Source organism: Malus sylvestris, chromosome 12 (genome assembly GCF_916048215.2).
Source record: "Malus sylvestris chromosome 12, drMalSylv7.2, whole genome shotgun sequence".
Taxonomy (NCBI): domain Eukaryota; kingdom Viridiplantae; phylum Streptophyta; class Magnoliopsida; order Rosales; family Rosaceae; genus Malus; species Malus sylvestris.
In genome coordinates, this window is record NC_062271.1 from 11,445,743 (window position 1) to 11,506,690 (window position 60,948).

Below are 60,948 nucleotides of genomic sequence, written 5' to 3' on the forward strand. Positions count from 1 at the left end.
AGGGAGCAGGTCACTGCGCAATGGGGAGATGGTTGTGCGAGTTGGGAACGGCACTAAAATCTCTGCAAAAGCAATAGGCACCTACATGCTTAACCTACCCTCTGGGGAAGTCCTGGAACTTAAAAATTGTTTATATTTTCCTTCATGTATAAAGAATTTGATTTCCATCTCTAAGCTTTTACGAGATGGGCACTCAGTATTGTTTGACAAAATGAGTTGCACTTTATACTTGAACGGTCGTATTATCTGTCATGGTAATATGATAGAGGGACTTTTTCACCTAGAGACGAATAGTGGGATGCACTGTATTGCAAGCGGGAATACCTCAAAACCCAAAAGGGCTAGAGAAAAAGTTAACCAAGAAAAGATGTGGCATCTTAAACTTGGACATGTGAACCTTGATAAGATTCGCAAGATGTCGAAAGACTGATATTTCCGCCCATTAGGTGATGACCGGATGGGTACTTGTGAATGTTGCTTGAAAGGGAAGATGACCAAATCTCCATTTACTGGAAAAGGAGAGCGTGCCACTGAAATTCTAAGGTTAATCCACACTGACGTATGTGGACCTATGTCTACTACGTCGAGAGGAGGCTTCTCCTACTATATCACATTCACCGACGATCACTCTCGGTTTGGCTATGTGTATCTTATGAAGTACAAGTCAGAATCCTTTGAAAGGTTCAAAGAATTCAAGAATGAAGTTGAGAAGCAAACTGGAAACAGATAAAGATCCTAAGATCGGATCGAGGGGGTGAATATCTGAGTAATGAGTTCCTAGATTATCTCAAAGAGTGTGGAATAATATCACAGTGGACTCCACCGGGAACTCCACAACTTAATGGAGTTTCTGAAAGGAGAAATCGAACCTTGATGAACATGGTTCGTTCTATGATGAGTTCCGCTGATCTACCAGTAACATTCTGGGGATACACTCTATATACAGCAGCTTACTTGCTTAATAGAGTACCTTCCAAGTCAGTTTCACAAACGCCCTATGAGATATGGCATGGAAGAAAGCCAAGTCTTAATCATGTTAAGATTTGGGGTTGTGAAGCATATGTCAAGAAGCTTGAAGCTACTAAGCTCAAAGCGAGATCAGTAAGGTGCTATTTTGTGGGATATCCTAGAGAAACTATGGGATATGAGTTCTACCATCCAGACGACCAGAAAGTCTTTGTCGCCAGAACTGCTAAGTTTCTAGAGGACAAATTTGTTCTCAAATGAACTATAAGCAAAGAGATTGAAATTAATGAGATTAATGATAAACCACAAACAAGCACTCGACACGTTGACAACCCTGTTCCTGAACCCCTAGCTCCACGTAGATCTGAACGGGTTAGTAAGCCACCTAAGAGGTATGGCTTAGACAATGACTTTGCGGAATTACACCTTCTAGGTGACAATGACACAAAGGAAGACCCTAGGGACTACACTGAAGCAATGTCCGACATTGATTCAAAGAGATAGCAAGAGGCCATGAAATCCGAGATGGATTCCATGTATCAAAATCAGGTATGGACTCTTGTAGACCCTCCAGAAGGTATTGTACCTGTTGGAAACAAATGGGTCTTCAAGAGGAAGATAGGCGTTGATGGGAACGTGGAGACTTATAAGGCTAGATTAGTAGCCAAGGGTTACAGGCAAAGAGAAGGGATTGACTATGAAGAAACTTTCTCTCTTGTAGCCATGATTAAGTCCATTCAGATTTTGCTTGCTATAGCTGCGTACTATGATTATGAAATCTGGCAAATGGACGTGAAGACGGCCTTTCTGAATGGCTACCTAGAGGAAGAGCTTTACATGGCTCAACCCGAAGGTTTCGTGTCCAAGTCTAAAAAAACTAAAGTATGGAAGCTTCAAAGGTCCATTTATGGACTTAAGCAAGCCTCCAGGAGCTGGAACATTCGTTTCGACACTGAAATCAAAACGTTTGGAAACGAAGACGACAATTGTGTTTATCAAAAGGTCGTTGGGGATGCAGTTGTATTCCTAGTGTTATATGTAGATGACATATTACTATTCGGGAATGACACTGCAGTACTTTCTTCTGTAAAAGTGTGGTTGTCCAAAACCTTCCACATGAAAGATTTAGGAGATGCATCTTATGTACTTGGGATAAAGCTCTATCAAGATAGATCCAGAAAATTAATTGGATTATCCCAATCTATGTACATTGATAAGGTGCTAAGTAGGTTCCAGATGGAACAATCTAAGAAAGGTTTTCTTCCTGTTAGACATGGAATTCACCTTTCTAAATCCATGGAACCTAAGACTCCTGAAGAGATACGGCAAATGAATCCTATTCCTTATGCTTCCGCCACCATAGGGAGTCTCATGTATGTCATGATATGCACAAGGCCTGATATTGCATATGTTGTGAGCATTACTAGTCGATATCAATCTAACCCAGGATCAGAACACTGGGCAGCTGTCAAGACGGTCCTTAAGTACTTAAAAAGAACTAAGGACATGTTCCTCGTTTATGGAGGAGCAACAGAGTTGCGAGTGGAAGCCTATACAGACGCAGATTTCCAATCTGACGTCGATGATAGGAGTTCCAACTCCGGATATGTATTCACTCTGAATAATGAGGCTGTCAGTTGGAAAAGCAAGAAACAAAGTGTAATTGCTGATTCCACGACAGAGGCTGAATATGTCGCTGCAGCTGAAGCCGGCAAAGAAGCGTTCTGGATGAAGAAGTTCATCACTGAACTTGGAGTGGTTCCAACCATTACATCACCAGTAACTTTGTACTGTGATAATAGTGGGGCGATAGCTCAAGCCAAGGAACCCAGGGCACATCAAAAGAACAAGCATTTTGACAGGCGCTTTAATATCATTAGAAGATATGCTGCCGAGGGGAAAGTCAACATTCTCAAAGTTGCTTCAGCCGATAACGTAGCAGATCCACTGACAAAGCTAATGTCTCAAATCCAGCTTGACCGTCATATGGAAAGGATGGGTATTAGATACATGGGAGGATGGCTTTGAGTGCAAGTGGGAGATTGTTGGAAGTATGCCCACAAAGCCACTCATTTGATGTAATAGCTTTTGGAATACTTATTGTATTAAACGTTTATATGTTTAATGAAGGGCAAAGCTTATTGTTAATCACTATTTATTGTATCATGTGTTTAAGCAATAAGGGAATCCAAGGAATGTATTTGATCTAAGAGATAAGTGATCTAAGTGAGTTAGATTATCAAGACCTTTCTCTTATGTTCATTCCTAAAACGTTCCTAGCCATAGGATTGCCAATTGGGCATTGACAATCCGCTAAGGTTAGTATGTGTTATGTTGACTCAAGCGTGAGTATGACTAGTCTCAAGTCATTTAGTGTTGGACACTAAGACAAACACATAGGTGCTCGAAAGAGTAATCGAGTACACTAAACAACGATCAAAAGAGAGTTCGAACATACATGTCATGTCAAAGGCATTCACGTGAGGCATCATAGATGTCAATATGCATGTCAATATGCAAAGTAGTCCTTTGACCTGAGGCATCATAGATGTCTAATGGTTAGGTCCTTGATCTTTGATCATGTCAAAGGCATTCCATTGGAATGTCCACGGCATTGTTGGGGTCAAGCTATCTAGTCATGTGGGCATATGAATGTACAACAAGGGATCTCTAACCTTCCATGGTGGAAGGAGAATACTCTAAGATATGATTCGAGAGTCTTTGGCCAAAGCATATGAATATAACTTTGGAAGTTTGTTCCAAATCATATTCAATTGAATCATATAGAGAAGTATCACATTGGATAGTAGACATGAAACAAATTATCATTCAAACAATGTGATTAAGAGTATTGTATTAGAGAAGGATCGTATTGCATTGTAATTGTAACTGGATAGGTTCTCCAACCACTTCTACTTAGCTTGGGTAACCATGACATACTGCTAGGTGTCACTCATGGTTTGTGGAAGCCCTAATGATTAGCAAACACTAATTTTAAAGGGAGAATTGAAATGTGGTTTCAATTCACAATCGATTGTTAAGAGTAACAATTGCCTACTACCTCGCTAATTGGAACCTAATGGATCGTACACCGAGTAAGGGCGATAGTGAAGAAATTAAATGAAATGGATATGCAATTAAATGGTTTAATTGAAGAATGGTCAAAGATTAATTAAATTAGTTAATTAATTTTACGAAAGGTTCGTATTGGGCTTTTAAGTTGGTTTTGGGTTTCGGGGCCCAAAAGCGTTTTGGTCCACAAGGCCCATTATGTTTAAGTTGTATGATAACTAAAACAAAGTGGGCAAATTAGCCCAATAACAAGGTAAGGCCGGCCATTAGGGTGAATGGAGCAAACTTGGATTAATTACAAGTTTGCCACTCACTTGTAATGAAGTATAAAAGCAACTTTATAGCTTTATTTTCATTAGGGTTTTCTTTGAGGCAAAGAGGTGAAACATTTTCTCTCTTTCTCTCTACAAAGAGGCCGGCCACTTAGAGGAGATTTAGCTAGCAATCTTTTCTTCTCTAAGTCATCCATTTCATCTTCACACCTCACCCTTGGTGTGGAGACTTAGAGACACCAAACCTTTGGTGTTTTGGAGATCCTTTCCTCTCATCCTCAAGGAGCAAAGGAGCACTAAAAGGGGAAAATCACAAGCAAGATTCAAGTAGCTTGGAGGTGACTTGAAGGCCCTCCACTTGGGTGAATCCCTTGTGTAAACAAGGATGAGCTTCAAGGGTAAAGAAACACTAAATCTTTACTTCTCTTTAATGTTGTTAAAGAGTCTTTTGGTTCACCATATACTAGGCTTTGAAAGTCATGGGTTTTATGAATTGTTTTTTAATGCATGCCTACTTTAAAGTGTTAATAGTTTGCATATGTATTCAAATGTTCTTACATGTTCTTAGCTAGGACAAAAAATTTCCTTCAAGAATTTACTTAACACGGTTGTGACGAGCAACCTTCACTACTTGTGAATATAAATTCATAACGATTAGGTGAAACTCCCTTATATCCTAGCATCAGATTTATGCATGAAAATTAAGTGTGCATTCTCAACCAACACACACAAATCAGTTTTAATTCAAATGGATAAGTAAGTTGAATTCACAACTTATGAATCACAACTAAAAGTAATCAAATCATATTGCAAGCATGAACATGGTTTCGAATTCCCCCTAGCTAAGGGGGGTTTAGTTCCTCATACTTACAAAGCAACGATAAACAAATTTAGACATTGAAAACAAAAGAAAGAAAACACCTAAACGCTCCAACGATCCAAGTTGGTCAGCATGCACGTCCAAGCAATTTCCTTCCCTTCCTTTGCTACGGCACAAGGTGTTGGTGAGTGTTTGAAGGTTTGGTTGTATAGAGGAATGGATGTGAAGATGAATGGATGTGTTTGGATGAAGGTTGTATTGAAATAGGGATGAATTCTCAAGCAAAAAACTGATTGTAATGGCTGCCACACACACTTCCTTTTATAGAGGAAGTGCACGACATGGAGGGATGAATGGTGGTGTGAGCAATGATTCAAAGGTGAAAGTGAAGTAATGATGCAAAGCATAGGGGGTAAAATGGAGTGGTGTTGCAGCTATGAATGCAAATAGGGAACATAAATGATTGTGCACATGGTAGATAAAGGAAAGGGAGGTGGAATGGTGCAGAAATGAGTCATAGGTGCAGGTTGATTCATGATGCACGGCATGGGCAAGGAAAGTGAAGGAGTGGTTCATCAATGAGTGCATGTAGTGGAGGTAAAAGTGAATGAAATCTAATGGGTGAAGGGGACAAGGGATGTGCATTAATTGAGTGCAATGATTCAATGTAATGGTGCATGAAAACAGAAATAATGAAGGGAACAATGGTGAGTGTTGTGGTAATGAGTGAATGTAATGGGTGTAGTGGATGGAGCTCATGGCAAGGGGATGGAACAACCACAAATCAACCCATTTTCTGCCCATGCCGTGCATTCCTCCCTTTTTGCATGTGTGTTTGCTGTCATCTAATCATCATTTCCACATGTACAAGCTGTTACACTTGCACACACACATGCTCTTCCTCATTTCAGCCACAAATCAACACCTTTACTGCCCATGCCGTGCCTTTCTTTCCCATGTGTGTGTTGTCCATGTACTCATCATTTCCACATGTACAAGCTGTTACACTTACACACACACATGCTGATTTCTAGCCTTCTAATCTTCAAAAATGTCCATCCTCATGTCTCCATGCTTGCACTATCCAATCTTGGCCCAAAAATGCTCCAAAATGCTCCAAATAGCATTTTGTTGCCAACTTTGTTATTTGAACCTACAAACACACGAAAATAGCTTAAAGTACTAAAATAACTAGAATTAAACTAAGTAAATGCCAAGAAACAAGCTAACTAAGTTGCATAAATATGCTCCTATCAGATGACATCGATCAGGAGAAAACAATCTTACTGCTATAGTTGTCTTCTGAGCAAGAAGTGTTGATGACTCATAAAGCGAGTGCAACACTTCAGGTACACTCCAAGGCTGGTTTAAGCAATCAAATTAACAAGTTAAAATTATGATCAATCAAGCTAAGGAAATGACATTGCTTCAATATACAAAAGCTGACTGCTCTGTATACCTCTAAATCCATATGATCAGCAATGTGAAGGATCAAGCCACCACCTTCACAAGGTTTAAATAGATACCCCATTTCTGCTCTCACAAAATTCTGCACTGGTGGCATGCTAAGACCATTCTGTGTGTTGTTAAGTGATTTTTCATAGACCTACCAACAACAATTACAACATAAGAACCAAATTAAAAGTGCTTGAACTGGACAAAGTTACAAACAAGTAACACCAAATTATTGAGTGCTCATGTAAAAGAAACAAGGACATCTGTTACAAAGAAATTGCATTGGAGATGAAATAATGTTTAGGGTAGTAAAGAAATTACATTGGAGATGAAATGATGAAACTCACTATAAAGTGCAGTTATAATTTGTACATAATACCCTCACTCTCGTACATACAAAGTAGGTCACTAGAAGGAAGTCTTGCAGTTTGATACTGTATAATTAGAATTGTATATAATAGCCTTACTCTTAAATTGAAAAAATAAAATTCATAAACCCTAACCTAATGGTAAACATAAATATAGAAATTAAATTAGGGCTGGAATCATGAACATCCAATCGAAGACATGAACAAATTTCACAAACCCTAATCTAGAATTCGAACCCTAAATTAATTCCAAAATTTACCTGATTTGGGGGAGAATCGGTGCACAATGCACTGGATGAAGAAGACTCTCAGACTTCGAGTGTCTAATAGAGAGAATGGCATGAGAGGGAATTGTGAGAGAGAGAGAGAGAAAGAGAGAGAGAGAGAGAGAGAGAGAGAGTGGTGGCCATGCCTCTGTGTGGTGAAGGAAGGCTCCACAGTGAGGGATGAGAAGTTGAGAAAGAGAGATCATAGAGGTCAGTCGAGAGAAAGGTGAGTTACTTATGTGATGTGGGTGTGGCCGTAACCTAAGATGGCAAATAAGGAGGAGAGAGATCGAAAGAAATTGGCGAGGAGGGTGAGTGAGGTTGAAAGAGGGAATGACTAAGTGAGAGTTTTATTTGGATTCAATGGTTGAGATTAAATCTCAACCAAATCCGACGGCTGTTACAATTCTAAATATATATTTAAAATTAAATAATATTTATATTTTTTTTATTTAAGATCGGTTTAGGATTACCGAATGAATGAAAATATGAAATTGATTTCCGTAGCAAAATTTCAGGATCGGTTTGGGATTGGGTACCGAAATTTTTGGAATTTTCGATTTGGGATTTTTTCGGTTCGGTTTCGGGATTTTTTTAGTTCGGTTTGGAATTTTCAGTATTTTTTCCACCCCTAATCCTATTAGGGTAAGGATTTAACCTTCCCTATTACTATAAATAAAGGCACAATGGGGTGATACAACACACCTCACAATTACACATCTCTCTCTTTTCTCTCTTCTCTCATAATTGTTCAGTAAATTATGCCTACAACACGTTATCAGCATGATCTTGACACTGCGCTAAAGAGAGTTTGATCTTCAATCAGGAGAGTATTATGTTTTAATCATTCTTTTTATGATTAATTTATTATTTCATTGAATTGATATACATGTTATTGATTCAATTTAATTTTTCTTTGTTGAACGTGATACAACGCATTGGAGATGCAATTCCGACTTTCCGAAAGGATCTTCTACAAATTCAAAGGCTCAATTGTTTTCTACCAATTAGGTTCTTTTAAAATAAAGTAAGATATTTGAAATGACCATGAAGCATGAAAACATTCCCCATGATGCATGAACCCCCTACATTTACATTTACCTTCCAATATATATTGTATATGTTTCATATATTTGTCAACATATATACGTTTCATGCATTACACAAATTTTGCTATGTGGAATTTGTGAGTCAAAGTATCAAAATAAATTAGAAGCAATTAGGGGTTTTCAAACCCTAGAGTTGAAAAAAAAATTAAAAAATATTGGGATTTTTTACGGCTCCACACCGCATCGCCACCACACGCTGAGCCACGTTGGCTGGCTTGCAACCTAGCCCGTAGAGCAGTCGTGACTGAATGACGTCGTTTTGACATCTGAACCAATAATAGCATATATTTGGGCTTGCTACGCATACACTGACAACCAAGCCCTTTGGCATCCCTAACCCATTCTAACAAGCATACAGCCATGTTGGGCTTGTACTTGCACCCTGACCCACTCCCAGCAAGCCTGATGCTTGCTTGGCATTGTCCATACACACATGGCCCGTCTACAGCAGCCCATATGTTGCTAGGTTGGCCCCTGGGTCTCGGCCCACTTCCTAACAACCTCTAAGCTGCTAGGCTCGCATCGCTCTAGCTTAAAACCGAAGTCAGCTCACACTGGGCTTCGTCCCGCACCAGCCCAAGCCAGCGCAAGCTAGGTTGTTTTCCTGCATTTGTTTTTTGCCCAATTCCAACAGCCTTAAGCTAATAGGCTTATCCAAACCCACGGCGTAAAGGCATGCAGCATGCCCATGCATTACAGCCAGCCTAATTAAGCTTATGTTGTTTTTTCGACCCACTGTCAATTTTTGGCATTCCCGCTTCATAACCATACCCATTTAATTTTTGAGATATTTTGGTTAACGCTAATTAAGATATAATTCACTTGTCACTTGGCCCGCCGCCAATTGAAGCTAAGAAGACCCATATGTCATTATTTAGCTTCCACGATTGACGCCATATGGTCCCGATTTATTGAATTAATTAAAAGTGACCAACAGTCCATTATTCTGACAAGATATCCAAAATTATGGGCCCAAATATCACTTTTGGACATTAACGATTCAATATTTTATTTTTCTTCTTTGAACTGTTGACATCCTTTCATAGTCCCGAAGCAGTCACACTTGAGTTCCCAAAGCAACTCAAATTCAATACACTTAAATCAGCATATTACATCCTATGTACTTGCAGGAACCTCTCTTTTATGAACTAAACATTCATAAACTAAATTGAACTTGTAGTTTCAAATTTAGTGTCTTTGAAACCCGAAGTTTCCTTAAAACAATATAGCCATGAAAACCCGACGTAAACCATGTCTTAGAACTTTTCTAACTTTGACGCTTATAGATATTTTATTTTCTATATCACCAATCACAATCTTGTTCCCTCCATTTAGTGGATTGGTGTACCGTAACAAGTTCGATTTTCTTAATTTGGATGTTTCTAATAGAAACCACTTTATGTGGGGTACAATACGTGAATATCCACTTGACTTTCAAGAAGCTGAGAAACCATCAAAGATAACAATGGCATGGAAGAGTTGAATAAGCCTCCGCGATGATCTTCATTCGAAGACTTATGCCTGAAGCATTACAAACGAAAATACCTCCCGAACGAGGATTCCATGGCACTTTGGCTCGCTCATACGAATTGTCTAATCATGAAAGATATTGCCTGAAACATACCATGATTACGTTCATGAATGAGTACGATTATGAAGTTTATAAATCCAATCAAATTTTGGTTGGAGAATACTTTTCTCGTCCTTCCTTGTTTCTAACTCGCTCTTGAAGTAACAATGTAAAGAATGGAAGTTTACCAAATTCTCAAATATGATTACTACCATAAATTTGAGAAAACGGTATAGACTCAACTTCGGCTAGAGTCTACCGAATGGTGATGCCATGCTTCGGCAAGGATGCATCGAAAGGCATGCTCTGCTTTGGCAGAGATGCATCGAATGGTATTGCTCTGCTTCGGCAAAGTCCTACCGAACAGACCCCTCCAACTTCGGTTGGAGCCTACCGAACCCAAGTCCAGGTTTGTCTCTCTCACAATCCAATTTCGAGTTTGTTTTTACAACATATGGTATAATCAAAGCCTGCTAAGGTGTGGCATCATGCCTGAAGCGTGATCCTTGGCACCTAAAACCTAAAACTTCAAGAATAAGGGATAATATTTTCAAACCTTAACCCTACAAAATCTCATTTCGTCTTAATGGAATAGATCATTGGTTATGCACATGTTCATGCCCTTACCAATGTCGTTGAGGAGTACCATTCTCGTAGCCAATATGTGAGACTAATTTTGCTCCACCAAACATCATTGGAAGAGTAGAATTTTTGACATAGATGGTCTTATTGGCCGAATCCCCTTACCATTTACTTTGTGAATATTTTTTTAATGCTCTTGGATTCACATTTGGTGTTTGTTTTAGTTATGGATAATCTTATTGATATTGTCCTCAAATAGTTAATTGAATCATATTTTTTAAAACATGTGACCAAATTCAATCAAATACGTGATTGCATATGAATGTGGGAAAGTTAGTTGTCTAGATGAATGCGATACTACGCACACTAACTTTATACCTAAATCACATCTCTAGCAACGACTTCAAGTCTATCCAACCTGATTAAGAGCATTGGCACGCTTCTCATTGTATGAATGGTTCTAAATTACCATTTCAGAGACCTTATATTCTCTTCATTTGGGAAGCACGTCATTGAGCATTAAGGATATTCGAGATGACAATGATCATGAATGAAACCACTGATAGAAAATAGAGTGAAATATCTTTGCACCACCGCGAAAAATGAGCCTAAAGCTTCATTTTAGGGCCAATGGGCTACCTCCCGATTAGGAACGCCACATATGGCCAGCCTAAAGCCTGGTAATTCGAGCAATTTACTTGCCTTGGCACAACCGGGACACTTAGGTCGAACAATGATGCTATGATACTTCTCCTTACTCGAAGTAAGGATCTTGTGCTTACAAGCACAAGTTGCCAAGTCTGCTCGTTGGGGAAATTGATTTTCTACATCATCTTAGACCTGCCAATTTCTTACACGACTTGTTAACACGACACATAAACGACACAAAAATAACAGGTTTCGAGTCAACACGATAACTACCCGTTAATAACGGGTCCTTAATAGGTTTACATGAGAGTGACACGAGGGTAACTTGTTTCGACACGATAAAAAAAAAAGTTATTTTGATGATTTTAATTTTTTTAAACTACTAAAAAAACTTACTATAAAATACAATAGATATAATGGATATGTATATATTGTTTATTAATTATTATTCTATTATTTTTCTATATAAATTTTAAAATTTAGGTTTTATTTACTTATTTATTTATTTATTTTTATAGCATATTATAGGCAAAGATTGAGATTAAAAATCATAAAACACATTAAAAATAAAAATATCAAGTAATTTAAAAATACCTAACACATTAAAAATTTATAATAATTAATTTGCATTGCGAAAAATATGAAAAAAATATGCAAACGCTTGTAGTCGCATCCTCTATGCTTTGAGGATGGGTATATGATCGTTTGAATTTTTAAAACCATACAAACTATCATGAAAAGTATTTTTAAGAGAGTTCAAAATAAGCAAAATTCATAATCATTAATGTATAAGTATGAAAGATGTTAAAGCATAACTCATTACGAGTGGTTACATGGTCGTTTAGATTTCGAGTCGGGTCATATTACTCATTTACTTTAACAGGTATTACACAACACGACCCATTAATCTATCGAGTATGACATGAAAACAACATGAACACGAGAAACACGACACAAATGCGTCTACATCATCCTTAGCAAAGATACAAAATGACCTCTTTTCACAGTGGATTCAAGGGAATATATGTGGACTAATCCAACCAAAATGCGGACCATATAAGTATTTATGGTTTTGGTTGATGAATCAACAAACTGGTCACATGTTTGTCCACACACATTACTGCTAAACCTCCTGGCCAATTTTAAAGGTTCACCACGTTACATATCCCATAAAGTTTGGAAGATTGGATAATGCCGGAGAGTTTATATCGACGATTTTCAATAAAGTATTGCATGTCTTTTGGGTTTATAATTGGACATCGAATTCCTATGTTCACCCCAAAATAGCCTCACATAGTGATCATAAAGCGCAATTTAAATGATCGCCCGGACCTTGGTAAATGCACCAAGTTTTCGATTTCTGCTTAGGGCTATGTAATCTTGTACACAGTTATGTTGGTCCGCCTTGAGGCCCATTGCCACCCGACGTTACAGTTGGTTGCTGGGTACGAGCCTGACATTTCGTACTTACATGTTTTTGGTGTGCATTCCATGTGCCAAGTTGCGCCGCCGTAACAGACCAACATGGGTCCTTAAAGAAGGATGTGAATGGTTGTTAATTACTATTCTCCTTCACACTAGCTCTCTTAGAGCCTTTGCAAGCGATCTCTTTACCGCTCATTTGCGAATTGTCGCTTTAATGAAATAGTCTTCCTACCGTTAAGGGTGATAAGAAAGTCAACATTCATGTAGAATGGTGCAAATTTACGTGGACGTTCCCCATTATGTCTCATCTCGATCCCCGTACCATACAAGTGTGATAAGCAAGTGCGATGAATTCTAGCTTTCAGAATGTTGCTCCAGACGCATACCTCTAATCTAGCTAAAGTGATAAGATCATATACCAGCTACAAACATGCCTACAAGGATAGACGTACTTAAAAGACGTCGAGTCAATATCCCATGTTGGAGTGTTTGGCCATTCATGTTGGACAATATGGTACACTGGCGAATAGCCAATCAATCTATCTCGGCATGAAGCATGACAGATCACTCAGTTCATAGGATTCACTTCCCTAGAAAAGGAAGATCACGACACAAAATGATTCTATACTCGATCCCTGTCTCAATCATTTCCATCTCATGAGATTAATCTGAATTACTCCTGAGACTTAAAGTTCTTAGTCCAGTATACTAGTTTAGATGAGATAATGAAATTGGAATGAGATTATCATCGATGATACTTTCACTTATATGGTAGCTACTGACATAAATGAAAAGCGACGATATTGAACTGTGTTCAGTTGATTAGTGACAACATAGAACTGATTGGACAACCGAAATTACAATCCAGGTTAAATTCCTTACCGAAGTGTGTTTGGACCTATCATTCCTACACTGCCCAAGGTAACCCTGTTATGATATAAGTTGGAAAGAAAGCATAATGAGATGAATGAAATAGTGCGATATGATGCACGTCTTACGGAGCAAGGTTTCTCTCAAACGCCATGTGATTGATTGCAGCATTATGAGATGTGGTTAGTGTTTCTCCATAGAGCTATTGATACTGAGATTGACATGTAAGTTCCCAAAGAATTACATGGATTGACTCAAATAGTTCCAAACCACGGAACACTCTCAACTCGTTTGAGGCGTTCACTTACGGATTGAAGCAATCCAACGGATGTAGTATACATGTCTAAGTGATTATTTGATCAGTCAGGGATATGAATTATGCCCTTGTGTGTTAAACTATGAAGTCATATTCCGAATTGTTAAAGTTACAGTTTATGTCGTTGACATGAATCTCACTAAGACTCTAGAAGAGCTTGAGAAATCTGCCTCGTATCTAAAGACGGAATTTGAGATCAAGGATCTTGGAAAACTTGTTTATGCCTTGACTTGAAGTTAAAGCATTATTTTGACGGTACTTTGGTCTACCAGTCAAACTACACCCCGAAGGTGTTACCTTTGAGTATACCTATGATCTTCCATACGCTATATGCAAATGAGACCCTTGAAGAGGTTATGGAATCCGAAATTCCATATCTAAGTTCAACTTTGCGCTTTGTTGTGCTTACGTTGCGTTAGATAGGACATCTCTTTCGTTGTTGATCTATTGGTAAAGATGCAACACTGCGCCTACACGCAACCACTGAATTGGTATTAAAGACATTTTTCCCCTACCCTGAAAGGTACTATGAATTTGGGCTAATCCCAACGCATCTCGAGCGGATTCGACCTCCTGATCCTCAAAATGATACTTGCCTTGTTTGTTATGCTGACACAATATACTTATCAAACTCGCACAAGGCACATCCCCGAATGGTTAAGTCTTTACCATTAGGGATATCGCAATATCTTAGAGGTCCATGATATGACCTTAGTTGCGAAATCTTCGAATCATTCCAAGACTCACCTTACTTCACTATGTCACATGTGAAACATGGTTGAGATATCTTGTTTAGCATATTCGAAGTACTTACTATTTTCATCCATCGTTAAGTCCCGACGACGATTTATGAAGACTATGCCACATGTATAACCCCAACCAAGACATGATATATCAACAAAGTCAACACCAAGACATATTGCGTCTATATCTACATCTACATCAATAAAGCAACATGAGATTGAAGTCATGCAAGCCAATCCCAGACAACCTTGACGACCTCTACACGACGTCACTGCCGAAGGCAACATTTCAGAAGCTTGTCAGAGGAATTGATATGCCTAACTATTCATATGCAATGCTTGTAGTTCTTATTTGGAGGTTCAAATTTAGGGGGAGTATCCAGAAGTATACTTACTTAATCTTAATGTACACTTTTTCCCTACGATTAAGAGCATTTTTCCCACTACGCCTTTATTTTACACACTCAAGGAGAAGTGTTGCAGTCCTATTAGATTAGGAATGTGATTGTGTAAATTCTAGTATATCTAGGGATATATTGGAATATTCTCTAGGATTATATATTATCCCATTAGAGTTGATGGGTAAGGATTTAGGGGGTGTAGTCAAACTCGAATTTGAGAGGATTTTAAAAGACTTTAAAATCCTAGTGTAGTCAATTAAAAGATTTTAAAGGATTTTAGAATCCATTCAAATCTAAGCATAGTCAATTAAAAGATTTTAAAGGATTTTAAAATCCATCTAAATCTAAGTGTATTAAAAAACTTAAGATTTTGGAGGATTTCAATAAGTTGTGGATTTTGTGGGATTTGAGAACAAAAAGTATACATAACCAAGACTAAAAAGAATCCAACCTCACCCCCTAGGATTTCAAATCCTTCCACCACAATCCATTCAAATTCTTTAAAAGCCATATGAATTTTGTAGGAATCTTTAATCCTCTTTAATCCTATAAAATCTATCACTTTTAAAATCCTTTAAAATCTTAGTTTGACTACACCCTCTTAACCTTTCTTACTACTAAATAAAGGTACAATAGGCTGATACAACACACATCTCACAATTACATATCTCTCTTCTCTCTCTATGTGCCGCACCCTCTCTCTTTGGTCTTTTGTTCAGTAAATTATGTTTACACAGTAATGAAATTTTTAGAGTGCCCTTTCATAATAGGTATTGAAAGATTTGACACGGGCAGGTTGTCCACCTTTCACAACATACTCCACAAGTCCGTGATGTTGCAAGGGATGTGTAGCTGCAGTTGCAGTTGCACACGCTTTGAGTGAAACAATCACTGAAATACGAAAGACACTGCAACTGAATCCACGTGTGTTGTATATACTTATAAGTACAACCCTGCGAATGGCGGAAACTGTCCCCATTTCCACCGATCCTACATTCCGCATTTTCTCAACCAACAACAATGGCCGCTTCCTCTTCTCTCTCTTTTAGGTCTTTCTTCAGCTCCGTCGCCGCCGATTCCAATGACGTCGTAAGTGCTTCCACTCCCATTCTTGCTTTTGTGTTTTAATACGTGTTTGGATGCCGAGAAAATGCACAAACTATTGCTGGGTTAGGGACGGATGTTTTTGAATGTGAGAGGTAGCATCCCAGCTCGCCTTACTTTTGTCTCCTCCTGCCTTCTTATTGCCCCATTCCTGAAGTAGATTTAATTTGGGTAAATTCAGTTTATGGTCCAGTTTATGTGGTTCAGTTTGGAATTTGATTTAATGGTTTTAAATTAGGGTTTATGACTTAGGATTTTACTGAAATTTGGATGGTTTTTTATTTTTTTAGGAGTATTTCAAGTATTTTCATTACATTTGTTATTGGTCCAATGTCTACAATATTTTACAGTCTAGTGGATCCTTAAAATTGGTTTACTTCCGGTTCTAATTGGTGGATTTTTAGGGTTTAACGCCTGGGAATTTCGGGCCAAGCTTTGTGGATTCCCAGGTCAGTTTCAGGTTCGCAAAGGCAACGATATCAACGGGAAAGACGTTGTCCTGTGAGAATAAATTTCAATTGAAGTGTTCGGTGGACAGAGATATGGATCTGAGCACTTCAGCAATATCTGATGGTGTTGCAGACTGCGTAAATGGTTTGTGTGTCTCTTCTTTTGTTGTTGTTGTTGTTGTTATGCTTAATATATAGTTCATGCTTGCTAGTCTGTTGAATATCTCATAGAAGTTGGGCTGAAAGAGCCAAGTATCTCAACCATGCTGATGAACTTTGAGAACAAGTTTGATCCGTTTGATGCAATGAATACGCCACTTTACCAAACAGCTACGTTTAAGCAGGTAACACACGGAGATGAAGATATAGACTTGTTGCTAAGTTTTGTGTGGTCGTGATTATTCTAACTGCTATAGTTGTTAATGGTAGTGAAGAGTTTAAAGTCATTAAAGTTGAATGTTGCTTACGGACATGATAAGCTATTGTAGGAGTGTTTTTACTAGGAACTAATGTATATGAATCTGAGGTATTTTTAATGCGCAGTGAGAATCTGGTGTGGGGCTGTTGTGAGGAACCATGGATGTCGTAACTTTATTCTCTTGTTTAAGGCATCAAGCTATTTTCTTACTGGTAGGGGGTAGGCCATTTCAGGCGAGTTGAAGAAAGAACCAAGAAACTAATCTTTGAACATGTCTGAATGTTTGTATAATTTTCTCTTTACTTATTATTCTTTGCATTCGTAAGAGGAGAGTGCTTGTGCCTGTTGTTCAATATTAGGCTTGAATGTGTGTTCAAAGGCATCTTGATTGCGGGAGAAATCTCTGGCTTGTGATGTCTTTGTTAGATGATATTCTGTAACTGAGTTTCATATTAGTTATGTCTTCAATATGCAGCCTTCAGCAACAGAAAATGGTGCTTATGATTATACTAGAAGTGGAAATCCCACACGGGATGCCTTGGAAAGGTCTGATTTTACTTTGTTGAAGGTTAAATGCTGTTCAAGTCGATTTGACAACTCTTGAATGTTTTTTATTCTTATTTCTCTACATTTGTTAGCTTTTATTCCTTTGTATTTCAGCCTTTTGGCAAAGCTTGATAAAGCAGATCGAGCATTTTGTTTCACTAGTGGAATGGCTGCTTTGGCGGCTGTTGCTCATCTTTTAGGAACAGGTATTATTTTCAACTATAGTACCTTTTAATGTTGTATAGATTAGTTTAGTTACGACATTGAAGTAAGAGTGTCAGTTACACTATACACTTACTCCCTTAATACACCTCAAAATGCATCAGATACTTGGATTGGAACATGATAAATAATTAAACATGTAAGGGATTTACCTATCAGAAAATGTATATACAAATGATTCAGGCTTTGAGGTCATTCAAAATTGTACATGTGAAAACGCAAATAAAACATATATAAGAAAAACGAAGGAAAAAAATAAATCATACTCGTCCCTGAAAAATAGACGGTTCGGATGATTGAAATAAAATCTGCAGATGGGCCCCGTAATAGGGCCAGTCCTTGTGCAGCACAAGATCACCCTGAACTCTGAACTCATAAAGTACAGCCCCCAAAGTTCTGGGCAATATGGTTTTGAGCTAGTTAGGCCGGATTAAGAGTCCTGATTTTTATCTTGCAATCAGCTTATGTTCGTAGGGTTTTTAGCAGTTATTCTGTAGAAATCACATTAGCTGGACTAAATTTTGTTATTAAGACCTTGCTCTGAGCAAGTTAGTTTTGTATGCGAGTACTCAAATAAATTTCATTTCTTTTTAGAAGCTGTCTGAATAGTCAATGGTAATGATGCCATTTTAGGTGAGGAGATTGTTGCAGGAGACGACATTTATGGAGGTTCTGATCGGTTGCTATCACAAGTAGTTCCAAAGACTGGAGTTGTGGTGAAGTTAGTATGATTTTCTCCTGTTCTTATATTCATTTACTTTGAGTGAACTCTGAAATTATAATGATTTACCACTCAGACGAGTGAACACAAGTGATTTAGATGAGGTTGCATCTGCTATTGGCCCCTGGACAAAGCTTGTGTGGCTGGAGAGTCCCACCAATCCTCGACAAATGATTTCTGATATTCGTGTAAGATATTTATATCCTACCATTAGACAAGCTCGTTAGTGGTGGAAATTTCTTTTATATTATTATTTATGTCTTTTTATATATGACAATATTTGATGCTTGATTGTTGGTATGATGATTGTGAATAAATATCCATTTTCTTATGATGGTCTAGGAAGTCAAGTACCCTTTGAGGTTGTATTGTAAAATATGTTGCAAAGCAATAGTATGTCTTTAGAGTATAGAATTTTGTAAATGATATACAACGATATAGAAGTTGAATAAATACTATTTAATCAAGTCCTTCAAGCTTCATATTATTTTTCCATCCCAAAACTTTTAGTGCTTGCTTTTCAGTTCATCAAAACTCTTGGCCCAATATGCAATGCGGTGCATAAATTTTTGTGGCAATCTTGAATCTTCTGATCTTTGTGCTCTAATAGTGAAGTTGTATAAGAACAACTGGGAACTTTCTTTGTGCTTTTATGCCCAGGTTCCATGTACTTGGATATAAATTTATTGATATAATTTCCCTAAATTAGCTTTACTTTAGTAACCAAACAATTAGTACCATGTAGAGTGTTAGGTTCATCCGTAAATTCTTAAAAATATGACTTGAATACAAAAATATTGATAAGCAACTAACCCGGCCATTCTACTTGAATGGGTATCATATTGCATGTAACTAGCGCAATTCGGGGGTGCTATGGTATAGCAGAAGGGTTATATAAAATTCTGGCCTTAAATCTTGAAAGACTAAGGGAAAATAGCCTGCGGGTTCAATAGAAGTTTGAAACAAGACCCATGGGTAACCACCACCACCCAAATTTAATGCAAAGTATAATAAATAATGAGTGCCGAACTTTTTTTATTCTATTTTTGCATTGATGCTGGGGCATATTGCTGATAGATGATGCAATAGCACTGCTGCTCACTTGTTTCGTTTAGTGATTTTCACCATTGATTCGATATACATCATAAAGTTTCATGATCTTTTCAGTAATAACTTTGAGTTCAATATCTGGCTTAGTTTCTTTTGTTAACAAAATTATGATGAGTACAACAGGGTGCTATTTTCTAAAGACAAATTTGTTTCATGTCTATCCCTCGACAGAAAATAGCAGAGATGGCTCATGCACATGGTGCTATTGTGTTAGTCGATAACAGTATAATGTCTCCCGTATTGTCACAGCCACTGGATCTCGGAGCAGGTATAGAAAATAAGCTGCCGACTTCCAAGATTTTGCAAACTACAAATCCTTTTCAATTGTTATTGATTTTTGTTCGTCTTTCGTTCTTCCAGACATTGTTATGCACTCGGCCACAAAGTTTATTGCTGGACACAGTGATGTCATGGCAGGCGTTTTAGCTGTTAAAGGCGATAGGTTGAGCCTCTTACTCTATCTTTACCATTGCTTTTATGTCTTACTAGCCTTCATTCACGCGCTCACGCACGTGCATAAGATATTTTTTGAATCACGGCGTGGTATGCGTGACTTACACGTTTTAAGTGTATTTATATGCGTAAATTGACAAAAGGAAAGTCAAATATTTGAAGTAAATGAATAATTCATAAACCAATTAAAGCAGTTGAATTCACATAATAAAATCGGTCTCTATAGAATTTACATTAAGAATAAAGAAAATAATATTTAATAAACAATTGATTGAATCATATTATTGCTGGCCTATTGTAAGGCTAAGCCCACTTCCTTCCCCCTTAGTGTATTTATTTAAAAAAATAAAAATAAAAATAAAAAAAACAATCATTTCACGATTAATTTAATCACATTATTATCCGTTTGCGAAAGACCCTTTTTTTATTCTTTTATCTCTTCCCACTTAGTGGGAAAAGGCTTGTTGTTGTTATTATCTGTGTGCGAAAGACCCTTTACAACTTATTTAATCACATTGTTATCCGTGTGCGAAAAACCTTTTTTTATTCTTTTATCTCTTTCCACTTGTATTATATTTTATGATCAATTACCAAATTACCCCTGCATTATTTGATATATTATATTGGGCTGCTTTTGGATTTTTTTTGTTTAGGGGCAATTTTGTCCTAATATTTTTGTCGAATGGCGTGACCCCAATTTTTTGTCAGCATGCGTGGGACGCTGGCTTTCTATTATATAGATATCCATACTTGACTTCCTACTTGTTTCCACTATTAATAGCTTGGCGAAACAGCTATATTTCCTACAAAATGCAGAAGGCTCTGGGTTAGCTCCATTTGATTGTTGGGTCTGTTTACGAGGAATTAAGACAATGGCCTTGCGTGTTGAGAAGCAACAGGTGTGGTTTCGTTTACGCTTGTAATTGTGCCATTTCAGATATCATATGTTTATCATTCTAGGATATAGATACTACATATGCTCTCTTTTCTACTGTTTTTGCAATGAAAGATTAGTGAGTTTTGTTGCAGGCTCTGTGAAAGATTTGGCTTTCCCAAAAATTTTACTGATTAAAATCTGCAGTATTTCTAATGCTTCTGCACATTTGGCAGGATAATGCTCAAAAAATTGCTGAGTTCCTCGCTTCCCATCCACGAGTGACACAAGTTAATTACGCTGGGCTTTCTGGTCATCCTGGACGTGCCTTGCATTATTCTCAGGTATGAACCTCAATAAAATTGTAGATTCATAACTCAACACGATCAATTTTTCCAGATTCTCATACACACCTCTTTCAGGCAAAGGGTGCAGGATCTGTATTGAGTTTTCTGACAGGTTCATTGTCACTATCAAAGCATATTGTCGAGACTACCAAATACTTCAGTATAACTGTCAGTTTCGGTAATAATTCCTACTCAATTATCAGCTTTCCATTGTTCTGACAAATAGTGCACCGATATTTGTGAGTGGTAGATAGTGAGAACCGTGTCAAAAAGGTTTCCCCTTTCATCTCTATTCATATTTAATAGGCATCGCTTGTTGGTGATGAATGTACATATCAAAAGAGTGAGAAAAAAGAACAAGACTTGGAAGTGCCCAAGGACTAGATGGTGGAATCTAAAAGGAGAAAAACAAGCCATTTTCAAAGAGAAAGTAATCACCCAGTGTGGGTGGGATAGAGAGGGGGAAGCTAGCCAAAGGTGGGATTCCATGGCTAGTTGTATCCGAAAAGTAGCAAAAGAGGTATTAGGAGAGTCCAAGGGCTTTGCTCCACACCAAAAGGAATCTTGGTGGTGGAATGAGGAGGTACAAACAAAGGTGAAGGCTAAGAAGGAATGTTGTAAAGCCTTATACAAGGACAGGACCGATGAAAATGGTGAAAGGTATAGAAGAGCGAAGCAAGAGGCGAAGAAAGCTGTGAGAGAAGCTAAGTTAGCGGCTTATGACGATATGTATAAGCGACTAAATACCAAAGAAGGAGAGTTGGATATCTATAAACTACCTAGAGCAAGGGAAAAGAAGATAAGGGACCTAAACCAAGTGAGGTGCATCAAGGATGAGGATGGAAAGGTTCTTGCTACAGAGAACGCGGTCAAAGACAGATGGAGAGGTTATTTTCATAATCTTTTCAATGAAGGACATGAAAGGAGTACTTCTTTAGGGGAGTTGAGTAACTCAGAAGAGTGTAGAAACTACTCATTTTATCGTCGAATCAGGAAGGAAGAAGTGGTTGTAGCTTTGAAGAAGATGAAGCATAGAAAAACAGTGGGCCCAGACGATATACCGATCGAAGTGTGGAAAGTCTTGGAAGAGACAGGTATAGCATGGCTCACTGACCTTTTCAATAGGATTTTGAAAACGAAGAAGATGCCAAATGAGTGGCGAAAGAGCATTTCGGTGCCTATCTACAAGAATAAAGGCGACGTACAAAATTGCATGAACTATAGGGGTATTAAGCTAATGAGTCATACAATGAAGCTCTGGGAGAGAGTCATTGAGCATAGATTGAGGCAAGAGACACAGGTTTCGGACAACCAATTCGGGTTCATGCCAGGGCGCTCAACCATGGAGGCAATCTATCTCTTACGAAGATTGATGGAAAAATATAGAGATGGGAAAAAGGATTTACACATGGTCTTTATAGATTTGGAAAAAGCGTATGATAGGGTCTCAAGAGACATTCTTTGGAGGATTTTAGAGAAGAAAGAAGTACGAGTAGCATATATCCAAGCTATAAAGGATATGTATGAAAGAGCAAAGACTGCCGTAAGAACTCATGAAGGACAAACCGAAAGCTTCCCCATAACTGTAGGATTACATCAAGGCTCATCCTTATGTCCTTACCTTTTTGCGTTGGTAATGGATGAGTTAACAGAACATATTCAAGATGATATTCCTTGGTGTATGCTTTTCGCAGACGATATAGTGTTGATAGATGAAACTCAGGAAGGGGTAAATGCGAAGCTTAACCCTTGGAGAGAAGTGTTGGAATCTAAAGGTCTTCGCCTAAGCCGATCAAAGACAAAATATATGGAGTGCAAGTTCAGTGCAAATGGAGGTCAAAATGAGTTAGGGGTGAGGATCGGAGATCAGGAAATACCAAAGAGCGATCGTTTTCGCTTCTTAGGATCTATCTTGCAAAAGAACGGAGAATTAGATGGAGATCTCAACCATAGAATACAAGCTGGATGGATGAAGTGGAAGAGTGCATCCGGCGTCTTGTGTGACCGCCGTATGCCACTGAAGCTCAAGGGAAAATTTTATAGGACGGCAATAAAGCCGGCGATGCTGTATGGCACAGAATGTTGGGCGGTGAAGCATCAACACGTACACAAAATGGGTGTAGCGGAGATGAGGATGCTTCGTTGGATGTGTGGGCACACGAGAAAGGATAAGATTAGGAATGAGGATATCCGAGGTAAAGTAGGAGTAGCCAAAATTGTAGGAAAGTTGAGAGAAAATCGGTTACGGTGGTTTGGACATGTGCAAAGAAGGCCTACTGACGCTCCGGTTAGAAGATGCGACTACGGGACAGAGGTTCAGGGCCGAAGGGGTAGAGAAAGACCTAGGAAAACTTTGGAAGACTCTAAGAAAAGACTTAGAGTATTTGGATCTAACGGAGGACATGACACAGGACCGAGCACAATGGCGTTCTAAGATTCATATAGCCGACCCCACTCAATGAAGGCTTTGGTGTATTTAACACAATACGTTAGAAATGAAGCAAAGCTTATTTATTGATATCTCCGATAAGCCTCAGTACCGGACAGAACCCTAGAAGGAGGAGGCATCGGAGGTTGATCATTTGGAGCTTCATTATGCGGTACAGCCCCAGAAGACGAAGGCAATAAATGCCTTTGGAACAAACCCACAAACCGCTGATGATCAAGTAAAACCTGACCATCAAATTCCTTCATTTGGTCAAGCTTCCTCTTCATGTTTGTAGCATAGTTATGTGCGAGCCGGTGCAACTGTTTATTCTCATGCTTGAGCCCTCTAATCTCCTGTTTGAGACTCATCACTTCAGCCGCCAATGATTCAACTTGGCGGGTTCGAGCAAATAAGCGTTGGGCCATATTAGACACAGAACCTGCACACTGAACACTCAGAGTCAGAGAATCCTTAACAGCCAACTCATCAGACCGTTTGGAAAGTAGTCTGTTATCTTTGGAAGTGAGAATGTTCCTGGCCACCACCGCAGCGGTCATTCTTCATCACGGAATCCCCAACGATAAGAGGACCAGTAAGGGATAAGAAGGATGGGCGCCATATGTTGTCTGGAGAAGGCGTGGCTGCCTCTTCAACAAGGTTCAAGTCAAAACGACGGTCGGAAGGGCCAGACATTTTCAAAGGTGTTGAAGAGAGAAGAGGTCGGACAAATCAAGATCTTAGAAGTGCAAGAAGAGAGCTTCTACTGGTGAAGATTCAAGTGTGCTTTGGAACTTAATGCCAGCCTCTATAAAAATCTGCATTTGACGGAGCTTCAGAAATCGAAGAGGCGTTTGCTTTCTCAAAAGCTGGCCTGCTCAGAGACCACGAGGGCTGATCTCAGAAATCGAAGAGGCGTTTGCTTTCTCAAAAACTGGGCTGCTCAAAGGCCATGAAGGCCAATCTCAGAAATCGAAAAGGCGCTTGCTTTCTCAAAAGCTGGGCTGCTCAGAGACCACGAGGGCCGATCTCAGAAATCGAAGAGGCACCTGCTTTTTTCAGCTTTGTCAGCACCTGTCACATGCACTTTTAGCTTTGCTGAAATTACGGGCATTCTGTTGAAGATTTCTGATGAAGTAGAAAGCACGTGAATCTTACTGTTCAATCATCCACTTTTCATACGCACCATCAGCTCATGGGTACTACAGATAACTTTGTCAAAGATCTCTGACAAAGTTTAGACACGTGAAGCTTGCAGCTCTCACTACATCGCTATGACCAAGAAGGGTAAAAGAATAGCAAAGAAACAACACTAACAAAGTTTAGACACATAAATTTTGAAGGTCTAGCTATCATATTATTACCCACAAGGGTAAAGGAACAGCATCACTGCTGGATAATTGGAAAGTCCCTGTGTGTCAACCTCTGTGCTCCGTGGCAAGGTAGACTAGCAAACATGCCCAACCTTTACTCACATTTGAGAAAACACTCCCAACAAGATTGCTTGCTCCAAAATCGAAGAGGCACTGTCCTCCGAATCTCGAGAGCCAGACTCTCAACATGATTACTTTCTCAAAAATCGAAGAGACACCGCTCTCCGAATCTCGAGAGCTAGACTCCCAGCAGGATTGCTCTCTCAAAAATCGAAGAGGCACCGTTCTCCGAATCTCGAGAGCCAGATCCCCGACAGGATTGCTTGTTCGAAAACCGAAGAGGCACCGCTTTCTCAACTTCGAGAGCCAGATCTCCTTGGCTAAAGCTTGTCTTAATCTTCACACGCAACATCAGCTTTCCAGATACCACAGACCACTTTTTCAAAGTGCTCTGACACACGTGAAGTTGGTAGCTCCCACTACTGTGCTATGACCAAGCAGGGTAAAGGAATAGCATTACTACTTGTTGTTAGGGAGACTCCTATATATGTCGACCTCCATCCTCAACGGACAGGCAAACCTACAAAAATGCTTAACCCTTCCTCATATCTGAGAGGGCACTCCCAACGAAGCCTATCGAAATACTCAGCTTTCTTTCCCCCCCTCCCCCCGATAATACCTCTGCAAACAAGCTACACCAGAGCAAGAATATCTCATATCATCAGGGTTAAAAGCAAGAGTATCCCATATCATGCTTTTTCCCTGTCTTTTCCTTTGGCCTTGTTCTTACCTGCAAGACAAGGAGAAAGAGAGCAATCAGTCAACACTTGGAATCAAGCTTCCAGTCAGGAACTGACTGCCTGGAACCCCTTACCTGATTACTTACCTGGCATTGCTCTCGAGTACTCATCTTCAACATCTTATGCTTCCAGAGAAGATACCACATCTGCCTGAGGAACCGATAGGGAAAGTGAGAAGGATACAAGGAAGCATGTGGAGACAAGCGTAACTATTCATGTGCCGAAACATCCACTACTTTGTCAACAGCAAAAGTATCCCATATTAGCATGGTCGAACGTACTCTAGATTTGATGGACTTGTTTTGACCCTCAAATTCTTCAGTCGACCTTATACTCTGGAGGAAACCAGAAAACCCTTCAGCCCAGTTCAAGAATAAGCATGTGGAAAGTTACTTCTTCAAAAGCAAAAGTATCTCATATCATCTATTCTCTTTTTCTTCTCTTTATCCTTCATGCTGCCTGCAAGATAGGGAGAATGAGAACAATCAGCCGGAACTTGAAATCAAACTTCTGATCTAGGACTGATTGCTTACCTTGTCTGTCACCTCTTTCAGCAGATCCTCTAGCTCGGCGACTTGGGGGACTCCTACTACATGGTTTGTATCGCGCTTGACCAAGCCTGAAACTACAAGTAAGCTTCAAGTGAAATTGATACATTACCTTGTGCATCTCCACCAGTTAAAGATACCACCCCTGGACGGAGGAAGAGTACTTCCAAAGAAGATGCCACATCTACCTATGAGACAGATAAGGCAAGTGAAGACGATACCACACTTCGGTACTTAGAAGTTTCGTGATTACGAGATCATTCTCCCACAATATTTCCTAATGTCATTTGTACTAAATCATTCACTTGTACTCACTAAAGGAGAGTTTGAACCTATGTACTTGTGTAAACCCTTCACAATTAATGAGAACTCCTCTACTCCGTGGACGTGGCCAATCTGGATGAACCACGTACATCTTATGTTTGCTTTCCTGTCTCTATCCATTTACATACTTATCCACACTAATGACCAGAGCAATCTAGCGAAGCTCACAAACTTAATACTTTCTGTTGTACCAAAGTCCTCACTGATTTTGTGCATCAACAATCCTTAAGTCCTTACCTTTTTGCGTTGGTAATGGATGAGTTAACAGGACATATTTAAGATGATATTCCTTGGTGTATGCTTTTCACAAATGATATAGTGTTGATAGATAAAACTCAGGAGGGGTAAATGCGAAGCTTAACCTTTGGAGGAAAGTGTTGGAATCTAAAGGTCTTCGCCTAAGCCGATCAAAGACAGAATATATGGAGTGCAAGTTCAGTACAAATGGAGGCCAAAATGAGTTAGGGGCGAGGATCGAAGATCAGGTAATACCAAAGAGCGACCGTTTTCGCTACCTAGGATCTATCTTGCAAAAGAACGGAGAATTAGATGGAAATCTCAACCATAGAATACAAGTTGGATGGATGAAGTGAAAGAGTGCATCCGGCGTGTTGTGTGATCGTCGTAGGCCACTAAAGCTCAAGGAAAAATTTTATAGGACGACAATAAGGCCGGCGATGCTATATGGCACAGAATGTTGGGCGGTGAAGCATCAACACGTACACAAAATGGGTTTGGACATGTGCACAGAAGGCCTATTGATGCTCCGGTTCGAAGATGTGACTACGGAATAGAGGTTCAAGACCGAAGGGGTAGAGGAAGATCTAGGAAAACTTCGGAAGAGACCCTAGGAAAAGACTTAGAGTACTTTGATCTAACGGAGGACATAACACAAAACCGAGCGCAATGGCATTCTAGGATTCATATAGCCGACCCCACTTAGTGGGAAAAAGCTTTGTTGTTGTTGTAGAGATGAAAGGGGAAGGTTCAATAAGAAAACTGATTCCAAAGGCAGACCGCACTCACGATTAGTGCATGTGTAAATCACTTCGTGTATAATGCGATGCATTATAATACATGATTACTTGTAGATGGACATACTGTTGATTTGCAATGTTTTTATTCAAAACATGTATATTTTAAAGCTCTTTTGATTATCGTCACCATTACTGATGCTATTATTTTTATGTTTTGTTCTATTAGTGGGTAATCTTGAGCATCAACATTGTTGGGTGAAAATCATGCAAAACAATTCTATAATTAAGCTGACCTTAGATTTCTTATATTTACAGGGAGTGTGAAGTCCCTTATAAGCCTGCCGTGCTTCATGTCTCATGCAAGCATACCATCTGCAGTGCGTGAGGCCAGAGGTCTATCTGAAGATCTTGTTCGTATTTCTGTGGGGATTGAGGATGTGAATGATCTGATTGCTGATTTGGACCATGCACTTAAAACTGGCGCTCTGTAGTTGCCCAAGGGTTATGACCGGCAGCTTTGAATTGGCATAATGATATCTGCCCACCGCGAACGGGTTACAGAGCAATAGGTAACTAGTCATTCTGATTTTCATTGCTCCCAAACAGTGGACAATAATTTTATTTTGGTTTAGTTGATCGGCTACACAGTTATTAGTTGAGAATGCATAGAAAGACGCAGGTTTGGTACAGACGTGGTGAATCGATCGTAGATTATGAAATCTTAGATCCTACTGTTACAGAAATTCTCTCTCGTGTTATCTGAAAAATTCGCAAACTAGACTCTTACCGGAATTTGTCAAGCCGCAAAAATATTACCAAGGGAGTGCCAATATTCAAGTGTCCTTTCTGAGGACTGAACCTCTTCAGAATGGGAAACAACTGGAGCAGTTGTTGAACTATTCAATCTTTGTATGGCTCTTTCCTCTACAAATCCACGAAAAGGTGACCAACCGGTTTCAGGTTCGATGAGAATAGGGAAGCCTTTTTCGGCTTTGTTGCGCCCGAGGGGTATCCTTTCCTCCTTCCTCCATGACTTTACACTCACTGTTAAATGAAGAGATGTTAGTGACTTTGGTCTCGGGCGGGGGGTTCTCCGTGCCTTGGGTACAAGGACTTCAGATAAGGCGTTATTCGTGAATTAGGTGTGGTTTGAATTTAGTGGTTGGCATGGTAAGATGAGATGTATGGGAAGACGAATTGCATCGATCCATCCAAAAGAAATGGATCAAATTGATAACTCCTATTACAAGAAATTAAAAGAAAAAACTAAATTGCAAGAAATTAAACTACTCTTAATTCCGCAAAAAATAAAATTACTCTACGTGCAATTAAATTATTTCAAGTGCGAGAAAATTAAAGTTACTCCAAGTGTGGAAAATTAAAATTAGCCTGTGCGAGAAAATTAAATTTACTCTAGATGCAAGAAAATTAAATTATTCTACAAGCAGGAAAATCAAATCATTTTATAAACTGGAAAATGCAAGTTACACTACGAATTGAAAGTGCAAGCTATGTTTGGCTCATCTTGAACGAGAAAATGAGATTGTATTAAACATTAAAATAACAAAAAAACTTCTATGGTGTCCGAATGCCTTTCACATAATTTAGATCAATTTAATGTAGATTATCTTATTGTTTGTAAAAATAAATAAATAAAGGGTTACATTTGATATTCCGCAGGAGTACTTGTACTCCAAGAAATCCTAGCTATAATAGAAAAGCCCAATCTATAGAGACTTGAGACTCCTAATCTGAATCAAATCGCATACTTTCCTGAAAAAATGCAAATTCTAGAGAGGCGGTAGGTCTGCATGTATATATATATTGAAGCAAATTAAGGAGCTAGCAACTCGCTTATATCACACAAAACAAAACCCACTTCATTACTCCTCCAGGAAATCCCTAAACCCTAACAAACTTACTACTTCTCCTCCATATATTAAGGGGAAATAGACAGAAATAGGACATTTTCTTAATCTTAGGATTAAAATAGGATTTTTATTATATGCACACACCATGCACAACAATTGGACAGAAATAGGATTCGTCTTACACCTTGAAATGACCAAATTGCCTTCATATATAAATGTGTTATTCCTCCCATTTTTTATTTCTCTCTCTCTCTCTCTCCTCTCTCTACTCTTTCTCTCTCTCTCCCCCTCCCTCTCTCTCAAAAATTGATATTTATTGGATGTTCTTAGATTAGTGAAAGATAATGAACAACCCAGTTGGAAGGTTTGATTTATCTGGAGATTGTTTGTGTTTGTTGATTGGCCCTTTTGGGAAATGAACGCATTTCATGCTTGCAGATTGGGGATTTCTTCCTCAAATCATCATCTTCTTCTCCAAATTCAAAATATCATTCCAAACCCATCTGAGTCAAAACTAATCTGCAATCCAAAAAAAAATTCAGATGTCGAAGAAAATCCATTATAAAAAACTAAAGACACCATTTTTTCTGATGCAATCTCTCTCTCCCCTCCATCGATGGACGCCTTCTCCCTCTAAGTTCGAAGAAAATCTAAAATTTCTTATATGTACCAATACGTGCAACGATGTTGGTTTTTTTTTGTGGACGTGCATCGTGCAATTAACGGCGTTGGGGGGATATGTGAGGGCCTAGATTCTGGAAATCCCTTAGAGATCTGTAGTTTATAAATCTTTGACATGATCCTAGATTCTGGAAATCTCATTAATAATCATCTATTTCCAGTGACATGCACACGACATAAACACGACATGCATAGGACATGGACATGACATGCTCACAAATTTGAGCCAATCGAAAACCCAGAGCTCACAGCTCTCTCTTCGAAATTAGAAAAATGACTTCGTCACCTCTAACGTCACCACCATATACACTATAAGCACACCACATGCACATCATATGTACAGTACATGCACATTATATGCACAGAACTGGAGATCGAGCAACGAGTTGCATTTCTCATTAATAAGAAACTTTAACGGCATCCTATTGGTATAGTGGATACAATTAAAATATAATTATTATTAACTACATTGCAAAAGATGGAGAATTGGTATAGAGGAAGGGAAAGAATTGGTAGAGAGAAAGAAGAAAGATTATATTAATTGAATAGAGAAATGTATACAATGGAACTTAAGAAAATAATAGCTATACAATCCCTTATATAGCCATATAACCCAATTACAATAATACCCCTCTAACTATGTTTCTGTTATATCAGTTATTACTCCCCCCTCAAACTAAAGTTGGAGTATCCAAGTGAAGTTTGAACTATCCAGGTATTTGAGACTGATCTGGAACTATCCTGGCATTCTCTGACAGACATTGGAAGCCGTAAGGAACCCTGAACTCATGCGTGAGATGAGGCGAAACACTAACAGAGCAATGCGTGAGATGAAAATGTTTCAGGAGCCATTTTGAATGCTACAACCAATCTCCATAGAAATTGCGGCTTTAGTGATGTTGTCTGATTAAAAGAAAATTCTTGTTGCCCAATTTCTTCACACAACGATATGACATAGAGTAAGTACCCACAAAGCCTATCATCTGGTTTAACCCCTTTTTCAACTGCAACGCCATATCACCAAATCTTCCCAAAGAGTTTCAGCAGCTAAAAAAAATGTACATTACCAACTGGTGCAAAACAGAACCCTGTAGCATCCTTTCAAACACACATTATGCAGATAGTATTACATCCGAAGCAGGACCGAATTCTCACTGTATGTGAATCTGCAAGGCTTTCCTGATTATGAATGAGCTTAGCAATACAATTAAATATGGTCTTGATCTGAACATACCCAACAAGTTTTCGACTGTGAACTAAGAAGCCATAGTTGACACTGCCAAGAAACTAAATCTACCAAGGACAATGACACTCCCAAGAAACTAAATCTACCAAGGAGAATGACACTCCAAGAAACTAAATCAACTTGACACTCCAATAAACCAAATCTACCAAGGAGAATGACACTCCAAGAAACGAAATTAACCAAGGAAAATGACACTCCAAGAAACCAAATCAACCAAGCAGATTGACACTTCTGATAACTTCCTCAATCTTCCTAGAGACTAACACCAAAATTAACCAAGAAACCAAATATAACCTTCACATGAAACTTTTGAGTTGGGTAATTCGACAAACACCAGGATTGCACCCATGTCTAACCTTTCTTCTATACCAAAGAACAAAGTAGAGATCATAGAATTCACTGACCTATTTCTTCAACCAGTTGGAGTGCACAAAATCATAACCTAAAGAGCTCCCAAGAGTTGCAATCTTGAACAAACAATCCACCAAAAAATTTGCAATACCCAAATTGTTTCACAGCCAATTCCACTAAAATATCACAAGAAGCGAAAACAGTTCAAAAAATTCTCAACAAGCATACGTTATCAAGCCGCAATGCTCGTCGCCGCCATCAGCAAGCGCAACCATCAACCCTGTGCAAACATCTATAAACTTGTTGGTCCTCCAAACAGAACCATCCTTATAAGCGCCGATGTAGAATTCATGCCACGAAATTGAACCAGAGTGTTGGTCTGGACCCATCTTATACTTGCAGAATTCGGAATCAACACCTGAGAAAAGGCCTTCGCCGCCGAACAAGAAGGCGTAATCGGGATTGTCCTGCTGCTCTCCCGGATCATGGCTACGAACTCTGGGCCGTTCTTGGCGGAGTACTCGACAGCTTGTCAATCCGTTGGTATAGCTCCCTGGTCTGAGACACAGCAGAAAGGGCAAGAGAAGAGCCCTTGACAAGCAGAACAGCACCAAAAACTTCGGCTCCGACCAAATCCTTACCGTCAGCGACAACCTACTCGCCGCCAACCGCCAAAACCCACTTGACTAGAATACCATTCTTCAAATATCCCGACCCAGATCCGCAAACCCAACTTTCATCCAGACCCAGTTCGAGAAACTCAGGACCCTCATCGCAGAAACCCAGATGAAAATTGAGATTCTTGATTCCTGTTCTCCATGGAAATGCTTGGATCTTTTCATAGCAGAAAAATCCCAATACTAAACACAAAACCCTCGGAAGAAAAATCCAAGGACCAAAAAAAAAAAAATACACGGAAACGAAATAAAGTAATGAAGAAAAAAATAGAAGAGGAATTGTCCACCAAGATTCATGGCGTGAGCCTTTGCTCTGATACCATATTAACTACATTGCAAAAGATGGAGAATTGGTATAAAGGAAGGGAAAGAATTGGTAGAGAGAAAGAAGAAAGATTGTATTAATTGAATAGAGAAATGTATACAATGGAACTTAAGAAAATAATAGCTATACAATCCCTTATATAGCCATATAACTCAATTACAATAATACCCCTCACATAGCTTTCTCGACATCCCTTTCTTCTAAATGATAAAAGTGATGCAATGGGCTAATGATTTTTAGTATTTATATGTCGGTATTTTAGTAATTTCGGTTTTGTGCATGGTGTGCATAGCAAGTTTGTCCTATTTATGTCCCAAGATTAAGAAAATGTCATATTTCTGGTTATTTCCCTATATTATACACTATCACGCAGTCGCAGTACATACCATCAATCTCTCCTTCCACAACCCTCGCCCTCTCTAACCTACCTATTCTAGTATATATATGGCAGCTTTTGATATCCCGTTGGGTTACAAGTTTCATCCAAGAGATAAGGAATTAGTAGGATACTCTCTTTATAACAAGGTTTGTGGCGCACCGTTTAGGTATGAGCATGTTGTTCCCGAGGTCGACCTCTGTGGTAGCATGTATGCCAAAGACATATGGAATAACAATCGCGGATAGAATTTAGAAAGGGATGAAGACCTTTACTTCCTCACCAAGCTGAAGCCAACAAGTACAAGCAAGGCCGATAAGGGTTCTTGTGTGGCTTGCACGATAGGGTTTGGTACATGGCATGGCGAGAACTCAAGGACCAAAGTCAAATATCCCAAGACTAAGGAGACAATAGGTCTGTGGAAAACGTTTAATTACAGGACTACTAAATATCCTCAAGAAAATGATTGTTGGATTATGCACGAGTTTAGCCTTAACCATAAACCGTTCATGCACATTAAATCAAGTTCAAGTGGTCGTTAAGATGATGTTGGTGAATATGTAATATGTCGGATTTGAAACAATTATGACAAAAAGAGAAAGGAAGAAGACCGGTATCATGATCGTGACGAGACTAGTCGAATAGTAAAATCCTGGAGGCATGCAACAAGATTCATAGGCAATTAGAGAATATTGTTGAGGAGGTTAATATTGTTCACTACACTCGGCAGCCGCAGCAGGAGCAGAATAATTATAATATGAATGCGACTAGTGTTGATGTGTAAATTGAAGAACTAAGTTGAAAAGGATTACAAGTTTTAATTGTGTAATATTGCAGCTCATAGGTTGAGCTTATCTGATTAAAGTGTAATTAGTTTGTTAAGTCTCATAGGGCTTGATGAGTGACAATTGTTCTAATCTCAGTATAGTATAGGATGAATGACTGAGATTGAAACTTGTGTTGTATTACTCTCTCGTCTCTCTAACGGTCATATTTTGTCTTGTATGAGCCCATATGCTCAATGTACCCAGGTTTTATGGAATGCAATGCAGAGTCATATTCTCTATGATTTCTGATCGAAAATTCTCTTTTTCTTCTTCGAGTTTTCTGTACATTTCTGTATAGCTTTCATCACCATTTCTTTATAATTTTGTATTTGAGAACCATCTCTAACATGGCCTTAGAATCAAGTTGGGTTTGAATTTATGGGCATCGTATATGTGAATGATTGAGCTTTGATTCAGGCAAAAGCTCATATAGTGATTCGAGGTATCTGTGGTCTAACATGGCTGGATCTGGAGGAGGAGAACTCAGAGCGCCAATTGTCAATGGCGAGAATTTTGAGTTCTGAAAAATCAAAATGAAAACCATTTTTCGATCACACGAGCTTTAGAATTTGGTTGAAAAGGGTTTTGATATTCCGATGAAGAAGGAGAAGGAGCTCACAGAAGCCAAGAAAAAGCTGATGGGAGAAAATGTAGCCAAGGATGCCAAAGCACTTGGAATTATCCAAGGCGCAGTTTCAGATCAAATTTTCTCGAGGATTGCAACACAAGAAAGTGCAAAGGCTGCCTGGGACATTCTGAAACAAGAATTTGTTGGCGATAAACAAGTATGAACTGTGAAACGTCAAAGTCTTAAGCGAGATTTTAAATAGACTCATATAAATGAGGATATGAATCATTCTATGTGTATTTGGCTAAACTATTTGATTTAATTAACCAAATGAGAAGCTATGGTGAAATCTGAGTAATCAAAAAATAATGGAGAAACTGTTAATTAGTTTGCCTAAATTGTATGACAGTATTGTATCTGTGATAGAAAATACTAAGGATTTGGAGACCATAAATGCTCAGGATGTGGTTGCTTTTCTAAAAGGTTATGAGCAAAGACTTGATAGGCATGGTGAGAGTAGCACAAAAAAGGCATTTGCTAGCTTGAACATTGCATCTAAACCAAACAAGTTTAATGGTCAAGCTAACAATGGTAAATATCGGAAGATTTTTAAGCCAATAGGAAAACAGTGGAGTAATAAGGCTGATTGGAGCAATGAGGCTATTGTTCGTGTGAAAAATGATGCAAACAATACTGGAGATAGATGTAAGTTTTGTGATAAACTTCATTATGGAGAATGTTGGGTTAAAAACAAAGTTAGTGATAAACTTCATTATGAAGAATGTTGGGTTAAAAACAAAGTTAAATGTCACAAGTGCAATAAGATTGGTCATATTGCTAGGTATTGTAATTTGAACAAAGTTTTTGCAACAAGTGAATTTTGCTCATTAGGTAGAGGAAACTGGTAATTGTTATATGCCAATCACTTTAGTGAAGTGAAGAAGCCAAATGATGTGTGGTACATAGACAGTGGATGCAGTAATCATATGACATCCAAAGAGGATTTACTTGTTGATATTGACATAAATGTGAAAGCCAAAGTCCAAGTAGGCACTGGAGTTTTGGTTGACGTTGTAGGGAAAGGAACTCTGGTTATTGAAACAATGAAAGACAAGAAATATATAAGGGAAGTAATGCGTGTACCTAGTCTTGCAGAAAACTTGCTTAGTGTAGGCCAGATGACTGAGCATGGTTATTTTCTTTTGTTTGGAGACTATAGAGTGGATATGTTTGATGACAAGTCTCTAAGTAATCTGGTAGTCAATGTGAAACAAAAGAGGAATAGATGTTTTCCTTTGATCTTCAGTACAAACAAGGAGCTTGTATTGAGTACTAGTGTGCAAGAATGTGCAAAAATGTGGCACAGAAAACATGGTCATCTAAACTTCAGGAGCCTCAAGTTATTGCAAAATCAAGGTATCATGTTGAGGCTGCTTGAAATCCAAGATAATGAAGATGTGTCTCAAGGGTGTGTACTTGGGAAGCATCACAGATAGTCATTCCCTAAGGAAACTACTTGGAGAGCACAAGAACCACTTGAATTGGTGCATTCAGATGTTTGTGGACATATACAGGTTCCAACCATGAGTGGAAACAGGTATTTCCTCACATTCATTGATGATTATTCAAGAAAGTGTTGGATCCACTTTATAAGAAATAAATCAGAAGTGTTTAGGATATTCAAGAAGTTTCGAGCCATGGTTGAACTACAATGTGGTTACTAAAGAAGCTGAGAACTGATAGGGATGGAGAATTCACTTCCATTGAATTTAATGCATTTAGTGAATCAATTGGGATGGAAAGGTAGCTCAATGTGTCCTACACTCCACAGCAAAATGGAGTTGTAGAAAGGAAGAATGGAACTATAGTGGAAATGGCTAAAAGCATGCTGCATGAAAATGAACTACCCTACAAGCTATAGGGAGGGGCAGTCAACACTTTTGTTTATCTATTGAACATGTGTCCTACAAGTGCATTAGACAATGTTACACCATTTGAGGCTTACAATGGAAGAAAACCTAGGATTAAACACCTCAGGGTATTTGGTTTTGTGTGCTATTCTCTAACACCTGGAAATCTGAGACGAGTGCTGAGGTATATACAAGACACTTTAGATTATGGCTTGGAGTACAAGAAAAGTTAAGGAGCAATGTTGTTTGGATTCTGTGACCAGTGATTGGAGTGGATCTAAAAATGATATGAGAAGTACATCTGGGTATACTTTCACATTTGGAAGTGGAGTATTTTCTTGGTCCTCATTCAAACAACATTGTGTTGCACTCTTCACTGCATAGGCAAAGTATATTAGTGCTACAGAAGGCACAACATCTTGGTTGAGATTTGGATTGGAAGATTTTGGTGAAACACAAATTGTGGCAACATCATTGAATCGTGATACCACTTCAGCTATTGTCATCACCAAGAACCCTATTTTTCACCAAAAGATTAAACATATCAAAATGAGGTATCACTTTATCAAGGAAGCTTTGCAAAATGAGATCATTGATTTGGGGTATTGTCCAACCAAAAAACAGGTGGCTGGCATATAGGCTATAGCTAGAGATCAATTCTGCCATCTCAAAGAACTGTTAGGAGTGAAATCAGTTCACAATTCAGGAGGAGTGTTGATTTGTAAATTGAAGAACTTATTTGAAGAGGATTACAAGTTTTAATTAGTGTAATGCTGCTGGTCATAGGCTAAGTTTATTTGATTAAAGTGTAATTAGTTTGTTAAGTCTCATAGGGCTTGATGAGTGATAAGTGTTCTAATCTCAGTATAGTATAGGATGAATGGCTGAGATTGATACTTGAGTTGTATCACTCTCTCCCCTCTCTAACGGTCATATTTTGTCTTGTATGAGCTCATATGCTCAGTGTGCGCGAGTTTTATGGAATGCAATGTAGAGTCATATTCTCTGTAATTTATGATCGAAAATTCTCCCTTTCTTCTTCAAGTTTTATGTACATTCCTCCATAGCTTTCATCACCATTTCTTCCTAATTTTGTATCTGAGAACCATCACTAACAACTAGTACTAGTAAGAGTACTGGTGGTGTGACTATTGTGGGTCAGCCACAATACTACTACTGTGAAATAGTAACGTTACTCCCATGTCTTCGGAAGTTTTCGGTGTTTATGTTGGTCATTATTATAATCAGCACCAGCAAGAGCAGATCATTACCGACTTACCACGATACTGCTACTACTAACGAAACACAAGTTGCAATGGCAACGACTACGGTCTCAGCATCGTCATTAGGTATAGCTGCTCGGCCAGATGATTTCGTTGCAAACGCATCATGTCTCCCGCATCAGCCAAACTCCGATGCTAGGCAAGAAGGCTGTCTTCAGCAAAACGGTGTGGATAGTGGTACAGGCTTGTCAACGTACCTTTACAACTCCAGCATACAAGAAGCACCAGCATGCGCTCAATTGCAATGTGGCATGGACCAAACCAAACTGCAGCAGATTTTATTAACTTTGAGGCCCTCGTGAATGTAGATGACATATGTGCCTTGATCGAGGTTGATGCGATATGATGCGTGTCTTTCACAGAAGTAATTCTTTATTGTAATTACATTGTTAATGTTGAGAATGAATTCCACATTGATGGGAAAATGGATTATGTATGGGCTCATACGAGGTTTGGCTACTTCTCATATTCCCAATTGGTTTTACGGTGAAATCCTAACTTTCTTCGGTTAATCCTTTTCTGTATGTGTAATAACACTTAATTAGGAAGACATCATATATATCGTTATTATTAAAGACATGACTTTCTTTTTTAATTTGTTGGTTCCACTAATTTGCGTTTTACTCAGCAAGTTAATGTTTAAATTACTTATTTAAGCACTTTTCCTTGAATGCTCAAATTAATGGAGTTCGAGAATCCAAGAAAAAGATGAATTTGGAGTGGTATGTTTGTTTGATAGAGATCATCATCATCTTACATCATCACCATTAGTCAGGAAATGGGGGTGGGTGAATTCACTAGGCTATAGTAATATTTAATTTATTTTTTTTAATTTATATATAAAGAGTTAATGTAATTTCTCAAACGGGACAATGTTTTGTAAAAAACATAATGAATCTCATAAGTGTAACTATCTATTTAGATTTTGGTTCAAAAGGACAACTTACGTGAACAAATAAGTGTGGATATTGATGGAGGATTTCCAAGTTGTTTGGTGGTCAATGTCTGGGTTAATTGGGGCCAACAATGTCGATATCATTATCATTGTTGCCAACAAAACATGCGAACGTTTTATCATACATTAATGAATCAATACAAACACAATAGTCATGTAAACATCCCTTCTTTCAAACCACATGCATTCTACACACAAATTTTTGATAGTTTATTGGCTTAATTGGATTATTATTTCCTGTGATGATATGATAGTTAGAAGGTAACCCCTATGGTAAAAAATTAGGATTTAAGCCCCTACGGTGAAATCTGTTAGGATTTAGAGCTAAATTTGAAAATTTTATCAACTCTACGTTAATTGTTTGCACATAAAGGCTCACCTCTAAGACTGAAAAAAAAAAAAAAAAAAGTTAGCCTCACATGTAACCCCACATGCTAACAATTAATAGTTCTGTTTAACCTAATATGTAATTAATAGAGAATTGTTGAAATTTTTAATTTTGGACCTAAATCCTAACGACTTAACCACAAGAGCCTAAATCATATTTTTTTAACCACATGAGCTATCTTCCAACTATACTATCACTATGGGACTAATAATCCAATTAGACATAATCTATATTAGGGGTGGACGAGGGGCTGGGCCGGGCCCAATTTTTGAGGGAACAGACCAGACCCATTCTAAAATGTAACGGGGCAAAGCGGGATGGTACAAGAATCCTAAACTTAGGAACCGAACCTAACCCGGCCCGTTTTACGGGACGGGTCCACCGGTCCAATTGCTTTTTTTTTGTTAAGAACAAATTGGTGGAAACCAAATTCGAAACTCAAACACCAGATTACGGGTGGCTGCCAAATTCAAAACTCAGTCATACACCAAAAATCTCAACCAATATCTCATCTCTACCGCATATAATAATAGAAACCAAGGGCTAATAATTTAATCACAATCAGTACCGGTTTTAGGGTTAAAAACCACAACGAAATTAATTTATTCACAAGCAATTTGTAAGTGCAACCACAACGACATTTTTGAGTTAAAAACACTTAAAATTTCACCATGTCTGCAAATTTACACAATACATAAAAACTTCAAATCCCGAACCGTATGTACCCACCCTGACCCACAGGTTCAGGACCCGTTTGCCCATCCCTGATTTATGTGCCCACTTCCGAAACACTGATTTATATTCAACTACATTTCTTCCGTCTGACGGAAAAAAAGACTACATTTCTTTCCAGACCAAGAAAAGAAAAACAAAACTACATTTCCATATCAGATCAACCAACCACAATACCCAAATTTCTTTATCAACTATCAACAATTCTAACTGCAGCATTGGTTTTCCTTTTCCTCCTTTTTTTAGGGAGATAGGCGACATATCACATCACGACCATCATCGTCATCAAAACAAACTACATTTGTTTCTAAGATAAAATATACCTCAAAAAAACCAACTCAATATAAAACCTGCAGCAGCTAGCAGAATATCCAAGATAACAAAAACGATTTCCATAACAGTTTCCAGCGTTGATGTCCTCTTGTTGTAAGGAACCACCCTAACTGTCATTCTCACTACCATCAGTGAATTTTACACACCAGACAAAATCTTAAATGGTGTATGTACAAGCCCTTCTGTCCTAGGGTTGAAATTTTACCTGTATGCAAAGCCGAGGTGAAAGTAAGTGCCTATGTAAGTACATATAGTAATTTTAACAGCGGTTATATGAGCTAAAACTCTTGGCCTACAAAACTTTGCATCTCTGCAAACGTGATTTCCGGGTTCACAGCTATGGAACTAAGATTCATTTACTCTAATTACATTCAGTATAAAGGTGAAGCTACTGATGTAGTAAGTTGTCATGGCCTCTGAAAGAGAAACCGTGAGCTTCAAATGTATCCACAGAATGGAGATCCAATAAGATCTTATCGATGTTAAACACAATTTCTACGTACACAGCAACATAAAACAATTTGACATAAGAGGTAAAATGTGTTGGAGGAAACAAAGATATATTAAATGTTAGAAAACAAAAAAGTTATACAAGTGATTAACTTACATTTGGAATTTTATAACTATTCACTGCCAAAATCTTCATAACTTACACCTTCTGAGACGGTGTCCAATCTGTTATTGTCCCCTGTAAGAGTCACGGATCAAAATCAGAAAGCCCCTTGCAGTGTAACAAGGAAAGATATGTCAGGTCCTCACCTTGATGTTCTCTGTCACGAGAATCCAGGAAGTTGTTATTATCTGTAGCCAAGAAGGGTGATCTAGGATAGCTCTCCAGTATGTCTAAAACATTTAGAACAGGGATGATTAGATAGAAATTTCTCATGTTTAGTGTAAAGACTTCTCATGGTTAGTGTTTAGATAAAAATTTCTAGAGAGAGAGAGAGAGAGAGAGAGCACCTGAACTCTGAGAAAAGTCAGTTGCAAGATCCGAAAAGCTCAAGATTCGAGGAATCTGACCTAAAAGACCAAATGATGAACTGTCTGCATCAAGCAGAGATTCATTTAGGGACTGTGAATTGGACTCTACGCTATTGAATGCTGCAACAGAAGCATCTCCAATAGCGGGCCGGGTTTCCAGGATGTTTCCATCAGCATTAAACATGTACGAACTGCCTGAATATCCAACTTCTGATTTGACAATTCCCCCATTCATTCCATGCATCAGACCTATGTTGGAGATCTGGTTCGAAAGCATGTTTGGTTGGACATCAATCCTACCGGTATGAGCAGACATTTTACCAGCATTGTGCATACTGGTGTGCAATGAAGATCCACCATTAGTAAAAGCATTATGTAGGCAAGAACCAACTTGGTGGTGTATATTTTCTGTCTTCAGCGCTGTTCCTACATGCTCTGGTGCATAGCATGTTGAGTTTTGGCGCACTGTGAGAAAAAGTATTACATTGTCATTTTTTTTTCAAAGTTATTACACTGTTATACCCTCAGTTCGAGCATGGATGACATCTAAAAGCAAGAATAAGAAATTGAAATGAAACATGTGATCATATGGAGTAAGAGTTGCCTAGAGGATGGGAGAGGGTAGAAGGGCAAAAGATTTTAAGGAGACAAATAGTAGTCGTTACGTCTTGGTATTTAGGTTGTGCGCATCACTGTTTACTCATACAGAATTAAATCCATAGATTTCATAAGAAATGTTGCCAGATTAAGTAATACCAAGAGAAAATATTTAAGTGGTTGAATTATTTATACTGAGGCCCTACAATTTAACTGCTTAAATTGAAAATGCAACAAAATACCATGAAATCAGGTTACGGGAACAGATCTCTTGGTCCTGTTAATCTGTAAAAACTTTTTAAGACAAAAATCTGTAACCTTAGTGATGATATATTTCTAAATGGCAACTATTATTCCTATATGCATAATGAAAACTTAATTAAGAGAAAAATCTGTAACCTTAGTGATGATATATTTCTAAATGGCAACTATTATTCCTATATGCATAATGAAAACTTAATCAAAAAGCTGTTTAAGGTAAAAAGAGAGACCAACGAAGAGGGGGGGGGTGGGGAACTAGTCTGCATGCAAACTACATCAAGCATTTAATTGTGAATTATCCAAAAAATAATCTCAAAGCAAGTATACAAACTGATTAGCCCCTCACTACTTTCTTTCTTCCGATCTATTACATTGCTTATTTTAAGAGGCATACCATTACTGTGAAATAACCAAAACGACATGTTGACAGATCAAAACCCACATGAATCTATAAAGCTTCATTTGCACGGATACAAAAAAAAAAGCCCCTAGCTTAAGCATAATAAAATTTCCATCTAAGTGAGAAGAACTCTTACTTGATGAAATGTGAGATCCATTGGAACTAGATATTGAAGTGACTCCACTTGAGTGTAACTGACTCATCAATTCCACCTGTTGCTTAAGCAAGTTGTTATATTCCATTATTTGGTGCTTCACCATCAATCTTAAATAATACGCCCTGAAGAATTCCCGATTCTCTTCCTCAAGTTTCTGCCAAACTGGAAGTGCAGCCGGAATTAATGTAAAGATGAGCATACAAACACAGAGAACATCCCTCAAAAATTCTCTAACTATTGACACAGAGCAGAAATAGTTAAAAATAAGTTAATATTGGATATTAACATTTCATAGTCATTGCAATATAATTATACAACAAAAAAATTCATTAATGGGACAGTTCAGAATATAAAGTTTCCTGCATTGGAGATTAATCATTTCGAAATCACTGCAGAGAAAATTCAGATTCGAAGGATTATAAGTTAGGTTTCTCATCACCACTGATCTCTCAATGAAAAAGAATAGATCTATAAGTTACAGCAACTTTGATGGCTAATACAAGACTAAAAAGTCAAAGTCCACCAGATTGGCTAATAAAAAGAAACACTGCAAGCAAGAAGATCAAACTTCCAACTCAGAACAGAAGGCAATAAAAGTTGATGGCCCCATTGAGAAGAACACAACCACTATACAAAAGTAGCCAAAATGGCTGAAAAAATACCCAAGAGAAAAACCATTCTGGCATGCTCAATAAGTTATGCCTTTGGGGGCCATAAAAAGAAGCAAACCAATTCTTTGTGTAATGTTCAGCTTGCAGAATGTTATAAAACACTTTGTGAGTGAGGGGAGAAACAAACAAAAAAAAACATAAAGAAAAAGAATTTCAGATTAAAGGAAAACATCAAGAAGGTAACAAAGTACAACAAATAAGAAAGAAAGCGATAAAGAGTACTATAGGATATCATCTTACCAAGTTCTGTGAAACCAGGCTCTATTTTTGCCTGATCCAGTAAAGTATCTACCACTTCCTTCTGGTTCATGTAAAGCTGGAGACATCGCTCGATAAGGTTTTGCACCTGAAAATAGACAAACATTTTGCATGTTCAACTTGAATGAAGGGATATAACAAAAAAAGGAATTATAGTAACTTCTACATTTAGTTGAGTGAACAAAGGAAGCGTGTAGCCATTACTTGCTTTATCCTCCCTTGACTCCAACCCATTAGTCAACTTAATTAGAGATCCTCTCTTTCACGATTGTTTTAATTTCCCTAAAGTAGTGGATGAACTTATAAAGACCAATTTGCTTGAGATTACAATTTTAACTTTTCATCACATTTTATTCATGTAATAATTTAATTTTTATTTCTGGTTAGTTGCTTTAATTAGTCTTATATTAGGCTTATGTTTTTATTTTATGTATGAGATGACAGAAGCAGTACTTGGCTTGTTCAATTTCTTAAGCATATAAACTTTGCACACTTAGCACACTTAGCAATATGCCAAGACTTGCTTTTTAAAGCATCTAATTTCTAATCCCATATCAGATTTGGAGAGCTTGTTAAAAGTGGGGAATACACGTCAAATATGATATTGGAGATAAAATGGATTTTATCTAGAGGTTCATTTAACAAAAAAAAATTAAATAAATTTATCTAAATGTAACAAACATCACTTTAGCTTTGACAGTTAAACATTCATAATTAATCTTATATTTAACTCTCTAATACTCAATGTATTTCAAACTCCTAGAAATTGTCAAACTTTAGAGTTGATTTAGTTTTGTATTCTATTTTGTATTAGGATTTCTTTCCTAGAATAGGTCTACTTTGCTGCAGTCACTATGTTGAGGCATTATAAATAGCCTTGTAATTCCAATAATTAGAATAACATAGAGTAGATGTATAGAAAAGTTTTGTTTTCCAGAGATTGGAATTCTAATCCTGCGATGGGATTACTTTGGAGAGAAGCCAAAGGTTTGGTTAGATGCCAAAATTCTCAGTGAGAGGCCAAGAACAAGTATGATGCCCCTCGAGATATTCCAGTTATCTTTAATTTTCATTTAGTTTCAATTTTATGCGTTTTTTTCACTTCCACTAAACTACTCGAATCTAAACCCTGTTGCCCAGTTCTGTACTACATCAAGAGAAACCAAGATAGAGCTACTATGAAGAAAGGTCGTGAAAATTCACTTGGTTACCTTGCACTTTGTCAACTACTTACATTTTACATCCCAATAAATGATTTCACAGAAGAACTAAGATAAATTATACATGGACACTTAAGGGAAAAACAAGGAATAGAAAAGAAAAGATGTATTATAACAAAGCACTGTGTTGTTTTCATTTTGCAACTTTGCATCAGAAAATATATCACAGTCGCTGTTCCACTAATATAGCCTAGTTTAAATGGTTTAAGTTTTTCCTTTTTGTATTTTTTAACAAAAAATACAAGCATAAGTGGGTAATCTATGATATAGGTCATCAACAAAAATCCAGTTAAACAACTTACCAGTTGTATATCTTCACGTGAGACCCGTCTAATGGATCCACTAGACATATTCCAAAGTTCCAGTAGGAAGATTCTTGTGTAAGAAAGCTACGCTGATTGATTTTTAAACTTATAAATGAATCCTTCTTGGTTGTAAAACAAATGCCACAGATGATCAGTGAACTTCAAGACTGATGGATCTTCACTTCAGCTTTAGATATATCATATACACATAAATGTGATGCACCAACCTGATGACAAAAGAAAAAAGGGATTCATACTAGAATTAGCTCTTCAAATTTATTGGTTGAAAATTAGCGCTTTACCAATAATAGAAATTAAACAAAAGGGCCCAGGCATTAACATGGCATCAAATACTGTATAATATGTGTTTCAAAGAGAGCGAGAGCGCGTGCCTGTGCACACAGCCTATACATAACAAATTTCTAGAGAAACATTTAACAAATAACAAAAATGGCAAGCTACATCTTCGTTGACATAGAAAAACAAAAATGGTCGAATTATTCATTTCCCTAATTACATCTCTTGTAACAGTAAAATTTTAAGTAGTAAATTGTTTATGAACCTGATTCCCTAACTACCACTTCTCATATTAGATCTAAGCATTTATCTGCAATGGGATCATGAATGAAATATCCGTTTCAAAAAGGTACTTACTGAAGAATACACTTCCACACCACCCAATTAACATGTCAGAATCCTAATGCATTAGAATATTTAAGTACTATCTATTTCTCCAGCCTTCCCAAAAATCAGCGAAATCAAAGAACCAAAAAAAGACACCGACTGAAAGTTCCCTGCTGTACTAACTAATTTTATTTTACATAAATCAAAACATGAATAAATGATTGGCACCGTGACACCATATAAAATATTATTCAATACTAGGATTGTATTGCTTGTTCCGTTCACAAGAACGCCGCGAAAAATCACATATTCCTCACATGCACTTACAGAATAACTTATATGGGATGAAATTAAAAATGGAGTCCAATCAGAGAAACAAAAAGTATTTACCAAAAGAGGATTCAATATATGGTATGGGAGTACACCAAAACCAATTAGAGTTTCAAATTCTCGAAAAATTCCCCCTACTGGGAACCACAGAGAAACTCAGAGCGATTTTCTCTTCAACCAAACAGACTATTAGGTTAGGGTTTGATCAATTTACATCACCGAATCAATCCCAACCAAAAATGATTTTTTTCCATGATTACATGAAATTACTAAAGCAAAACCCTAGACAAATCGCCCCAATTACAGAGACTGATAAATACAGACCGATACATACACAATCACACACATGCAACACAATCACAATTCCGAAACCAAAATACGAAACATCAAACCAGAAAAAAATAAATAAATAAAATAAAATAAATAAAAAAAAGGGGAATCTCTTGGAACAATAAGGTGGTTTGCAGCTGATCTTACCAGAATTCAGTGGAGCTTTTGGGAAAGTTCCAGGGCTTTTACTGGGAGAAAAAGCTTTCGAGAGAGAGAGCGCCTGATCAGAGAGAATTGGAAAGTGTAAGGTGACGAAGCTCTCTGCTTTTGATCGTGGAACTCCTCCCCCTCTCGCTCCACAAAGCTTTTGCTAATTTGTCTTTTTTTTTTTCTTTTTTTTTTTGCTGGGGCGAAATAGACTGGGCGAAGCGGGGATTCGCGCCACGTGGCGGTAGCGGAGAGTGGTGGGGGGTCCTACAGTATGCGATCAGGTTGAAGGGGACTTGTATTTTTTTATTTATTCTTATTTATTTTTAACTTTATCCAATCATGGAGAGAGAGAGAGAGAGAGAGAGAGAGAGAGAGAGAGAGAGAGAGAGAGAGAAGAGGTTTCATCAAAAATCATTACCAACGCTGTTTAGTCATTGACTGCTTTGACCAGCAGTGAAATCGTTGGCTTATCATGGTCTGTGAAGAAATGAGAGCAACCCTACCTCTAAAAATCTCCAAGTCAAGATTCAATTCAATTCTTCCAAATAAATAATAATTAACTGCAATAAATAGTAACGGTACAATTGCATTTTCACTCTTAAAATGAATTGGCTAGTCAATTCATATTAAAATATATTTTTTTTAAATAAAAATATATATTTTTAATTTTGGATAAATTTTTTTATCAATATTATCACGCAACGTGTCATTATCCGAAAGTACAATTTTGGTGTGTTTATGTAATTTTATTTGATGTATTTATGTAATTTTATTTGGCATATTTTTTTAAGTTTATTTGGTATGTTATGTAATTTTATTTGGTGTGTTTTTGTAATTTTTTTTTTTTGGTTGAATAAACATGCTCTTAATTTAAATAAAGTACCCAATTTAATAAATAAGAAATTACATAAAGTATTAAAAATAAATAAAAAATTAAATAAAGTACTAAAAATAAATACGAAACTACATAAAATACTAAAAATAAACACGAAATTACATAAAGTACTAAAAATAAATAAGAAATTACATAAAGTCTGAGTATTTAGGATATGTGGTGCTAGGATCTTCGTTTCTAGGATTTGTGTAGCTGGGACCCCCTCCACTTGTTCCCTCATTTCTTGCACGCCTCCTTCGCTCCATGTCCTCTTTTTCCGATGTCCATAAATATTTAGAATTCGGAGACATTCCTTCTAGAGGCTTGTTCATAGATTCACGATCTTGTTGAACCATCCTTTCTTTTCTAAGCATCTCCATTTATTGATTAAGTAGTTGTCTTTGTCTCTCATCAGCCGCATCACGTCTCTCAGTTGTTACTAAGATTGCTTGCATATTTACAGCTTTTGCCTCATCTCTAAACGCCTCTCACACCAAGTTCAATTCACATTGGCAAGCAAGTTCGTCCATATATTTGTATAGTCACTTTTGGAAGAACTCCATTTTTTCTTTGCTGCCTTTTTACCTTTAGGCCTTGACTCCAACACTTTTTTAAGCGTCCCTTCCAACATTTCAAATGCGTCACCTTCATGTTGGTCCAGGTCTACTTATGGCGAAGAGTGTAGAGGGATGATGTGCATGACAACTTCTAGACCAGTTGGCACAAATTTGTATCTGGGACAATCTTTGACAACATTTCAACATTCCCAGCGATAAAATGATTTGTTTTTGTTGTTCGAATTGTACTAAACTTGTGCTTGAAGTGTCTATAAAATGCGGGAGAAGACAATTTTATAATCAAGGTAATTAATGCTAGATAATACAATATTATAAAGTGCAGGTATAATACAAATAAATAAATAAAAATATTGTCACATGATCCGCTAAACTTCTGTCACTACTCAGATTATTGGCAGCTTGAGAGATGGCCTTTTTCCAACAAGTAAACGATTAGTTGAGTTTTTTTTCCAACGACCTTGAAGACCTTGAGCACTTCTTGAGCCTTTTACAAGCTTCTCACAAAAAGATGTAGTAATTTTACTCCAAAGTTCTCGCAATTGCATCTCATTACCCGTAAGCGGGTCATAAGTAACTTAAACCCAACATTCACACAACGTAACATCTTCGGTAAGCGTCCAATTAGCCATTTTTTTGCATACAAAAGTATATGAAAACTTTGTTGAAAGTGTTGAAAATATTGAAATGTGGTGTTGGGTGGAAGATAATGGTTAGATATTTATAAAAAAATAATAATAAATTTCATTTTATTTTTTATGTATTTTTTAAAAAATTTTATTAAGTTAATTAATCTGGACCTTTGAATTTCAAAAACATCAAAATCCAACATCCCAAAATTGGACACGTGGCCAACGGTAAGATTTTTGACATTTTCGTTTTTCTTTTCTAAAATATTTTGGCAGAAAAACATGGATCGTTGATCTACAAATCGAATGGTCCAAATTTTGCCACATCACTAGCCATTAGATGTCAAATTCAAATTTTTTTTACCGTTGGAAATCCAACGATCGTGCCTCGTGGCCTAAGTCATGCGTCCCCATTAGTGCACTTGCAGCATGGGCCCTCATTTGCCCATTGTCGGGAACGCATGCGTGTTTCCCATGCGCTAGTTGTAAAAAAAAAAGTTAATTCACATGGCTGACGTTAGCCTGGCGTCATGTAGGCTGATTTTTGGGCCAATCAATTCTAGGTTGGGCTCAAAGCTGGCATCCACTTTGGGACAACTAATTAGATAGGGTGGAGTGGGTTTTTTTTTTTGGGGGGGGGGGGGGGGGGGGTGGGGTGGGGGGCTAGGGGAAAAATGGGTTGCTACCTAGCTTATTTGTGGAGGGGTGGAGTTGCTCTGAGTCGAGTCGTCAGCAAACTAAACTGTCCTGGTGTGTTTTTTATAGTGCTTGAATTTTAGGGCATGTTTGTTTGCGATTACTAGATCTTCTTGAACTAGACTAACTAATAGTATAGTATCGTATTTGTTATTCATATGGACTAGCTTTGATAAGATTACAAGGGACTCGCCTCGACTAAATGCCATATTAAATGGTCTTAATGGGACCTCTTCCCCCCATCCCTGAAGAATAGAGGGCTGCTAAAACCATGGATTACAATCTCGTTTGCTTCACTTCGCCAAAACCTGGTAGCGCAGATTGATTGGATGTTCTCTTCCTCGAGCGAATCCTCATATCAGTTTCTTCTTTTAGGTCTCATTTCTCTCTTTCTGTTTCTTCTGTTGTGATGGTTTTTCTCTTTCACACACCGGCAATAGTAACTCCCATTCTCCATCACACATCAGCACCAGGAGCTACTCCTCTTCTCCTGTCACCAAATTAGTCAATTTCCTCGTTGGGTTTTTAATTCAGACCAAAATTTCAATTGGGTTTTCTATGCATATCAAAATCTCAACAAACTCCCTTATCCATCTTCATCTTTTTACTGTCGTCTTCTTGTCGTTGTCTTTGTGTCATCTCCTCCATCTTTTTATTGGAGCTTGTATTCAATTCGAAATCATCGTTACTGATCCCACCATCATTGCGAAATTTGTATTTGGGGTTTTTGGTTTCTCAGCAACCTAGGTGTGATTTTCTTTAGAAAGCAATGAATTTTTCAATCATCTTTAGACTACTCATGTAATGGACTAGAATTCTTCTAACTAAGCTATAAAAACTGCATTCCTTTTCCATGGTGGTTGTGATTTGTGCGAGAGAGAAGTGATTGTGGTGACTGGCAGGGCGAGGTTTCAGTTTTTTTAAAAGGCAAGCTAAATTAAAAAAGGCAAAATAAAATATATAATATGTAACTTAATCCAGCACCGCATCAAATGCTTCAATATTTTTATACTGTTTAGTCCATGCCAAGCCAGTTCAAAAGTCCCTAAACTTAGTCCAATCTGAGATAGTGCACCCTAACAATTGGAGCCTTACAATACATTTTAACAAGAGAGAAATAGAGTGAGGGTTTATAGAAGGGGCATGCAAGGAAGATCATATTTTGTAAAACACATAAAATCTCTCTAATAGAGGTAGGATCTACAATACAAGTAGATGTCACTTTTCTGAAATCGATGGTTTACATGTGGTCCACAAAACATAATCTCCCCAACATTTTCCTTACCTAAATTCATACGAAACCTTGATCCTTGGTCTTGAAGTCATTATTATCTCTTTTAAGTAAACTTGATCCTTGGTTAGATAACCAAATAGATCCCACGCCTAATTCAGTCATCACCACCACCAGCTAAAAGTAAAATTGCTCTTATGTTCCAAGACTTGAGCATTTATGTTCCCTATCATATTTGTATTGTGTGGTAGCAAAATTCAGCCATATTTAGTATTGACGAAATTGTACCTACAAAACAAAATAAAACCTTTGATCAAGGCCAAAACCTCACGCGTTAATGAGGTGGGGGGGGGGGGGTTTGGCTAATGGATCTCCCATGTCTAAGTCAGTTTCTCTGAAAAGAGAGAGGATTTTAGGACTTACGTGCGCAACAAAAACTTATCATACATTAGTGTTGATGGAGTATTTATAGGGAGATGGCCGGCCATGAGTTTAGGCACTGTTTTAAAATGGGCCTAGGCACGGACGGTCAGTTACTGTCGCGATTTACTCCTAATTAGTTACAAAATCAGAAAGCATATTAAAGCTAATGTCTAGGTGGGATTAGACGGAGTTGGGCGCGCCTAGGCGGGGTTGGACAGTGACTAGGTGGAAAACGTCGGAATTTAGAAAAAAAAGAATATTGCAGAGTCTGCGTTGAAGTCGCGCATGGAAGCACTTTTTTTTCTCTTTCATTAACCCACCTTTTTTCCTCGTTTTTATCTCTTTAAGATGGTCTCACCATCTTCCCAATTCATCCTTTTATATTCTTTTTTATTAACTCCACATTCGACTCCTTTTTCACCAAAAAAAAATTATTTTCTGAATCTTTTTTTTCTTTTCTTTTTTGTGAAATTTGCAGAAAGGATGATCAACGGAGGAAGGAGAGACGACGTTGTGAATGTGATACATCTAACGGTAAAGAAAGAAATGTGCATATGGTCATGTGAAGCTCTCCCACAAAGAGTAGTAAAGCCTAACATCACAATGGGCTTTTTATGTAATCAAAATGGCCTGCTAGGGTTTGATCCATTAGTTTAGTAGTTTACTTAATTACTAATCCACATTTTAAGTTCATGCTCCATTAGTTTGATTAATTAACGTTGATAAAGCTAAAAGGTAATGGACTTGTTAAACTGAAAATGGTGTTATCCAAACTTATTTTTACCTTTTATACACCTTATTTAATTTTGGTTGTCAGATTGAATGAATTGAAGAAAAAAAATTTAAGGACATAAATTAAGAGGGGTTTGTGGGGTAAAAAATAGCATGTGGATAGTACCACCCAAACTTAATTGGCATGGGTTTGACTGTGAGGATTCTCTCTCATTCATGTTGTGGGAGAACTGCTATTTACAATGACATAGGTGAAGTGTTGGGAGCAATGTCACGACCTCTTCCCGGTTTAAAAGATGCATTAGAGGCAGAACAGGGGTGGTCGGGTGTGCTTTAGCTTTTACCGCAATTTAGAGAATGTTTTTAGCGAAAATTATAGGGCCCTTGCCACCTACAAGGCTCTTAACGCACCTCAACTCACATGAGAAAAAAGACTTGGAGGAAAGGGTTTTATGGGAGGAATTTTAACGTTTGAAGACCGGACTCAAAAACTTTGACCCACTGTTGGTCCCACCTCCTTCTCACACCACGCTAAATCGAGCTCCCGCACAGAAGAATTTCTCATTTTAGGAACAGTTGTACGATATTGAAATCGAGGAGGATGTGAAAGATATGCTCTTTTTGTTTTGATTTCAGACTCAGGAGGCAAATGATGTGTTACATGCTTTGCAATTAGGTGACTGCTTGAGCTTGACATGAGTCTTGAAGAGTTTGAACCTTTTATTTGTATTTTTTTTTTAATTTTTGACCAAAAAAGAATAATTTACACTAAATTTATAAAAATTAAGATTTTTTTTAAATTATTATTATTAAAAGAAGGGAGAAGGTTCGAATCAATTACAATAAATTAGGAGAGAGAGCATCCAACTCAAAATGCATGCGGAAACTCAACACCTTATCCACTAAAAGATTTAACTACATACATCTAAATTAAAATTCAAACTTTAAAGAAAACACACTGCTCTTTCCAATTTGGCTAAGCCCAGATCTAGAGTCTTATATTCAGGCTGATTATGAATTGAATGTACCCATCGGTCGATGTTTATTAGAAAGAAAAAAACAGAAACAAAAGAAGGAAACAAGGAAGGAAAACACTGTCGATCAACAACATCCAGTAATCTTGTTTCATATACATGATTTATTTATTTAACTTTCTACTTTATGTCATTAATTTAAGTAGCACAACAAAATTAGAATGAACTATTTCCATGTAAATTGTATACATGAAAAAAAAAAGAAAAAAAAAAAAAACCTTTACACTCATTTCGGCCGGTGTCAACCAGCAGCTGAAATGGGAAAAAAACGAATATGGGTAATAGAATTACACAGTTCAAGTCACAAGGAGAAAAAAAAATTTGGACACCTTCATCAATCAAACCAGAGTGGCGATTCCGCTGTATCTTGGTCTAGTTCTATCAGGTGAAAACCCCTCTTCCACGGGCTTCCTCTTGTTACTGTTTGGCGGTATCGGTTGCGGTTGCGGTTGCGGTTGTTGTTGTTGTTCTAGTTCATGGTGCTCCCGCTCCTGCTCCTGTGATCGAGTCTCTGAGCTTTCAGATTCATCTTCTTGTTTTTCTTGGTTTTGATTGTTGGACTTGGTTTTCATCAAATGGGGTCTAAGCCTACTCAAGTCTGATAATCTCACTGGCTTTAAAAAAAATTCTTCTGCCCCTTCTTCCAAGCATCTGTTATTAACCACATAATTCATCAGTTAAACTTTTCTGAAATAAAATTTCCAAATCTTTACAATACTCTATTGGCTATCTAAGAGAGAGAAATTGCAAACGGAAAAGGTTGCAATTCAGGTTTGTTCCTTTGTCCTCTGTTACCTGTTGATTCTTGAAGGCACATTCTCAGATGACATGATCACAACAGGTATGTTCCTCAGAGATGAAGACTCCTGAAAAATAAAAATAAAAATTCCTATAAACTTTTTGGAACCTGATTTATTTTGGGATGAAAAATTGATAGGGAAAATATTCCAGGAGATTTTAATTGATATTTCAAACCTAAGTGGGCAACTCGCCAATTCTAAGACGGACTACGGTTCTCTCTCCTCTCCCTTCTTATTTAAATCGTTATGATGAAATCAGCAGCTTATATTAATTTTTTTTATAGAGAGATAAAGACAAAAATGGAAGTGCAAGATAATGAGAGGAGAGGGTAGGAGAATAGGAAACTGTACTGGACAGATGGAAGGAAGATCTCAATGGGGAGAGAAAGATTGAGTAAAAGAAAAAAGTAAGGGAATAGGAATACAAGAAAGGAATACAAGAAAATAAACGAATAAAAAGCACACCTTGATTTTCCTGAGCAAATCATATCCTGTCATTCCAGGCATACAGTAGTCCGTAATTACAAGATTCACTCCCACTTCCTGCACAACCACAGCAAAACAAATCAAATTTAGAAGCCCATATTTTTTTATATAATTTCTTCACACAAAAAGAAGGAAAAATAGAGAGAAAATTAATTAAAAGCTTGGGAATTTGGGACATTGAGAGTAGACTGGAGAAGAACATAGTAGTACCTGTTGATTGTTTGGGGAAACAGAAGGTGAATATGAACTGCTTTGAGCATCCTCGTACAAACCCAGAAACTCTAAAGCCTTACTACCAGAATCAACTGTAGTAACTGCATTCAACAATCAAAACCCAACATTAATATAGTAAAACAATGAGAACCCAACACTTGGAATTTCATCAGATTTTCTCTCTTTTGTTCTTTTTTTTTTGGAATGACGGAAAATCGAACTCAGAACCTCGAGCGCAGAGGATTTATTTACCTTGGTACGATGAGGTCTTGAGGAGCCTCTCGATCAGCTTCCGATCGATGACGCTGTCATCAACAGCTAGAACATGGAACTGTGAGTCTGTGGCAGCCATCCCCATTTCACACAGATGAAGATGAAGGTTCAAGAACAAAGCAAATACCAAAAGAAATAGCTAGATGTTTATTTTATATTCTTGTTTTTGTATGGTGGGTGGTGTTTTTCTATGGGAGGAGGAGGAAATGAGAAAGAAGGGAGGTTTGTTGTGTTGAAATATGGAGAGGAGGAAGACCCACCAATATCCACATCCCACCAAGCAAGATCCGACCAGATTTCATCCCAAATCTTGCAATTTTTTTCCAAATTGATTTTTGAATTACATGGCAAGCAATGGAAAAAGAAAAAAAGAAAAAAGAAGGATAAATCTAATTTAATAATCCCAATGAAATGAATAATATTTAATTATTGGTTGACAGGCTAAGGGGGTTGGTGGGTTGTATATATTTATGCAAATCACTAAACATATGAGGGGTATATAGGGAACTATATTTTGTAAACCAAATAAAAAGAAAGTTGATAATTGAATTATAATTTAAACGTTAATAATGTACTTAATTTTATTAATAACATATTGTTTGGTTTGTAAATTTTATTTATATATTTAGTCTTATTAAAATTATACAAGCAAAGAGAGGTTTTGTGAGAAGGAGGTGGATTGTCTACTCTTCCATTTCCATATTATTCTCATCTGTTTGTGTAGACACAGTTAAGTCAAGTCAACATTTTATATTGATTTTTTTATAAAAATAATAAAACAAAAAGTAATAAGAATATAAAATATTGACTTAACCTAATCGTAACCATACAAAACAGAATAGAATGAGAAAAATATGAAAATGGGAGGGCAGACAATCAACCTCCTTGTGAGAAAATAGAAAGTGCCAACCAAAGGGTAAAATGTTGGAGGAGTGAGAGGGGTGTGGCGGGGAAGGTAGGGGCCCATGAAAATCCTCCCAAGAGATACGGGTGACGTCAGCAGAGGTGCCTTTTTCCCTGGGTGTGGAAATCATGTGGCGCTCGCCATATCTCAAGCAGGTGGGGAGTGGTGGCAAAGGAAAGCAGGCAATTTCTTTTGATTCCCTTTTAAGATTTGCTTCCCATGGCATGCATGATCATGTCACCATGCCCACACCCAACACGCCCATGCAGACATTCAACATTATATTCGTTGGATCCAACTCGAATCCTCTTTGGGAGGATCTTAAGAATCATCACATCATATTCATTCATTGTATATCGTGTGGTTAAAAATTATTTTTTATTTAAAATTAAATACAAACAGTACCTAACTGTGGAGCAAAAAATTATCGAGAAAAATATAGAGGCGATACGTGGATTCTAGGGTTAAAAGGACAAAATTACCTTCGAGGAATACCAGAACTCCTACGCGCGAGCAATGGACAATCATTACTCAATCAAGGTCAAAAGTGCTCAAAATAGGTAATCATTCAAAACCTATTTCATCCATCCTCATCAAATCTTCTCCACAAGGTAACCCTCAAATCATTCATTTCAAATTATATTAATTAGCTAATTAATTTATTAATTAGGTAACAAATTATGAATCACACCCAAAAAAACCATCCAAGTGGCCGGCCATACCCCTATAAATACTACCTCATTTTCTCCAAAATTCAATTCCAACTCTCTTGCAAAATTCTCTAAATTCTCCAAACACTTTTCTCTCAAAATTCTAACTTTTGCATCGGAGTTTCTTCGGCCAAAGCCCCCTCATTCATTGTGGGTGCGTGAGGCTCTTGACCTTGACCTAATGTGTTATTTGTTTTGTAGGTGCAATTTTGTCCAAAAATAAGAATGAAGAAATTTGCATCCATACTAACGATTTCTAACCGTAAGATATACGATGAATAGATAGAATATGAGGATCCATATGATCCTGACAAAGAGGATCCGAAAAGGATCCTCATCCCCTTTTCAAATCTTAGTCCAGTAAATTCAACTTACCACTTGTTTTGGGAACATAAAGTACATATATCAATAATAATAGACATTTCATATTGTGTCACGTAAAGAGATTTAGCATGCAGTGTAACTATTACACCGTCACATGGTATTAGCAATCAACATGTTATATGGATGAATCACATAGTTGATGGATTAGGGCAAGTCAAAGGGTATAATATTATTTAAGATATTTACTAACTCCATTCACTTGGCGTACTATATAGGAGTGCACGGGCGATCTTGAAGGTGAGTGAAATGTATCATATGCAAGTTACGTGATGAAAGAAATGTGAATGACGATATATCCTCGACTATTTAGTAGAATCTCCCAACGTTATGTGCAATTTGATGGGTTTATTCTTGAGATTTGTAAAACGGGTAAACTAAATCAAGGTCTTCGAATATTTGACGGTGATTAAGTTGTTTGATTTTTTTAGTTACATTGAATTTTACCATGCGTCAATTTGAATATTTACAAATCACTCACTAGTGATCTCACTTTTTATGTAAAAAATTGAAAGAATTATAGAAGGAATTTGTAGTTAAGTGGTTAAGAGTGTTTAACTTTGCAATACAAATTTGATGGGGCTTTGCAATAGAAATTCCGATAGGGCTTATATATCTATGAATCACATCGTTGATGTGTCAAAAAATTTAAATTGATATGCATCAATTTCTTAGTTAGATTCATAAACATAGAAATTAAGAATTTTTGCATTGAAAAAAAAAAAAACCTGAAATTTGGTTCCTCAAATTCCAAGTTTAAATTTCATATAATTAATTGTCATTTTCAAATTTCCATGAATAAGAGTTTAAATATAAAAAAAATACAAAAAAATTCAACTATGAGTGGCTACCACCATCATTGTCACCATCACGGCTGATGCCACCACTCATACTGGTGTCTCCCCCGCCAATGTTGCCACCACCACCCACCGTCATCACCACCATTGCCACCGGCACCGGCACCGGCACCACCCACCATCATCACCGCCACCACCACCACCACTACTAGCACATTTCTTAATTGCTATATCACATTTATATATTAATGATCCTATATGCACAATATAATCCGTATTTAAATACCATTCTCCTTTTAGGTTAACCAAACAGAAACATTCACTAATTGTGACAGCCCGTCCCTAATTTTAAGAATTTTTAAAGTTTTAATAAAGGATTTTACAAAAATGCCCTTCGAGGCACGCACATCATTCGAGGTTAATCGTTGTGTCGTGCCATCTAAGATTTGTTTTCTTGACATATCCTCGTAGTACTCGTCGTTACGGACGTGTGGGCGCAGACGGTTCGTGATTTGGAGTTATATCGAAGAAGTTATTAACGTTTGAAATTTGGAATTTTAAGGAATTATAATTTTAGTAAAATATAGAAATTCTTTTATGAAATTGGACGGCCCAGATTTATTGATGAATGAAATGGATGGCTGGGATGAGGGAAAGGTTTTTGGTGTGTGTATGTGTATGAGAAGAAGAAACAGAAAACAGAAAAGAAGAAGAGACTGGGCAGAAATGCCCAATCGGAGAAGAAGAAGGTGAGAGCAAACCAGAAGAAGGGAGAGGAAGAAGCTGACCAATCAGGGGACGGAAAGGAGGGAAAGGAGGGAGAGTGGTGCGCGGGGGAACAGGAGGAATGGGTCACCCTTGACCCGCGCGACCCAAGCTTCCAAATCGGCGGGTTTTCGCCATTTCCGTCCAAATTTCCGACGAATTGAGTCAAGGTACCACTCCTAATCATCATCTAGGCCTTCCCTCTTTACGTTTCACCCCAAGAATCATTGAATTTCGTTGTGATTTCGCGAAGAACACCCATACGGGTGCCGCGACCCTTTTGTTTAAATTCTCCAAATTTTGAAATGTTTTCTTTCAATTACTAACACCTTTAGCATTCCTTTAGGACCTAGAACAAAGCCCAAGAGGTAATTGAGGCGTTGGAACAAGTTTGAAGGTCGAATTGGAAACACCCAAATTCTAGGGTTCTTCACGGTTTTGGTGAAATTGAAGCACTTCCAGGCCAAATTGGCCTTGGTCTCAGGTATGAAAGTTGTTCTACTCATTGAGATCTTCAAATCTGCAAATTTTGGTAATTTTTGGAAATAGTTGAATTTTCCGGCGAGCCGGGGGCGGCCAACCGCCACCCGCGGCAGCCCGCGCGGCGGCGCGTGGCCAATGGCCGCCAATGTCATTATTAGCTTGTGATTAAGGTTCTAGGTTCTGTTTTGATAATTGATGGACGTAAATTGAATAATTGAACCTAAGTTGGTTACGATTCGGGGTTAGGTGAAAATGTGAATTGACGATCCGACCGTTGGATCGTCATCAAACTTTGATACGTTGTAATACGTAATATTTGAGGATTATAGGAACTTACGGATTGGGAATCCGATTTACGGATATTCCGGAATTGGAATTGTAAGTTCATAAAATAGAATGTTAACCGTCACTTAGTTTTGGAAATTGACGGAGATCCGACCGTTGGATGGTAACGAAATTTTAGGATGTTGTCCTAGAGGTATATTGTGGACCTCTGGAAGTTTCGGATTTGAAATCTGAATTGCAGATCATCCGGATTGAACTACGTAGTGACGTGTCTTATATAAGTTATGTATTCTATCGGCAGGATTTCTGAGGTTGGGTTTGATTATTGTTCTAGGCGCTAATCTTCATGACGCCTTGATGTGTGGTGCTAGGGAGTTGTTGAGCGAACTCCAGGTGAGTGGGCAGTTTTGTTTTCGTATTACCTTTATACTATAAATTTTTCCCAGAAGATGAATTTATACGAAATTATGTTTTGAAAATGCCATGCATAGAATTATTTGGAAAATGTGAATTTCATATGAGTTATATGATTGATATATGATGCATACATGTTGCATGGTGCTGTGGAGGCACAGGTAAGTCAGGTGAGTTCATTATTCATTTAATTGATTGTTGATAAGATGTTTCAAGCTCATAACCTGCACCCTAGGTGTTAGTGCTTATTTTATTCACCACACCGCACGCTCGCCTTGGATCCAAGTAGGTGGATGTCGTACAGACCATGTGAGGGTTCCGACATGCTAGTCGTATAGATCACTAGGCGTGATTCCGACTAGTGGGTGATCTTAGTTATGCGCGCTGATGATTGATGAGAGAAGCACTAGAGCGTATTTTTACACCTTTCATCGTATAGACTACCTTACGTAGTTCCGAGTGATGTGCAGAGTAGGGCCGTACAGGTCACGGTGGTGACTCCGGCATAGTGGGATTTTGAGCTGTTGAATTGATCGTATAGGACCAACTGCAGGGTCTCCGATTGATTCCTTATTTCACCTGATTTATATTTTGATTTATGGCATGGCATGTTTTTCTTGAAAAATGTTAAAGATTTGGGATTCAAGTTTTGAGATTTCATATGGTTATATATATATTTTTCTGAAAAGTGTTAAAGGTTTGAGATTTGAGATTTTTGCTTATATATATGTTTATATATATGCTATTTTCTGGGAAAGTATACAGGTTTTACGGTGAGGGGTTAGAAATATTTTAAATGAAAAGTTTTCGAAAAACTTTGTTTTACTGACCCACTCAATTTTGTTTTGCGCCCCTCCAGGTTCAAGTTAGCAGAGCTTTGGTGGCCACGAGGAATCCAACGGTGTTCTGACAGAATTCACAAAAGTAGGACTCACCCTCGGGTGTGTCATCTTAGTAATTGGAAATTTTTTTTTAAAGCTTCTGAACTATGTAAATGGTTACGTCACTCTCACGTGACGGCCAGCACGCCCTCCTTCGGGACGGGGTGTGTCACTAATTCTGAAAAGTAAAATCCGGACATTCAATTTTTTTTATTTTAAAATTCCTTAACTTTTTAAAATTTTATCATCCAAATGCAATGTAATATTTTCAATTTAACGTGATACCTTATAAAATTATCGCGATTATAGGTAAAAGGCGGAGTTATAAACCAATTAGAAGAAATCCAACACATGGAAAGAGATTGATCACCTTTATTATAGTGTGGAGAAAATAATTGCTCCTAAAATTACTCGATATGTTATGGTATTATTTTTCTTGATCCAAAACATTGTATTTATCAAATATAGCCAAAATTCCACCTAAATAGATACAAATAACCTCAAATTTAATAATAAAATAAATTAAAGGCTTTTTAGCTAAAATGTTTCGTGACTTTGATACAACTCCTTAATCTGGTCCTTAATAATTAATGATAATCAATAGTAGTGTTCTTGAATTTATCTATCGTGAATTATTTGAGTTTTTCCTTGAATTTGTCCATTGTGATCATTTTAGTTTTTTCGTGAAAAATTTGTCAATTGCTCTGTTAGTGTGATGATGTGGCACCATGTGTGTCTCACAAATACTATCATATAACGACATGTGAATTAAATTTAAAAACTATTTTTATATTTCAAACTAAAAATGATATTAGTAAGAAAAAATACGTTGAAGGCACAATTAAAATTCTGCTGCTCCCACTTGCAGTAAATGCGACGACGCTCAATGTCGGTGATGAGGGGGGTCTAAGGGGATAGAGTTGTGGTGGTGGAGTGTAGAAGCGAAGGTGAAGTTGGACCAAAGCTTAAGACGACAATAAC

General features: G+C 37.6%; 4 protein-coding genes and 1 long non-coding RNA gene across 6 annotated transcripts; 3 read left to right on the plus strand and 2 right to left on the minus strand.

The window, feature by feature from the left end:
* Positions 1-15,689: 15,689 nt before the first annotated feature.
* LOC126593620 (cystathionine beta-lyase, chloroplastic-like) lies at positions 15,690-28,317 on the plus strand. The gene is made up of 13 exons (XM_050259716.1): positions 15,690-15,972; positions 16,392-16,581; positions 16,668-16,780; positions 17,330-17,400; positions 17,515-17,606; positions 18,256-18,343; positions 18,420-18,531; positions 19,625-19,721; positions 19,814-19,895; positions 20,688-20,805; positions 21,017-21,124; positions 21,203-21,305; positions 27,890-28,317. The coding sequence occupies exons 1-13, from the start codon at positions 15,904-15,906 to the stop codon at positions 28,063-28,065; spliced, it is 1,419 nt and encodes a 472-aa protein (XP_050115673.1). The 5' UTR covers positions 15,690-15,903; the 3' UTR covers positions 28,066-28,317.
* Positions 28,318-34,864: 6,547 nt separating this feature from the next.
* On the plus strand, positions 34,865-36,417 carry LOC126592156 (uncharacterized). Its single transcript, XM_050257903.1, has 4 exons — positions 34,865-35,201; positions 35,433-35,912; positions 36,071-36,093; positions 36,304-36,417. Exons 1-4 carry the CDS (start codon positions 34,865-34,867, stop codon positions 36,415-36,417), a joined length of 954 nt encoding a protein of 317 aa, XP_050113860.1.
* A 3,477-nt stretch (positions 36,418-39,894) lies between these two features.
* Positions 39,895-46,550, minus strand: LOC126593938 (uncharacterized). The gene is made up of 8 exons (XM_050260109.1): positions 46,379-46,550; positions 44,945-45,174; positions 43,405-43,510; positions 42,473-42,655; positions 41,058-41,543; positions 40,857-40,940; positions 40,705-40,785; positions 39,895-40,302 (listed from the first exon to the last, which is right to left on the minus strand). The coding sequence occupies exons 2-7, from the start codon at positions 44,990-44,992 to the stop codon at positions 40,721-40,723; spliced, it is 972 nt and encodes a 323-aa protein (XP_050116066.1). The 5' UTR covers positions 44,993-45,174; positions 46,379-46,550; the 3' UTR covers positions 39,895-40,302; positions 40,705-40,720.
* A 6,074-nt stretch (positions 46,551-52,624) lies between these two features.
* On the minus strand, positions 52,625-54,697 carry LOC126591907 (two-component response regulator ORR10-like). Its single transcript, XM_050257618.1, has 5 exons — positions 54,327-54,697; positions 54,072-54,175; positions 53,841-53,918; positions 53,371-53,441; positions 52,625-53,226 (listed from the first exon to the last, which is right to left on the minus strand). The coding sequence occupies exons 1-5, from the start codon at positions 54,430-54,432 to the stop codon at positions 52,914-52,916; spliced, it is 672 nt and encodes a 223-aa protein (XP_050113575.1). The 5' UTR covers positions 54,433-54,697; the 3' UTR covers positions 52,625-52,913.
* A 2,785-nt stretch (positions 54,698-57,482) lies between these two features.
* LOC126591908 (uncharacterized) lies at positions 57,483-60,153 on the plus strand. Of its 2 annotated transcripts, none has more exons than XR_007612545.1 (4): positions 57,483-58,074; positions 58,251-58,388; positions 58,974-59,065; positions 59,946-60,153. It is a non-coding gene; the product is annotated as an uncharacterized LOC126591908 (long non-coding RNA). The 2 variants fall into 2 exon arrangements; XR_007612544.1 differs by having other exon boundaries at positions 57,489-58,074; positions 59,007-59,065.
* Positions 60,154-60,948: the final 795 nt, after the last annotated feature.

What these genes read in the sequence shown, in the direction of transcription:
- LOC126593620 (XM_050259716.1), top strand. Translation starts at nt 15,904, where the DNA reads ATGGCCGCTTCCTCTTCTCTCTCTTTTAGGTCTTTCTTCAGCTCCGTC. An exon ending in AAATGATTTCTGATATTCGT is followed by an intron (nt 18,532 to 19,624) that starts GTAAGATATTTA and finishes ATCCCTCGACAG; the next exon opens with AAAATAGCAGAGATGGCTCA. An exon ending in TGCGTGTTGAGAAGCAACAG is followed by an intron (nt 20,806 to 21,016) that starts GTGTGGTTTCGT and finishes CACATTTGGCAG; the next exon opens with GATAATGCTCAAAAAATTGC.
- LOC126592156 (XM_050257903.1), top strand. Translation starts at nt 34,865, where the DNA reads ATGGAGAAACTGTTAATTAGTTTGCCTAAATTGTATGACAGTATTGTA. An exon ending in AAACAATACTGGAGATAGAT is followed by an intron (nt 35,202 to 35,432) that starts GTAAGTTTTGTG and finishes ACTTTAGTGAAG; the next exon opens with TGAAGAAGCCAAATGATGTG. An exon ending in CAAGTTATTGCAAAATCAAG is followed by an intron (nt 35,913 to 36,070) that starts GTATCATGTTGA and finishes GGACATATACAG; the next exon opens with GTTCCAACCATGAGTGGAAA.
- LOC126593938 (XM_050260109.1), bottom strand. Translation starts at nt 44,992, where the DNA reads ATGTCTAGTGGATCCATTAGACGGGTCTCACGTGAAGATATACAACTG. An exon ending in CACGTGAAGATATACAACTG is followed by an intron (nt 43,511 to 44,944) that starts GTAAGTTGTTTA and finishes GTCTATTTTCAG; the next exon opens with GTGCAAAACCTTATCGAGCG. An exon ending in GCCTGGTTTCACAGAACTTG is followed by an intron (nt 42,656 to 43,404) that starts GTAAGATGATAT and finishes CTGCACTTCCAG; the next exon opens with TTTGGCAGAAACTTGAGGAA.
- LOC126591907 (XM_050257618.1), bottom strand. Translation starts at nt 54,432, where the DNA reads ATGGGGATGGCTGCCACAGACTCACAGTTCCATGTTCTAGCTGTTGAT. An exon ending in CAAGACCTCATCGTACCAAG is followed by an intron (nt 54,176 to 54,326) that starts GTAAATAAATCC and finishes TGTTGAATGCAG; the next exon opens with TTACTACAGTTGATTCTGGT. An exon ending in GTGCCTTCAAGAATCAACAG is followed by an intron (nt 53,227 to 53,370) that starts GTAACAGAGGAC and finishes GGTTAATAACAG; the next exon opens with ATGCTTGGAAGAAGGGGCAG.